At 33.7% G+C, this 72,089-nt stretch overlaps 4 protein-coding genes and 2 pseudogenes across 4 annotated transcripts; 3 read left to right on the forward strand and 3 right to left on the reverse strand.

Annotated features, from left to right (window-relative positions):
* Window positions 1–8,620: 8,620 nt before the first annotated feature.
* Window positions 8,621–9,275, forward strand: LOC115963057 (probably inactive leucine-rich repeat receptor-like protein kinase At5g48380). The gene has a single exon (XM_031081946.1). It carries the CDS (start codon window positions 8,631–8,633, stop codon window positions 9,204–9,206), a length of 576 nt encoding a protein of 191 aa, XP_030937806.1. The 5' UTR covers window positions 8,621–8,630; the 3' UTR covers window positions 9,207–9,275.
* Window positions 9,276–10,414: 1,139 nt separating this feature from the next.
* LOC115965190 lies at window positions 10,415–13,042 on the forward strand (annotated as a pseudogene).
* A 2,454-nt stretch (window positions 13,043–15,496) lies between these two features.
* Window positions 15,497–17,885, forward strand: LOC115965191 (annotated as a pseudogene).
* Window positions 17,886–22,098: 4,213 nt separating this feature from the next.
* Window positions 22,099–25,647, reverse strand: LOC115965193 (probably inactive leucine-rich repeat receptor-like protein kinase At5g48380). Its single transcript, XM_031084375.1, has 2 exons — window positions 24,742–25,647; window positions 22,099–23,103 (listed from the first exon to the last, which is right to left on the reverse strand). Exons 1-2 carry the CDS (start codon window positions 25,645–25,647, stop codon window positions 22,099–22,101), a joined length of 1,911 nt encoding a protein of 636 aa, XP_030940235.1.
* Window positions 25,648–26,399: 752 nt separating this feature from the next.
* Window positions 26,400–26,924, reverse strand: LOC115965194 (probably inactive leucine-rich repeat receptor-like protein kinase At5g48380). Its single transcript, XM_031084376.1, has one exon. It carries the CDS (start codon window positions 26,922–26,924, stop codon window positions 26,400–26,402), a length of 525 nt encoding a protein of 174 aa, XP_030940236.1.
* A 10,941-nt stretch (window positions 26,925–37,865) lies between these two features.
* Window positions 37,866–40,870, reverse strand: LOC115965195 (probably inactive leucine-rich repeat receptor-like protein kinase At5g48380). The gene is made up of 2 exons (XM_031084377.1): window positions 39,954–40,870; window positions 37,866–38,876 (listed from the first exon to the last, which is right to left on the reverse strand). Exons 1-2 carry the CDS (start codon window positions 40,824–40,826, stop codon window positions 37,866–37,868), a joined length of 1,884 nt encoding a protein of 627 aa, XP_030940237.1. The 5' UTR covers window positions 40,827–40,870.
* Between the last annotated feature and the right edge of the window lie 31,219 nt (window positions 40,871–72,089).

Genomic DNA, 72,089 nt, shown 5'->3' on the forward strand with positions numbered 1-72,089 from the left:
AATAAGTAATGAAATGAACATAAGCCCTATGCAATTTTCTATTATAAATTTTTAGAATATGAAGTATCCATGAATCATGAGTCTTATAAAGCCAAAGCAAGTTCCCATTTGAACAACAAACCATATATACTTTTTCAAAAGCACAAAGAAAAAAGGGGAAGAGAGTCTGTCTAACTTTATTGTTCAGATGGACCGCGTTGAAAGTTGAAAGACTTTGGTTGGCTTCGTGGGAATTGGGAGATTGTTGGAGACTTGGAGTACTGGTCATTGAAGAAACTACCAAATCATATGCAAAGACTATTACAGCTAGAAACTTCATTGTAAGATGACGTTCCGATACCTATCCGAACCGTTTGTGAAATTCAAGTCTTTTGGGCTTTGTTTTCGTTTGGGCCTAAATAATGAATGAGTAGGCTGAAATATGAAAGATTAATTCAAGGCTTCTGACCCAGAAAAGCAGCCCATTAGATATCTTTGGCATAAAAAATAATAGTAATAATCATAATAAATAGAGCGTGTGGTCTATTAATGGATAATCGGACCCATCAAAATATTAAGGAAGATTTTTTTTTTTTTTTTTTTTTTAGAAACAAAATATTAAGGAAGAATAATCAGTCTAAAATGACCCTATAATTTAGTTACGCTACGTTTGGTACACTGAATGTGGATTACAACAGAAATAGTAATCCTTATTACTAGGAATAAAATGTGTTGTAATGTAATAACTAAACATATTCATTAGTTTGATTGTAAGTTATAACATTAGAATGAAACTTAACATTTATTTTAGGAAATTTTTTACTCATACAATTATATTTTCTTAAAAATTGTTATTTTTAAATTTAAGAGAGATATGTGTTATTTTTTATGATTTTTTATTTTTATAATTATTAGATGTATATGGAAAGTTTGTTTACTTGGAAATATATTAAATTTTGAAATTATTTCACTTACTAAGGAATAGCTAATACAACCTTTTAAAGAGGAATAGTTATTCCTTATCTTGAAGAATAGCTATTCATAAGGAATGATTATTCCTTGTAATAAAAACATAACCAAACTAAAGAATAACTAAACCATAGGAATAACTATTATATTACAGTGCCTATTACAGTCTACCAAACATGCCCTTAATGATATTTTTTTTTTTTGTTAAAGGCAAAAATAAAGTGAGAAGACTTATAATTTAGTGGCATGATTTGATCTCATTTATTGTAAGGAGAATTCGAGTTAAATCCTCTACCTCTCTTATTTAACAATTGAATATAAAAATAAAAAGTTACAAGAGTAATCTAATGTTTTCCAAGATTAAGTGAAATACTTGCATTATCGAAATACACATTTCTCAATTCGAGAATTTAATATTAAAACACTCAAAAGCAGAATGCTTTATAAGAAAACAATAATTTAAAATTCAAAATATTAGAAAAAAAATCCACTAACACATGTCAGCCACACTTTGTATGTGAGTTATCATCATTTAAAAAAAAAAAAAAATCAAGTGAAAACAGAGGATTCTAACACTGAATGTCTATTAAAAAAATATAACAAGTATTACATCGATGAAACCTTCTGTGGTATTGCTGAAGTTCCATGAATCTTTTAAGTGGTTGTAAGGGTCTTCTAGTGTAGGGACGGAACTATATATTGAGGACATGAAAGTTGCTATAAACCATTATATATTCGCTGACCATATCTAATGGCAATGACAATGGAAACTTTTTTTGGGGGGTGGGGTGTGGGTGGGCAAAGGGGCCACAGTTTTTTGTAGTGAGTTGTGCTGCACGCTAGTATCACCAATATTACACTGGAGGGTATAGGAAAATGGGTACGAGATCGATTCCTCGTGTTCTTGGCTTCTTGCTCCTTTTATATGGTTTTATTTTCTGTTTTTTTTATAAGAATAAGGAATAATAAAAAGTACTTAAAATTCATATTTAATTGATTTTTTGAATGATTTTATGGATCTATTTGACATTAATAATGCTATACATAGATATAATTCTGAATTTCCTTGAATGGTACAAGAAGAAAGCCGCATCCACATTGCCTAGAAAAGTACATGAGAATATGCTTATAAAGAGTTACATCCCTTTAATGTGTAAATACCTTTTCTCCCACTACTGCATGCTTTGGGGGAAAACAAAATCTTGAGAAATATGAGTCTTAAAGTGGACAATATCTACATGCAACAAATCTCGCCGCATCAAATGTTGTCATTATCAAAAACAAGTAAAAAAAAAAAAAAAAAAAAAACTTTGTGACTTTGTTTCTTTGAAGTTTGAACATCTCTTGTGAGGAAATTGCTAGCACATGATTTGGTTTGTTGGGCTTTCGTTTGAAATTGAAGTAGGCCTATGAAGATCCCCAGTGTCTCAGATATAGGCCTATGTAATAGTGAAGCGGTGTTGTCCCTTATACTTTACAAAATGAAGTCTTGTCTGAGGGTGGTTAGTGGGTGCCACTATTAGTTTCTAACCATTGTTTGGTTACCAAAAAGAGGGGTGAAATTTTTTTAGTGGAGAACATCAAATAAATTACAAAAGTTAGTATTATGTCATTGATATTTATATGCTAGTATGTCATCGTGTGATGTGCAAGATTTTGATTTATAACTTTAGGGACGTTAGGCCTAGGAGTTCATTATTTGTTTATATATTGGGCCCATGGCCCAAGCCGAGGAAGAGAAGTTGTCTAAGGAGGATAAATCTTTGTCAGAAGAGGTTATGTTAGTAAGTGAAGAAGTTAGTTTTGGTCATAATGGCATGGTGGGGTGGGCCGAGGATAAGTGCATCCTCGGCTAGACAAAGCCGAGGTCCAAATAGGTGGGTTGCTATCCAGGGGGATGTTCCAAGAGGTTCTACTGGCACGGATAAGCATTATAGAAACAAAGTACAGAGAGGAGTCCTAAAATATCTAAGAAGAAAGTTGCTACCACCGCATTAATTGCTTTGCAACTAACTCTCTGGCCGCATTAATATGGAGGTGATACCTGAACAATAGTTACCAGCCTTACAGCTACTACACAGAGACTTATGGAAGTGACTGATGGGACAAGCATCAACACTAGACATTTGGCAAGCATGTGGAGGGCAAAGGTGAAAGCAAAGGAGAGTATAAAAAAGAAAAGATGCAAAGAGAGAGGGGGATCGGAAAAATCACAAGAGAAACACTATAGCAATCAAGAACCAAATCTTTAATCAAACTTGTGTGAAATATACAAGAACTCATCTCCTCGAATTGTGCCGAGGACGATTTCCTCTAAAGAATTCAATCTTTCTTCCTCTTCTTGACATTTTATCTTTTCGTCCAACTCATTTTAGCCCAATTTTCCAACCCACTCTTTACAAATTTATTGTTTTGAGCTTTTTGGGCCTAAGTCCCTTCTTCTTGGGCTAAGCCCCAAATCTAGTCCTCACAATAACAATTTCATAAATCTATAAATTTAATTTTAAGTATTTTATTGTTTCTAGAAATAAATGAATAATGTAGTTGTTGTAAGTAAACAATTACTAAACAATACTTTTCAGGTTATATTAACACTTAATACAAATTAAATAGGTATTATAAAGCTGTTATAATAAAATTAGTCCCATACCCACAAGATGTGAGGGAGTAAATAATTATTAGTATAATTTTTCTCTAAATTTGTTGAAAATAATTTTTTCTTCCCAAAAATTAAACAATATCTATTCGGTCCTATTAGGTCTAATTTGATTTCATTTGGTTCTATTTGGTACACTTGGTTCACTCGGTCAATTTCGGTCCCCTTTGGTCCATTTTGGACTTGTAAGATCACGATTTGGGGCCCAGGCCCAAAATGTATGTAGCCTTGATCCAATGAGCCCAATATAATGAATTTGTAGAGAATGGGTTGGAAACTTGGGCCTTAGCGAATTAGACAAGCGACCAACATGTCCAAGTGATAAAGAGAGAAAGGTAACATCAGTTTATTAGGGAGAGTCATCCTCAAATTTTGTCCGACGAGGAGGTTGATTCTTCATATGTTGTTCATCCTTCTTCTTTTTACTAATCCCCCCTTTTCTTTTTGGTGCTCTCCTCTATTTTATGCTATCTTTCTTCCATCTCCACTGTCCATGTGTAGATTTAGATTTATGATGCTGATACTTGTCCTATCAGCCCTTTCCCAAAGTCGTTGGGAGTGGTTGTAAAGGCTGGAAAGCTGGGTTCAATTAGTTGCAAAACACTTAATGTATTAGTAGCAGCTTTTTCTTAGATATTTCCACGCCTCTCTTTGTCCTTTTCTTTCTTAATACTTATCCTCTTTCATGGAGTGGTCCAATGCATCACTTTTGGATGGCTGACCGTCCCCTTTCTCTTTGGCCTGGCCTGTCCAAGGAGGAGTTCTTCCTTAGGTTGGGCTCCTGACCTAACATATATATTGGTATGGGCTTCCCAGTTTATCACCCCCACAGGACTAATTGGGCCTTTAATTGATTCCTTTTTTAGGTTGACTTTTCAAGTTTAGCTCAAAAATTCATTTTTTATATTAATTTTTGGGTTAAAAAGCATGAATTTTTTTAATATTTGGGCTAAAATCTTTAGTTCTGTGTTAAAAAATACAAAAGAAGAAGAAGGTACATTAGAAATTAGAAATATGAGCCCTAAAAATGAAATAAAAATGATAAATATTCAAAAATACTATTTGGTCCACTTTGGTCCTATTCAGTCCACTTTGGTCCTATTCGGTCCACTTTGGTCCTATTCGCTCTACAATGGTCCTATTGTATTCAGTTCAGTCCTATTCAGTCCACTTTGGTCCTATTCGGTCCACTTTGGTTCTATTCGGTCCACTTTCATCCTATTTGGTCTATATTGGTCCTCATGTATTCACTTCAGTCCTATTTGGTCCACATTAGTTCTCTTCAGTCTACGTTGGTCCACGTCAGTCCTATTAGGGCCATTTAATCCACTTCAGTCTTATTCGGTCCATTCTATACACTTTGATTCTATTTTGTCCACATTGGTCTTATTTGGTCCATTCTATCCACTTTGGTCCTATTTAATTGACACTAGTCCTATTCGGTTCACTTTAATCCTATTCGGTCCACTCTGCCCTATTTGGTCCAATTTTGTCCACCTTGCATTCAATGACTTCAAAAAAATGCAAACCAAAAGGAATTAAAGAAAACAATTATGAATAGAGAAATTTACATGTACATATTGAGGATCATCTACCCTATTGAAGCTCCAACAAACCTTTTGAAATCACTGACTTTTTAAAGACAAAGCAGGAAGGAAAACCTAGCAATAAAAATGGATTGACCGAGTCCAGGATTCAATGTCAGCTCTTTGAATTAAATTCGAAAATGCTAGTTAATTTTAATTGGGTATCAAGAGAAAATGAAGTGCATGATGACGAAGTCCGGGCAAGACTTGCCTATCAAGGTTTTGATGTTTGCCAGCAGAGGCCTTATAAATAATCCAAATGAATACGTGTTTTCATTTGAATTATTTGCCCCAAATGAACATTGGTTATTTTAGTTAAGATCAACTAGAGAACTAGTCACTAGTCAATTAAGAAAAGTACAAATTAACTACTATGATGCCTCATGATTAAATAAATACACAAACCTTCCTTCACTAGCTAGAATGCATGGAATGGTTAATTATTAGAATTATTAAAATTGTTTACTTGACTGCAACAAGGATAACTATAATGTCCCCATCCATAAGAGCCAATTTTTTTTTTTTTTTGAATATCATGTTACCAATGGTTACAGCCTTATAGAAAGAATGCTGTAGAAATGGTCATCCATATGCAAATGTACAAAGTGTGAGGTTACTCTGTATCAAGGTTTCTAGATCCGGACCATTCATTGAACCATAAAAGAGAACGGTTCAAGGTTTTTGAGGTCGAACCAAGGTCGAACCGTGATGACGTCATAATTAATTTAATAATTAATTAAAGCATTAAATTTATAAAACTAGCAAAATTGACAATATATATATATATATATATATTTATATATATGTGAGGGAAATTTAATGATTTTCAAGCATCTATTTAATAATTAAATAAGAAAGTTAATAAAATAATATAATAACCATGAAAACATTGAAATTTATGATTAATTTTTGAAGTAAAGTTGAATATCTTTGAAGGATTTTAATTATAATTTTTTTTATTCCTTGTAAGAGATGAATAATTTAATTAAGTAGAAAAAAAATTGTGTTAAGTTGTTGTTTTTTTTTTTTTAAATTGCTAAGGGGTTGGACTGCACGGTTCTCACCGATTCGTGCAGTCCAACCCCAATTTTAGCGGTTCATGGAATTAACAAAAAATCCGGTTTTTTATGCTTCAAAAACCGGTTTTCATCCCGGTTCCCCGTTTTCATGACTCGACTTCCCGGTCAGGTCCGGTTCTAAAAACTATGCCAAAGTTTTCAGACCCGGACTGTTCATTGAACCGAAAAAGGGAGAGGTTCAAGGTTTTTGAGGTCGAATCGAGGTCAAACTGGGGTCGAACCGTGATGACGTCATAATTAATTTAATAATTAATTAAAGCCTAAATATAGATATTAAATTTATAAAACTAGCAAAATTGACAATATATCTATATATGTGAGGGAAATTTAATGATTTTCAAGCATATATTTAATAATTAAATAAGAAAGTTAATAAAATAAAATAATAACCATGAAAACATTGAAATTTATGATTAATTTTTGAAGTAAAGTTGAATATCTTTGAAGGATTTTAATTATAACTTTTTTAATTCCTTGTAAGATGGATAATTTAATTAAGTAGAATAAAATTGTGTTAAGTTGTTGTTGTTGTTTTTTTTTTTTTTTTTTTTTTTTTTTTAAATTGCTAAGGGGTTGGACCGCACAGTTCTCACCTGTTCGTGTAGTCCAACCCCGGTTTTAGCAGTTCACGAAATTAACAAAAAAATCCGGTTTTTTATGCTTCAAAAACCGGTTTTCATCCCGGTTCCCGGTTTTCACGATCCGATCTCCCGATCCGGTCTGGTTCTAAAAACTATGGTCTAGACCTGTCAGGTAATGAGCTTACAACCACCATACCGTCTGACATATCTTTGTTGCTCCTGAAGGTGACCTCCCTTGATCTCTTATCCAACAATTTTTCTGGTGAAATCCCTAAGAGCATAATGAATTGCACCTATCTAAGTGTCCTTCGACTTAACAACAACCAGCTAACGGGATTTATCCCTCCAGAAATTAACCAGCCTCCTAGACTCCGCATGTTTAGTGTTGCTAACAATCTGGGACTTTGTGGGGCTCCGTTGGAACCTTGCAAACCTTCTCCTAAGAAGTTTATTGTTCTATGCAAAGAAGGATTTTTGGTAGGCTGGATTGTCGCTATGGTCACGGTGGTAGTTGTTATGTTTCGTAATACGCCAATATTGCTTGTGAAGAAGGCAATAACCAAGATCCAAGAAGAACAAGAAATTAATGAAAGCAGGAACCCGATGGTGTTCTAGTGATGAAAGAAGCAAGAACATGATGGTAATCTCTTAGAGCCTGTTTGTTTCCATCTTCATGTTTCTTTTCGTCCAGTACATGATTGCAATAAAATATTTTCAAAAGAAAAAATGACAAATATATTTGTCTCCTAATTACAATCCAAAACAATGTTAAAAATATCGAAGAAGCCCTCTTACACTGTCACAGAGAAAGCTTTACTTGCATATTCTAGATCCTTTCAATTCAACATTAATTACTCTCTGCTTCTTGCCCTTTGAAAAATTATGTTATGAGAGCCCCTCTCACATTTGGGTGCCGTAGATATTTAGGGAAGAACCAAATACGAGAGGGGTGCCTCATGAGATGAGATTTATTACTTGTTTAATACTGGCAAATAATGCTCCTCTCACATGGGCATAGACCCTGCAAGAATGGGACGCATCCGTATGTGAAAGGTGTATTGTATCCAACTGTTATACAATATACCACCTCCATGAAATGATCTCCAATGAGATACTTTCTCCTTAATTTGTCATGAGTAGATTGTTCATACAACCACTCAAAAGAAACATTTGTGTTAAATTTTGTTATATAAATTCTGATTAGCACTAATGCAAAAATTACAAATGATTTGATCCAAAGGTGTCTCAGATGGAGAAAATGGTTACTAGAATGAGCTTTACATAAATTAGTGAGGCGACTAGCTATTTCAAAACAAACAATGTCATTGGAATGGGAAAGATTGGGATAATGTATAAGGCAGTGATTCCAAATTGCTGGTCTCTTGTGGTTAAGAGGTTAAATAATTGTCAATCATATGAGACACAATTCCTATCTGAACTATCAGCTCTGGGTATATTGAGACATGATAACTTGGTTCCCCTCTTGGGATACTGCAGTGAATAGAATGAGAAACTTCTAGTGTACAAATATATATTGCATGACAACCTTTATGATTGGCTACACGTAGGAGAAGGAGAACTCAAGGATAAGATCTTGGAATGGCCTTAGAGGACTAAAATTGTGATTGGGATAGCAAGAGGCCTAGCATGGCTTCACCATAAGTATGACTTCCGAGTGGTCCATCTCAACTTAGGTTCAAACTCTATCTTATTAGATACAAATTTTGAGCCCAAGATATCAAATTTTTAGGGGGCAAAAATATCAAGTTCTGGAGGGTTAATGTTCATGAATTCAAATATCATCGACACAAGAAATAGTTCTTTTGTAGACCGTGGGGTATGGGAGTTGGGTTTTGTTAAAAAGGATGTCTATGACTTTGGAATTCTGCTTCTTGAGCTAATTACAAGAAAGGAACCCACTGAAATTAACAGTTTTTCATATGGTTTTAATGGGAGTTTGTTTGATTGGATAACTCACCTTTTGAGCAATTCATATGATATTTACAGTGTTATTGATAATTCTCTGATTGGCAAAGGATTTGATGGTGAAATCTTTGAGTTACTTAGAATTGCATGTACCTGTCTTAACCCCTTCCCTAGTCAAAGGCCAACAGTGCTTGAATTGTACAATACAATAAGTACTTTTGGGGAGAGAGATGGCATCACAAATGACTCTAAGATATTGATGCAACCTGAAATTGCTATTGCAAGTAGCTCAATTGACATCAATACAGTAAGTACTTTTGGGGAGAGATATGGCATCAAAAATGACTTTGAGATATTGATGCAATCTGAAATTGCTATTGCAAGTAGCTCAAATGAAATTGTTGAGCTAGAAATTGCAGAGACCAATTGAAGCATGATATAAAAAGTGTAGCTTTCACATTTTGAAATATATGTAACATATTTGCTGTCCCAAACGTTATTTGGGTTATGTTTTCTTATTGTAAAATTTTTTCTGCCCTTCACTGTCTTTTTGTTATCTTTATCCCATGAAATAAGAAATAAAAAAATAAGGATTCTAGAGGTTTTGGAGCCACTGCAGTGGGAAGGGGAAACCTTACGTTTGTTGAGGTTACAAAGAGAGACTAGTTGTATAAATGTTTTTCAAGTAGACTATCGTAATTGGTTCTTCCAGTGAATTTTTTATGCAATTGGATACTGGAGTGGTTTTTCTTTGAAAGAATTCTTCATTGGTTTTCCATTTTCCAAAACGTTGTGCTGGGTTATTGTTACAGCATTTTTTATTTTTTTTTTTAAATTTTATAAATTTATCTTCTAGTGTATGGAATTCCTAATAAATTTGTGTGATCTATCAATAAATCCGCTATATTATTATCTGAGGTAAAATTTCATGTTGCTAGCCATCTGTTTTTAGTTTAGCCTATGTCCAATTCTAAAATTTAAATTTGACATCTACAGCAGCTTGGCCCAACACACGACTGCTCTACAGAAAAACAGAACAAATCTAGACGTAGTCCTTTTCAGGAATGTGGCCAACACTGCTCTGTTACATAATTACTTAGTATAACAACTTAATCAATTTTTCTTAAAATCAATCATGGCGTATAAATTACTTTCATTATAAAAAAAAAAAAAAAAAAAAAAAAAAAAAAAAAAAAAAAAAAAATCTGGAAGTAGAAACTATAGCAAGGATTGTGGCCTACGTTGACTCCGTGATTGACGATTAGAAAAATAAAAAGTTGGGGTAACATAACAAAAAGGTTGCAGTTTTTTCTTGGCCAAAAGAAAACGAAAAACAGACATGTTCTTCTTGGAAAATGCAAGGAACCACCCTTTTCTTATTCTTGTTTTATACCCAAGATTAACATACTGGATTTGTGTTACAGATTTGGCCTTACTTCTTTTAGCTCCGATTAGCCATACTCTCATTCCTGTTATCATATCATCCAAATGAGTTGTTTTTCGTATGTACACACTTTGATGCTTCTACAAGCAAAAGATATTACAATTTAATTCTTTTTTGATGTAATTTCACGTCCTCCGCATCTTATTTCATGTCAATAGTCATGCTGCTAAAATCTCTAACCCAAATGGTTCTTAATGCAAGAGCTTAGGTTTGCTCCACATTCTTGTCTGGTCATTGCCAGGTACGTTTAGCCTGAGTTCTGGTAGTTTGAGTGATATCTCTTGCTTGAAATGTATTACAGATTCCTGGGAAGACCCTCTTAAATGGTAAGTTTTCTCTTGTTACTTTTTCTGCCCTTCACTGTCTTTTTGTTATCTTTATCCCATGAAATAAGAATTAGAGGTTTTGGAGCCACTGCAGTGTGAAGGGGAAACCGACATTTGTTAAGGTTACAAAGAGAGGCTAGTTGTATAAATGTTTTTCAAGTAGACTATTGTAATTGGTTCTTCCAGTGAATTTTCTATACAATTGGTTACTGGAGTGGTTTTTCTTTGAAAGAATTCTTCATTGGTTTTCCATTTGCCAAAACGATGTGCTTGGTTATTGTTTATTTCTTTATTCACTGGGTACAACTTAAAAAAAAAAAAATTAAATTATCTTCTTGTTCATGGAATTCCCAATAAATTTGTGTGATATATCAATAAATCCGCTGTATTATTATTTGAGGTGAAAATAGAATTTTCCATTTGGTATTAAATAAGTTTTTTTCAACATTATAAATCACAAAAAGGATTTCAACATAAAACCCCTTTTCAATAAACTAAACTCTGCCTACAAAGTTCTGTTGTTTAAAAACTTTTGAGGATAAATACGAATAGGAACGAAAGAAAACAATTTGTGGGGACATATCCTCCACCCAAATTGCACGAAACCAACAGATTGTTGGACAAGCTCAAAGAAATTTCGTTTACATGCATTAATTTTCCAGCATTGTTTATTGACTTCGTGTTCCATGCCCTGGAGTCTCAACTAGCGTTCTTGACGGTGCAATGACTTGGAAAATTAGACTCAGCACCCACTTTTGGAAAATTGCTTAATCTAGTAGTTTAGACTTGGCTTCAATTTTTATATATTCTTTGAAGCTCCAAGAATTAATGGAAATGATCTATTTTCCAATCTGAAATTTCCTGGAAAGGATTTTGTTTCAATATGTCTCTTTCTAAGTGGTTACACGCACGAATCTTTACGCCTGCGTTTTCTTGCGATACACTGACTAGCAAATGCATGAAGGGTCGGAACCAAGAGGCCCCGGCCCAAAGAAAAAAAAAAAAAATTGGATCCCCCGAGCCCAGAGAAAAAAAAAGAATTTTTTTTATTGGTTTTATATATATATATTTAGAATTGTGCTTCCCCTCTTCCAAAAACTTAGACCCATTCTCTTTAATTAGTCTAGCCCGATTAGCAACTACTCAACTCAAAAATTTAACAAAAACAAAACTTTAAAATAAAAATTGTAAATTGTAAATTGCACTCCTAAAGTTTGAGGGTATTTAAATTTTACACTTTGAAGTTTCAAACTTTAGATTTTATCCCCTGAAATTTGAAATGTTTGAAGATCCAAACACTCCCAAACTTTAAGGAGTAAAATCTAGTCATTTCAAAAATATAGGGGGTAAAATCTAAATTCTAAAATATTAGGATGTAAAATTCGAACACTCCCAAATGTTAGGAGTAAAATCCAAATTCTAAAATTTCAAGGTGAAAAATCCAATCCCCCCAAATTTTAGGGATGTAATTTGCAATTCATCCAAATAAAAAAATAAAAAATCATAGTCCGCCCAATATTAGAGTACTAGCATTAGGTGTTCTAAATGCTAAATATTTAGTATTTGAAACACCAAATACCAAAAAAACTACTATTCGAGACATTTCAAATGCTATATTAAAGTAGCAAAAGTAAGTTTTGGTTTGTGAAAATAAATTTTTTTTTTTTTTTTTTTTTTTTTGCAACAACTGATGCTCTTAAGAAACAATATTATTATGCGTTTTTTGGTATTTGTTGGTAGATAATTGCATCTTAATATATTAAGAAACAATGATTTTGTGTATTGATCATGGTTGATGGTTAGTTAGTACTATATAGATACTTATTTGGATTTTTTTTTTTTTCTTATACTTCGCCCACCTAGCTTGAAATCCTAGGGCCACTCGCTTCGCTATTTTTCACGAATTTGCTTGCTCATTTTTGAATATTCTTGACATAGGCATAGGCTTAGTGACTGCCGGAAATCAATTAAACATTCACTTGATGACCCTTACAACTACCCTAAATATTCATGGATCTTCAACGGCAAGGTTGAAGTTTCATCTGTAAATTTGTTAGGGTGGAATGCTGATACCCTCATGAGAATAAGGTCTTAAATCTCAGTCTCAGCGACATGGGGCTCAGGGGTCAGTTCCCCTGGGGCATTAAACACTGCACAAGTCTAACAGGGTTAGACCTCTCTAATAATGTACTTTCAGTACCCCTCCTATTTGACATAGCAGAGTTAGTCCCGTCTCTCACAAGCTTTGACCTCTCAATCGACAGATTTTCTGGCGAAATCCCGAGGAACTTTGTCAATTGCAGTTATCTAAATGTCCTTAAACTTGACCAGAACCAACTAAGTGGTGAAATCGCTCCCGAATTAGGCGTCCCTGGTTGTATTAAAACTTTTGGTGTTTCTAACAATATGTTGTCAGGGGTTCTCCCTTACTTTGTCAATGCCAATGTTCTGGCCGATAGCTTTGCTAACAACAATGAACTTTCACAAACACCTTAAAGATATAAATAGTGTTGACTAAACTTATCAACTTGAACTTCAATTTACAATTTTACACTATTTTAGTAAACTATCAACTTCAAATACATGAAGTACTTAATCACAATATATTCAGACTCATAGATTCGTAATAGAAATAAACATTCAAAAACTTGACAGTACAACCAGACTAAAGAAATAATTTTTTTAAAACAAAAACAAGAACCAAAAGGAAATTGCAGTGACCAAGAGGCACAGGCCACGTGGACGGGCATGGGTACAGTGAGGAGAGGGCTTGCAAACCATGGAATCTCATATCGCTTGGGAATGGAAAAGTGGAATGCCTTATATGTGGGTTGAATATCTAAATATAAACAACGTGTTCTCCCTAGCTTTATGCCTGGGAGAAACAAAAAAATATTGTTGACATGAGGATTGGGGTGTTACAAATGATATTAGAGCTTGAACCCCATTGAAAGTGTGGGGGACCCACACATAAGGATATATGTTCCTGTAAGGGGGTGGATTTTAGTGACCCACTGACCCATAAAGTTAAGAGGCACAGGCAACATGGACAAGCATGGGTGCAACGAGGTGAAGACTTGCAATCCATGGAATCCCACATTACTTGGATGTCATAAAGGTGAAGACCATAAATGTGGGCTGAATATCTAAATGTGAATAATGCATTTTCCCTAGTTTTGTTTCAAGAAGAAACAAAGTCATGAAGAGTATGGGCCTCAAAGTGGACACTAATGTTGACATGAAGATTGGGGCATTATAGAAATATTTGAAACAAAAAGAACAAGACGTTAAAGCCTTTTTTTAGAAGAAAATAGTTTAATGTTGATATAACTCAATAATCCGTTTGTTTCAATGAAAAACCTTATGTGAAGATAGTTTTTGGTATTTTTTCTGTATTTTGTAGTAGCAAAAAGAAAAATTAGTCAACAGAAAACTATCTATTAACTTCCTTTATTCAAGTTGGCATGAGATAAAGTTAGTTGCAACCAATATTTTTTTGAAAACAACTTTATCTCATTTGAAACTAAATAAGAAAAGCGGTTTTATCTCACTCAAAACTAAATAAAGGAAGTCAAATGGTAGTTTTCCAACTCATTTGAAGGTCAATACCAAACATTAAAAATATGAAATAATTTTCAAGAAAATATTTTTTGGAAAATGAATAATTTTCCATAAAATGTTAATGTCCAAACAAACAAAGCGCAAGTATGCATTTGACTTCAGCTTCTTCAGTTTTTTATTTTATTTTTTTAATAATTGTTTTTGCTGAAAGTGTTATAAATTATACTTAAACTTTGAAAATGTGAAAAAAGAAAAAAGTAATGTTTTAATTTTAAAAACCTTCACTTAAAACCTAAAAACTTATCAATTAAGTTGTAGGCAAATGAACACTAAGTATGAAACAAAATGATTTACAATTTTTTAAAAGTAAACTTATATTGTTTTGAGCTAATGTGACATTTAATAATTAAGAGCTTTATAGCTCAATTAATTGGTAGCTCATGATATTTCCTAGGAAGACATCCAAATTCAAACCCTCTGACCCTAACTATAATTGTATATAAAAAATAAAAGGGTTAGTATTGGCTATATATCCTCAGGAGTTAAGACATTTGTTAATTTGTTAATTGACATTTTAGGAAGGTTGTGATATATATATACACACACAAGCACACTATCTATACATTATCTATAATAGAATTCCCTTCTTTGTACTAGACTTTTATGTGGTTCAAAAATGCTCCTAGTCTCTACGTTTAATAAGAGTAAGACTTGGGGACAACCGGTAAAAATATATCTCCAATTCCTTTTTTTTTTTTTTTTTGAGGAAAATCTCTAACTCCACGTTAAGTGCCTACAAAATAGGAAACTGTTCTACTAATTGATGTTTTCAAAACAAATTTATCCAAAAATTAAAATTAAAAAAAAAAAATAGTCCACTTTGATATTTCCCTCAAGACTAGGTTCCAACTTTTTTATTTATTTATTTTATCAAGACTCACTAGCTTATTTTATTTTATTTTTCTTTTGAATTTCCAATTTCCTTAATTCTTAATCGCATGTATACTAGACAAAAAAAGAAAAAAGAAAAAAGAAATAAAATAAGAGAGAGCTTTCCACTCTCCGTACAATACTTGATCTTAGCCAAAAGGCCGAGAAAGGTATTACTCTACGTACAATACTTATCGTCCATTCTTTGTCTTGCTTTTAAATCCCCTGACTTCGTTTGCAGCCTTTGAATTTATGTACTAGCCTTCTTTGACTACATCTCTGCTAACTATTACTCTTTGTAACCCTCGGCCAATTACGTCCTCCAAACCAGTTTTCTGAAGATTCAAGAACTAATGAAATTTCCTGGAAAATTACTTTGTTTCATCTTTTTCGCTTTATAAGTAGTTACATATAACGCTTCTTAGGTCTGCGTTTTATTGGCAATATACTTACAAGCAAATGGCTCTAAATTCCAGAGTGTTGAGTGCTTTTTTTTGCATAATCTTTGTTTGGTCATTTCTTGAAATAAGCAACGGCGTACAGAGTGATATCGACTGCTTGAAGTCAATTAAGCATTCGCTTGAAGACCCTTACGGCTACCTTAATTCATGGAACTTCAACAACATTACCGAAGGTTTCCTCTGCAATTTTAATGGGGTCGGATGCTGGCACGACGATGAGAATAAGGTCTTAGATATCAGTCTCAGCAACATGGGGCTCAGGGGCCAGTTCCCTCGGGGCATTAAAAACGGCACAAGTCTAACAGGGTTAGACCTCTCTGACAACTAGCTTTCTGGACCCCTCCCATTTGACATCGCAGAGTTAGTCCCCTCTGTCACGACCCTCAACCTCTCCAGCAACAAATTTTCTGGCAAAATCCCAAAGAGCTTTGCCAATTGCAGTTATCTAAATCGCCTTTTACTTGACCGCGACCAACTAACTGGTGAAATCCCTCCCGAATTAGCCCCACTCAGTCGTATGAATCAATTCAGTGTCTAACAATATGTTGTCAGGGTCTATCCCTGCCTTTGGCAATGCCAGTTTTCAGGCTGATAGCTTTGCTAACAACGAGCGACTTTGTGGGAGGGCTTTGAAACCCTGTAAAACTCCAAAGCGGGGATTGAAATTCGACTTTTCTTTCAAAGGTGGGTTTGTGGTTGATTATGTGGTTTCTACAGTTTCGGCAATGACTATTTTTATGTCCTATTATGTGGTTTGCATTAATGACAAGAAAAGAGATAAGAAGAAGACACTGTCAAAAGAGAGGACTAGTAAGAACGAGGAAAAAGAAGCTGAGCAAGTTAATCAGTCACAAACTCAGGGGCTCCTGCAAGAAGCGACCAAAAAGGTACTTTATCTAACTCTAATAAACTCAAGAAGCTTCTTTCAATTCCTTGTTTCTACAATTTTTTGGAAAAATATACAAAATCCATGTGGTTTTTCCATCAAAACATGAAATCGTGTAACTGTAGGGATTTTGACTGTAACACAAAACCTCATGTTGTACCTTAATCCCTTGGAAACTTGTAATCACGTCAACAACTTACTGTTTGTTTTCATGAATGTGTAACAGTTTACACAATTAATAATACCATATGGGGTTAAGTATTAAACTAAAGACAATAGGGGTTCCCTTTTCAGCAATAAAAATACATAGGGTTTGTTTCTTCCACCTCCCCACAACCACCACCACCCCCCCCCCCCCCCCCCCCCCCCCAAAAAAAAAACAACAATAATGATAATAATAATGCAATCATGCAGCCCCTTAAAAGAAACATCCATTTGATAAATTTTGTTTTAACTTAAAATTTGTACTAATCTAGAGTGGCAAATTATTGATCTGCAGAATTCTCAATTTGAGGGAATGGTTACTAAAATGAACTTTACGAAACTTAGCAAGGCAACTAACAATTTCAGCATAGACAACGCCATTGGGGTGGGAAAGATGGGGGTGATGTACAAAGCAGTGCTTCCAAATGGTTCACCCCTTGCAGTTAAGAGGTTGCATGGTTGTCAATCATTTGAAAAAAACTTCATATGTGAACTATTGGCATTGGATAGATTGAGACACAATAACATAATTCCCCTCTTGGGATTCTGCAGAGAAAGGACAGAAAAGCTTCTTGTGTACCAATATATATCGAATGGCAATCTTTATGATTGGCTACATGCAAAGGAAGGCAATGACAAGATCTTAGAATGGCCTTTGAGGATTAAAATTATGATCGGTATTGCAAGAGGCTTAGCATGGCTTCACCACAAGTGAGATTTCAGAGTAGTGCATCTTAACTTGAGTTCAAACTCTATTTTACTTGATAAGAATTTTGTGCCCAAGATATCAAATTTTGGCGGGGCAAAAATATCTAGTTCTGAAGGGATTTTGTTCATTGATTCAAATGACTCTAACTCAAGCAATAGCTCTTTTGTAGACAGTGGTGTTTGGGAGTTGGGTTTTGTTAAAAAGGATGTGTATGACTTTGGAATTCTACTTATTGAGCTAATTATAGGGAAGGAACCCATTCAAATCAACAATTTTTCGAACAATTTGAATAGGAGTTTGGCTGATTGGATTACTCATCTTTTGAGTAGTTCTTCCGATCTCTACAGTGTCATTGATAAATCTTTGATTGGTCGAGGATATGATGGTGAAATCTTTCAATTTCTTAGAATTGCATGTACCTGTCTTAACTGCTTTCCTAGTCAAAGGCCAACAATGTTTGAATTGTACAATACAGTAAGTACACTTGGGGAGAGATATGGCATCGCAAATGACTCTGAGTTATTGAGACAAATAGAAATTGCTACTGCAAGTACCTCAAATGAAATTGTTTCGGTAGAAATTGCATAGACCCATTGATGTATGGCATAGAAAGTGTATCTTTTTCCATGAGAAATATATGTAGACTTTAGACAGAATTGGTTTTGGGTTATGCTTGTAGTTTGCTAGCTATAAAATTTTTCTGTCAACCATAGTCTTTTTTCTTCGTTTTCCCCCTTAAAAAAAGACAAAAAAAACTGGAAATTTCTATGTTTTTGTGAATGCATGGTCCATTGAAAAAAAAATGTTCTCCATTTTTATCGGTCTTTGTTATTCTAGTCATGATGAGATGAGGGTTTGGAATAATTGTTCAAATTTCCCCCAAAAAAATGTTATATTTCTTGTGGAAATCAGGTACATCTTGAGATATATATATATATATATATATATATATAATATATTATATAATATAATTAATATATATATATATATATATTTATATTTATATTTATATTAAACAATGGAACAGGTAGAAGTAGGGTTCGAATCACAGACATGAGGCATCACAAAGAATACTATTAGCTTTGGACTATCACCTAAACTCCATACATCTTGATGTTTTGTTGGTGGACAAATTGTATAGGCTGCTATCAGCGAGAGACTTTCATTTTATAACTAATACAAAATAGTCAACCATTGTGTCTGATACAGAGCATAGTTTTCAGAACCAGAGCGGACTGGGAGGTCGGACCGTGAAAACCGGGAACCGGAATGAAAACCGATTTTTTAAGCATAAAAAACCAAATTTTTTTTAATTCCGTTAACCGCTAAAATCGGGGTTGGACTGCACGAACCGGTGGGAACCATGCGGTCCAACCCCTCATCAATTTAAAAAAAAAAACAAACAAACAAACAAACAACTTAATACAATTTTATTCTACTTAATTAAATTATCCATCTCTTACAAGGAATAAAAAAAATTATAAATAAAATCCTTCAAAGATATTTAACTTCAAAAATTAATCATAAATTTCAATGTTTTCATGGTTATTATTTTATTTTATTAACTTTCTTATTTAATTATTAAATATATACTTGAAAATCATTAAATTTCCCTCACATGTATTGATATATTGTCAATTTTGCTAGTTTTAGAAATTTAATATCTATATTTAGGCTTTAATTAATTATTAAATTAATTATGACGTCATCACGGTTCGACCCCGGTTCGACCTCAGTTCGACCTCAAAAACCTTAAACCTCTCCCTTTTACAGTTCAATGAACGGTCCAGGTCTAAAAACTTTAGTCTAGACCCGTTATCGATGTTCAGTTCTCGATTTCCCGAGGAAAGTGGCCCTTTAGCCCCATGTCCGACAGCCGGATATTTAGTACCTTGCTTTCGTCAGAGTGCCAGCATTCGACCCCAACAAATTCACAGATGAAACCTTCTCTGTTGTTGCTGAAATTCCATGAATACTTTAAGTAATTGTAAGGGTCTTCTAGTGACTCTTTAATCGACCTCAAGCAGTAGATAACAGTCTCTGTGCCATTGCTCATTTCAAGAATGCCCAGAAATGACCAAGCAAATATGTGAAGTAGGGCTATGACGAGTTTGGCACTATGAGCCATTTGCTTCTGAGTGTTTAGTAAGAATATTCAGAGGTAGAAACATTGTACGTAACTAGTTATAGAGAAATATCAAAACAATCATTTTCAAGAAATTTCAAACTGGAAAATTGATAACACGTGTTGATTCTTTAATTCTCGAAAATGTGGTTTGGAAGAAATGGCTGAAATTTGAGCATTTTCTTTTTGGAGGACTGAGCCAAGTTTTTTGGAGGAACGTACAAAACGTAATTGCTGAGTCAGAAGTCAAAAAAACAAAAAGAAATTGCTGATTCTATTTTTCCAAGTCATGCAACCGTAAAGAATGGTAGTCGAAAGTCCAGAGTATGTAAGTCGAAGTTAATGCCCCTTCAGCTCATTGAAAACGAAATCAATAAACAATTCTCAGTCATATTAGTCATTTAAGCTAAACTTCTATGATATTATCCAATAATTGTCCGAGTGCTCAAAAATGACCAAGCAAATATGTGAATTAGACCAGGGCCAGCTCAACAACTTCAGGGTTGTTGAGTTTAATATTTATTGAATTTTTTATTTAAATTATATTTTTCTTACTTTTTGAGATGCAAAATTACTGATTAAGTTTTTGTATTTGAGTTCCTCTAACATTTGTAATTAAAAATTATAATTTAATTTAAAATATAAAATAATAAAACTTGGTTATTACAACTTTTTTTTACGCTTTGACCACTTTATATCATATGTATCAAATTATCAATAAATTAGTATGACTATAATACAAATAGGTTGAGACATCAAATTATCAATTGGTGTGATAACTTATAATAATAATTGATAAATTAAAAGTAAAAGAGACGGCACAGTGGGTGGGATAGTGTGTACGTATGCGTGTATAGTGTAACAGTGGCTGACTTAGTGAGTAGTCTTGACGGTGATAGTGTGTGGGGCCTTTGGGCCGGCTGGTTGTGCTGTGCTACAGTGCAAATATGCAGTGTGAAGTGTGCAATGCAATCAGCAGTCCGGACTGAGATAGGTGAAATACCCCCTCGATGCAATAGCAATGTATGGTTGAGATTGAAACAAACTTTGCATTACTCATTTTGAAACAAATTCAAGATGAACTACCCATTTCGAAATACCACCCTCACTCAAGAGATCCACTTTACACAAGTATTAGCCCATAACCAAAACAATAATGGAAAATGGGTCCAAGAGATTTCACCTTTAACACCTCCATTTCAGCAATGTATTGGGAGTACCTGCTGCCTCCGGTAATTGGTCGACTTAGGGGTGGAGCGGTGGAGGAAACAAGAAGAGAAGAAGAAGAAAATGAGAGAGAGGGAGATGGGGAGAATGTGTATTGGTCTGTTTGGATTGAGGAGAAGAAAGGAGGAGTAAAGTAGAATAGAGTAAAGTTAGCTCAAAATTAGTTTATTTTCAGTTAATTCTACTTTACTTCTCTCCACTCACACTATTTTTCCCCTTAATTGAAATAGGCTCATAAACTAGGGGGTGATAGAGTTATAAGGGCCACTTATTAGAAATATCTTAGGGAGCGGATTACAAAAATAACGCCATAGCCTTTTTTTTTAATTAAATGGGCTAGGATTTTACATCACTATAACATGTTGTTATGTATTTCGCCTTATCATATTTGGACCAAAATCGACCAAAATTGACCGAACTTGACCAAAATGGACCAAAGTGGATCAAAATGGACTAAATGGATCAAATGAACCGAAATGCTACATTAATGTAGCTCAACAGAAGCTAGTACAAATAAATGCAATGCTTTAGTTATTAGATATTACTAGGCGTTAACCCACGCAATGCGTAGAAATATGTAATTATTTTTAGATATGGTATAATGTGTGATTTATTTTCTAGATTTTATTGTAGATAATTTATTCTTCTTATAAATTAAACAATTTCTAAAAGGAATTTATTTTTTTCTATTTTTACAATTTTTGGTGTTTTTGATTGATATTATTCTTTTTTGAAGAGGTAAATATTTTTCTAATTATAGTTCGTTTGCATTATATTTTCCTAATTTCTTTTGGTACAATTAAAATTTTTAAGTTTCAAAATTTTCATGTATTTAAGGAGATTATCATGATAATTAAAACTTATCATATAGTTACAATTGATATTACTCAAACAATTGATAGTACTCTCAACCTAAACTTTTCTTTTCCAAAATCAACTCAAATTTTAAAGCTTACCGGCAGAACTTTGGCAAGGGCTGAATGACATCATTGGTCACCGATATACGATGATCTACGGCGGAATGGCTTTGCAAGAGGGAGAACTCAGAGAACAGAGCAAGAGAGGCTGAATATCTTCTTCTTTTTGATTGATATGTGTTGGGGATTTTCTGTCTAAATGTTATAATTGCACTCATGATGTATCATTGCAGTATCAACAACCTATTCATAGCAACTATATAATATAATATTTCTAAAAAAAAAAAATTAAAAACTATATAATTTTTCCGCCAATAGCATACAACCCGAAAGAAAAATGAACATCAATATTGTGGCAATCCGGACCATGCACTCTTAAATCATAACCTATAGATGCGAAAAAAAAAACGCCTTTTCCCACAAGTGACAAAAAGATGCTGAGGACAACAAAAGATTACAAGAAGCAAACAACCTCCTCGACTGGAGGAATTCTGACTTAATGCTCCACTTTGTTTGTCATGCTTCAGTAGTTCTATGTACTTTCAACCTCAACAATTTTATTTGAAGTACTGGTAGTAGAAATTTCAGATTGTCTCAATATCTCAGTATCATTATTTATGAGGCCATAATTCTCTCCAAGGATGCTTATCGCATGGTACAATTCAAGGGTTGTGGGCCTTTGACAAGATAAGGGCTTAATGCAGGCACTGGCAATTCTGAGCAACTGAAAGATTTCATTATCAAAACCTGACCCAATAAGAGATTTATCAATGAAATTGCACATTAAAGAAGGGCAAGTCAAAAGACAAGTAATCCAATCAACGTAACTCCCATCCAAACGGTTTGAATAATTATTTATTTGAATGGGTGCCTTTCCTGTAATTAGCTCAAGAAGCAGAATGCCAAAATCATAGACATCCTTTTTGTAATAATCCAACTCCCTAACGCCACTGCCATCAAAAACTCTATTGCTCAAGTCATTGTCACTTGAGTTCACAAACATTAGCCCTCCAGGTTTCAATATTATTGCCTCTCCAAAATTTGATATCTTGGCCTCAAAATTCTGATCAAGTAATATAGCATTTGAACTCAAGCTGAGATGGACTACTGACAAATGACAGTTATGGTGAAGGCATGCTAGGCCTCTTGCTATCCCAATGGCAATTTTAATCCTTGAAGGCCAATCCAAGATCTTATCCTTGTCTTTCCCAGTATGTAGCCAGTCATACAGGTTACCATTTGATATATATTGGTATACTAGAAGCATTTCATTCCTTTCTCCACTGTAACCCAAGAGGGAAATTATGTTATCGTGTCTCAATCTAGCCAAAGCCGATAGCTCGGATTTGAATTGTTTCTCAAAAGACTCAGAGCCATATATCCTCTTAACTGCAAGGGGACAACCATTTGGAAGCATTGCCTTGTACATTATCCCAATCTTTCCCAACCCAATGTAATTGTGTCTGCTGAAATTGCCTGTTGCTTCTTTAAGTTCCACAAAGCTCACTCTAGTAACTTTTCTGCCCAACTGAGAAATCTGTGGATCAATAATCATTTGCCATTCTGGGTTAGTGCTAATCAGAAATTACAACAGTATTTAATAGCATTTATATTGTTTTTTAGGTGGCAATATTGCTTGCCCACGACTGACACATTGAGAGAGGAAGAGAAATTGGGCTTCTTTTGAACTGTACTCTAAATTAGTTTCTTGTTTTGTAAACTAGCATTATAAATAAGTAAATAAATAAAAAACTTAATTGGTCTCTAAAATTTTGAACATGAGCAATTTTAGTAGTCCAAGTTTAAAGTTATCACTTCTAGTCCTTTAGATAATATGATTAAACTAAAAAATGACACATCATAACTCCACAAAGACTAAAAACAATGACTTTAAGTTTAGTAAGGACTAAAAGCAATATTTTAAGTTTTTTACATATTACAAGCATTCACTTTAAACTTTATGGAGTGAATATAAAATTGCTCATGAGCTAAATTTTAAGTGAATAATGTATTTTGGGTTTTGGAAAAAGAATAAAATCATTTGGAAGAATATTTTCTGATTTCTGTTTTCCAAGTGTTCTTAGAACATTATAAACACAGCAGGACGCTTCAGCTCATTGATGACACTTCACTAAATATTATTTAAGTGATATGTAGATATAAAAGACCCCTTTAAATTTTTCGCCTTAGGTCTCAAATTATCTTGGGTCGGCCTTGGGCACAAAGGAAATGCTTTCAAAACCATTACATTAAAAGTTTGCAAAAACTATTTTTCTCACATCTCAACTAATTGTAAACACACTTCGACCAGTCAAATTCATAACTAGAACGATTGACTTGCAATCGAGCACTAATCCACTAATAATATTTTCATTGAATACTAATCCACTAAGAATATTTTCATTGAATACTAATCCACTAAGGATTGGACCGGTCGACTAAAGCTTTCGAGACCTTCCTACAACGGCTCTTTAAGGATTCACATAAAATCTTTAATTGAATTCTCTCCACTTTCAAATATTATATACTACATATTTTGTATATACCAATATATACAACACACACAAACACGTTCATATGTAGTTAACTATTCTTTTGCTATTTTGCTTGAAAAAGGTGAGCAAATTTTTTATATTTTGTGAGGAAACTAACTAAAATTTATAGAAAATTTGTTAATCAATTTTTTTACAGGTTATAACATCATAAATTTATATACTCATTTCTTTTATATAAAATTAAATGTGTCATAAGTTATTAACAGTTTTATATAAAAACCTATAAAAAAAAAGGTAGTATATATAAAATATCAAATTTAAATTGAACATATTTGTAATGTATTTTTAGTTCTGTTCACATGTCATGAGATAATTTTTGCTTTAGTAATATTTTTAAGCATTTGAAATTTTACTTCAAAGAAATAATTTCATTTATCACTAACAATATTAACAAATTCATGGAATAGACTAAATGCACCAATCACGAATTATTTGACCCACAACAAATAACAAAGAAATACACCAATCACGAATCATTGTAAGAAACTATCATTTCAACTAATTTCTCCAAAAAACAGATTTTTCTTTACAATCAATATCTCATGTAACTTTGCACTCTTCCTTATTATAAATCATATATGTACTTGCCCCTAGCACTTTAATAGAGTGAGAAAAAGTACCTTCATGAATTCTTCTTTCCCAATGCCCTTGGTTGGCAATTGAGTAACTTGATCAACTTTTTTACCGATGTTCTTCCTGGTCGCTGTCAATTCTGTAGTACTTGTTGGCATTTTATTCCTCTTGTTTGATCCCACGCCAAGATTAAAATAGTAGGTAAAAAAAGCTGTATATGAAAAGGCAAAAACCACAAAACCAACTACAAAACCACTCCTGAAAGAAATTTCAATTTCAAAGCTCCATCTATGCTTTTTACAGCAATCCAAAGGCCCTCCACATAGTTCACTATTATTTACATAGCTCTCAGACTTGATTGTAGTGACGTTGACAAAGTCTGGCACTGGCCCTGACAACAAATTATTAGCAACACTAAAGACTTCTAGACGGATGAGCTGGTTGAGTTGCTGAGGTATTTGACCCGTTAGCCTGTTGTTGTCGAGTATAAGAACCTCCAGATTAGAGCAATTACCCATACTCGATGGGATTTCTCCAGACAAGTTATTGTTTGAGAGTTTGAGCACTTCTACAGCCGGCAGTATTTCACTGATATCACGTGGGATTGATCCTGAAATTTCATTGCCTGAAAGGTCTAAGATTATAAGTTCCCTGCAGTCCACAAGGCCCCTAGGGAACTTGCCCTTGAGCCCCATGTTGGCCAGTTGTACACCTCGAACCCTATTCTCAGATATGTACCCACAACTGACCCCAACATATCCACAGATAGAACCTTCTGTGAGGTTGTTGAAGGTCCAAGAAGTGGCTATGTGATTGAGAGGATCTTCCAAGGAATCTCTAATAGATTTCAAGCAAGTGATATCGCTCAGGGTACCAGAACTCAGGGTAAGTGTATCTGGCAATGACCAGACAAGAATGTGGAGCAAAACCAGAGCTCTTGAATTAAGAACCATTTGGGTTTGAGATTTTAGCAGCATGAGTATTGACACGTACGAAATAAGATGACAGGAACAAGTAGGAATAATAAAAGAAACTTAGATTGTAAAATCTTTTGCTTATGTAATCAGTACTCAAAGGAGTAAGACCAAATGTGAACCACTTTACACTTATTCTTGGCTGTAAAAGAGAATGCGCGTGGTCCCTTGCATCTTTATAGTTGCAAAGAAATGAAGCCGGCGTCTAACAAAAAGATCCACATGGAACCAAATTTCTCTTTATTGAGTGAAGCCCAACACAAAAAAGTTGTTAACAGTTTATTTATTTATTTAAAAAAATAAAAATCATAAAGTTGTTAACTTTAAAGGGGGATTATAAAATAAAGTATAATATATCAAAGACTGAAGCTAGTGAAAAAAAAAAAAAAAAATTGATACTTTGAACACTTTAACCAATATTTCAACTGCTGACCACATTGATGGTCCATTGGCACCTAAGCACCTAGGACTTGAAAGGGAGGGGAGGGGTTTGGGTTGTGATAGAAATTTCCAATTGTTTGTTTTGTTTAGACCCTAACAATTTCATTTGAGGCACTTGCAGTAACAATTTCTGTGTACCTCAATAACTCAAAGTCATTTGTGATGCCATATCTCTCTTCAAGAGTACTTAGTGTATTTTACAATTCAAACATTGTTGGCCTTTGACTAGGAAAGAAGTTAAGACAGGTACATGCGATTCTAGGAAATTGAATGATTTCACCATCAAATCCTCAACCAATTAGAGATTTATCAATGACACTGTAGAGATTGGAAGAATAACTCAAAAGATGAGTAATCGAATCAACCAAACTCCCATTCAAATTGTTCGAAAAATTGTTGATTTGAATGGGTTCCTTCCCTATAATTAGCTCAAGAAGCAGAATTCCAAAGTCATACACATTCTTTTTAACAAAACCCAACTCCCAAACACAACTGTCTACAAAAGAGCTATTGCTTGAGTCAATGTCATTTGAATCAATGAACATCATCCCTTTAGGACTAGATATTTTTGCCCCTCCAAAATTTGATAGCTTGGGCACAAAATTCTTATCAAGTAAAATAGAGTTTGAACTCATGTTAAGATGGATTACTCGGAGATCCCACCTGTGGTGAAGCCTTGCCAAGCCACTAGCTATCGCGATTGCAATTTTAATCCTCAAAGGCCATGCCAAGATCTTATCAGTGCCTTCTTTTGTGTGTAGCCAATCATAAAGATTGCCGTTTGATATATATTGGTACACTAGAAGCTTTTCCATCCTTTCATTGCAAAATCCTAAGAGGGGAACTATGTTATTGTGTCTCAATGTACCCAGTGCCAATAGCTCACTTATGAATTGTTTTTCAAATGATTGACAGCCATGTAACCTCTTCATTGCAAGGAGTGAACCATTTGGAAGAACTGCTTTGCACATCACCCCAATCTTTCCCATCCCAATGACGTTGTCTATGCTGAAATCGTCAGTTGCCTCACTAAGTTCGGTAAAGTTCATTTACCAACCATTCCCTCCAACTGAGAATTTTGTGGATCAAATAATTTGCCACTTTGGATCAGTACAAATTTGAAGTTACCACAAAATTTATCACATGGATGTTTCTTTTAAGGGGCTCTGTGATTGCATCGTTTTGATCGTTATTCGACATACCATTTTGATAGGTCTTGAACTTTAGAAAAACAAAATGAAAAAAGGAGACTATTTTTTTTCGGATAACTAAACAAACCCCCTATGATTTTCTTGTAAAACTGCAGTTGCAGGATTTCATATTTCGATGAAAAACTATCATGGGGTTTTTTATATTTTTCCGAAAAAGTTGAAACAAGGAATTGAAAGAAGTTTCAAAAGTACCTTTTTGGTCCCTTCTTGCAGGAGCCCCTTAGTTTGCGACTGATTAACTTGATCAGCTTCTTTATTCTCGTTCTTAGTACTCCTCTCCTTTGACAGTGTCATCTTCTTATCTGTTTTCCTTTCATTCATGCAAACCACATAATGGGACACAAAAATAGTCATTACTGAAACTGCAGAAACCACATAACCAACTAGAAACCCACTTTGGAATGAAAAGTCGAATTTCAGTCCACGCTTTTGAGTTGGACAGGGTTCTAAAGGCTTTCCACAAAGGTTCTTATTGTTAGCAAAGCTCTTGGCTGTAATTGCGGTACTGCCAAAGACACGGACTAACCCTGACATCTGATTGTTACAAACATTGAGGACATTCAAACGATCGAGGTTGCCAATTGGGGGAGGTATTTCACCGGATAGCTGGTTGTTGTCAAGTTTAAGAACATTTAGATAACTGCAATTGGCAAAGCTCTTTGGAATTTCGCCAGAAAAGTTGTTGCTGGAGAGGTCAAGGATTGAGATAAACGGGACTAACTCGGCAATGTCAAGTGGAAGGGGTCCTGAAAGTTCATTAGAAGAAAGTTCTAACCCTGTTAAACTTGAGCTGTTTTTAATGCCCCGAGGAAACTGGCCCTAGAGCCCCCTGTTTCTGAGTTGGATACTTATGACCTCATTCCATCAGGGTGCCAGCAAGCAACTCCATCAAATTTACAAACGAAACCTTCGGTATTGTTGCTGAAGTCCCATGAATTTGTGAGGGTCTTCTAGTGAATTTTTAATTGATTTCAAGCAGTCAATACTACTCTGTGAACCATTGCTTATTTCAAGAATATCAAGAAATAAGCAAGCAAATATATGCAAAAGAGCTGTGAGGACTCCGGCATTAAGAGCCATTTGCTTAGCAAGAAAACACAGAAGTAGAAAGTTGAGTATTAACTACTTACAGAGACAGAGACAGAGAGAGAGAACTGGTTTGGAAGACGTAGTTGCCTGAGTATTAGTATAATAGTAGAGATGCCAGTCATGACAAGAACGCTAATAGTGAAATTCAAACCCTCAAAACCAAAATCCCACGCAATACCACCTACTTTCAAGGGTTTAGATTAAAAGTTCCCGAAACCCCTGGATTAAAAGTTGTTACAAAGGCATTGCACCTAGTAATAACTAAGAAAATGGAAGAGTGTAGTACAGTCGAGAATGTGGAAAGGTGTTACACATTGCTAAGAAGAAGAAGAAAATTGAGGATGGTTCATGGTGGAATTTAATAAGTGGTTTTTATTTTCTAGGAGAGGAAGAGTCAAAAAAGAATAGCATAAGGGCTTAATTATCAATGAGTTGGATATATATATATATATAAATATATATATATATATATATATATATATATATATATATATATATATCGGTGATCCTAAAAGGGTACGTTGATATCAACCAATACCGGAATATTTTGTTCCCTTGGCCAAACTGAAATGCCCTCTAGTATGAAATTGACTTCTTTGGTTCAGAATCTAGATGCAAAACTTTTCAACGTTCATTGAAGTGGATCAAATGGATCAAGGTAGACAGAAATGGACCAAACTAGACTAAATGGACAAAAATAGATCAAACTGGACTGAACTCTAGACAGTCTAAATGAACTAAATGGACCAAAGTAAATCAGATGGACCAAACTAAATGAGATGGACTGAAACAAACCGAATTGGACTTAATGGACAAAAACAGACTAAATGGACCAAATTGGCCAAATTGGACTATAATAGACTAAAATGTACTAAAGTGGAGCAAACTAGACCGAATAGACAGAATGGACCAAAATTGGAATGTTTTTTACTTTGATAGTGTTGGTCTATCTTAAGGTTAGGGGTGTCAATTCGGGTTAGCGTGTTGGGTTCGTGTAGTGTCGAGGTAGGGGTATTCGACTAAATGGCTCAACCCTAACCCGACCCATTTAATAATCGTGTCATGATCCTTTAACCCTAATCCGACCTGTTAGTAAAGCGGGTTGACCTGACCCAACCCATTTGACACGCTTAATAAACGAGTTGTGTTGAGTTGACACGAACGTAATACAACCCATTTCAACCTACATAATATTAAATATAACATCCATCTAGAAACAATTTTTTTTCATCCCAAAAAGCAGTATATACACTTCAAGTCTTCAACCCACATTCAAAATAATATAGTTCAACAAAAATATAACATTCATCTAGAAATAAGTTTTTTATACTCCAAAAGAAGTGCATACACTTCAACCCAAATTCAAAATAACAAAGTTTAACAAAAATAAAATAACACAGTTCAACAAAAATATAATATCCTTGAAACTCGCTAAATGCTAAATATCAATATTGAAAAAATTTGGGTAAAAAGTAAACTAATCCTGACTATGACCACGATTATCATCCATAGATTCTTTATTGATGTCCAAATTCATAACATCTTTCACAAGCTCATCCAATTTCATTTGTACAAATTTTATGCCAAAAAAAAAAAAAAAGTATTAGTAGTTCTAGGGTTTGTAAAGTTTCAATTTCCAATTATATCCTTTATAAATTTTTGTAATTACTCATTTTTCTTTTTAAATTTAAAATATATGTTGGATATAAAAGGCATTTTACAAATCTAAAATAAAAATAAATATTTATTTATTATACGTGTTAAACGAGTTGTGTTAAGTGGGTCATTTTGGGTTGACACAAATACGTAGGTTGACCCGCTTATGACACGTTTCTTATCGTGTCGCTTTCAAGTTGACCCGTTTATGACCCAAACCCATTAAGGCCCAACTCTAACCCAAAAAACCAGTGTCGGGTTCATGTCGGGTTCACGGGTTGGGTCGAACATTGACACCCCTAGTCTATCTGCTTAGTCCTCATCTTCAGTTTTGGCTTTCAAGTTGACCCGTTTATGACCCAAACTCATTAAGGCCCAACTCTAACCCAAAAAAACCAGTGTCGGGTTCGTGTCGAGTTCACAGGTTGGGTCGAATATTGACACCCCTAGTCTATCTACTTAGTCCTCATCTTCAGTTTTGGTGGCATTTGGCGTGATTGCCTTGAATTTTTGAGGTCAACTATTTCCTTTTTTTTTTTTTTTGGAGATGAATGATAGAAAAAACTGAGTGATGTTTACTTGTTGAAAATTTGTTGGAAAAAGAACAGTATGAAAGAGAAACTTTTACGTTGGCGCATTCAACTTTCTAGAGCGGAATGCATAGAAGAAAAAAAAGTTAGTAAAATTACAAATATGAATCTTATAATTAAGGACTTGTGGAAGATGAAATGTTAGGAACTATGGAGTCAACAATGAAAAGAAATAAGAAAGTTTAATGGCTTAGAGTCACTAATAAATTCACTATCTTTAAGACAATATTTGCTCCCCTACGAGAGAGTTTTCTAAACAAGTACTAACAAATTTGTTTATAGGGTATAATTAGGCTAAAATTTTCCAATAAGCAATTTTGTAGAATTCTATGAAATTCTCTCAAATGTTTCAAAAATAAACAAATGTGGGAGAAAAAAAAAACCTGAATACGGGAAAAGCATACGTTGTTTTGTTTATTTCTTCCAAAGATTTTAAACCAAGGACTTAAAAGATGATTCCGAATTTTAGAAGAGTGAGAGAAAGTACCTTTTTGCTCCGTTCTTCCAGGAGACTGATAAGTGGTTGACTTGATCAGCTTCTTTATCTTCGTTCTTAGTACTCCTCCCCTTGGACAGTGCCATCTTCTTTTTCCTTTGCTTCTCAAACATAAAAGCCACATAATTGGGTTGAGTTACAAGTGGAACTCGACATTGTCAATATCGAATTCTATGCATGTTTTGCCACTTAAATATTTTTTAAAATTTAAGTGAAATTCGACATTGTTAGTTTCACTTAAAATTTTACATAGAACTTGATTTCGAGGATGTCGAGTTTTACACAAAACTCGATTTTGTTAAAATTGAATTTCAAAAACTCCTGCATTTTGCTAACTAGTTTCAAAATAGGGGCATTTTGTTACACAATTTGTAAATTAGGAACAAATGCCCATTTTCCGCAATGATATTGAATTTTCAATATCATATATAATTGCTCGTAAAAAATCTCATATAACTGAGATTGAGAGTCTTGGCGTCCACTTTAGTATTATAGTCTAAAATAATCCCTTTTTTTTTTTTTTGGAATAAGAAAATAACACTATGATTTCCTTAAAAAAAAAAAAACCATTTTTTTAATCCTTAAAAAGAAAAAATAAATTGAAGAACCTTGTAATTTGGTGATATTATTACAAATATATAATTTTATCATTTTTTATGTTTTTTCATTGATATTATTCTTTTTGTAAGTGGTTCATATTTTTCTAACTATTGTTATTATGTATTATATTTTCCTAATTTCTTTTCATACAACTGAAATTTTTAAATTTTCAAATTTATCATTCAAATCTCTCATTCTCTTAAGGAGATTATCATGATAATCAAAACTTATTATATAATTATAATTGATATTACTCAGTCTTAAAGGACAAAGTTTAGCTACAAAATTGGTTGTATCCAAAGGCTACAACCATACTCAATATAATAAATATTGCTACATATTTTGAAAATCTAATCATTTAATTTCATGTATTTATGCTTTTAATACACATGTCAAATTTTGTTTCAATCGGATATTATTTACCATATGATCTATTAGCTTATATTCTATGCATAATTTTAAACTACAAAAATTTGCAATTTAAAAAATTTATTGATGACATAATTATTGATCTTTAATTTTCTAGAAATTTTGCAAGCATGAAGGATATAAGAAGAAGATTTAATCCAATGATGGATTTATCAAAATTCACCTCCAATAAAAATGTATCAAGTAAGGTTGTAACCTTAGAGTACAACAAATTTTGTAGCTAAATTTTATCCTTACTCAAATAATTGAAAGTACTCTTCAGTCCAAACCTATATTTTCTCATTCTCAAGTAATACACCAAGGTGGACTAAAATAGTTCGAATTGGACCTAAGTGGACTAAAATGGACCAAACTAGACCAAGGTGGACCGAATGTCGAACCGTAATTTGTGAACAGAACTCAAAAAATTATTAATAATTATAATAATAAAAGTGATGTAAAACCATAGTTTAGGACAAGGAATTTGATGTAGAATAGACTGTCATGGCCTTCTTGGACTCTCAAGCAAGGGAATTGATTTCATACCGTACCGGTTGGTACAACCAGAATTTATCATACCGAAACATAAACTGGTACAGAAACACTGATGTTTCGTGCTGGTTTGAATACCGGCCATACCGAACCCATTTTGGCTATACCGAGATATATACTGGGTTTTGGCCGGTAACTGGATATCGGAGTGAAACAAAAGTTTTGATTTCTTCACAAATTTTTGGGAAACAAGAAGGTTGAGAAGAAGTAGAGGAAGAAGAAGAGGGTTTTGTAAAACCAAATTCAACACAGTCATTGTTCCTGCAGAACACTAAAGCCTTATTTGCTACTACTTTTGCTTCTTCTTCTCCTCGGTCTCGCTTTCACCCCCAGATCTGCCAAGCATTTTTCTCTTTTTTCCTTCTTATTTTTCTATTTCACCTTTTGGCTTTCACCACCACGTGAATGTCTGACGGAAATTTAAAATGAGATGGGAAGCGAAAGGACTTGTCTTTATCTTCACTCTTTACCCACATGGTCATCTGACCAAGTGAAAAGACAAGTGTACACACATATGGGTTAGGATTGAGATTCCGTGCAATACCTAGGGTATTGCACGGGGTGCAATAGTTTTAATCTTAGCCCTTACTTAATCTAATGCACATAAATATGACACGTTATAGAGCAGAAATATGGTACAAATATGGTACTTATCTATACAATAAAGCAGAAATTGCATTTAGATTTAGGCACAATTGAGCTTATGAATAAGAGTTTATTTTCTGCTTTTTTTTCCCCCATTTATTGTGGCAAAAGCTTATATGGATTAATAACTATATGTCTCTTTTTTTCTTGTTAACAGGATAAAATATTAAGCCTTTGCAGCCCAAAAGTTAAATATATCTTGCCAGAAAATGTTTTAAAGCATTCCATGATCTATATATATATATATATATATATATTTTTTTTTTTTTTTTTTTGAGTTGAAAGATAGAAAATTTGTATTGATATGTTGAAAGAAAGTATATATAAAAAATAAAAAAATAAATAAATAAAAAGGAAAAAAAAAACTGGTTTGAATTTTGTTAGAGAATTAGACGAAACAGAGAACACAATTCAAAAAAGACCAATAGCAGCTGAGACGCATTACATGACAGTGCTACATAAAGAAAAGCTTGGCATAAAAATTGCTAAGAATATGAAGTGTTGGTACACTACCAGGAAAATATTAGCTCTATCAAAGATGGCCTAAGGTTGTAACTGAATTTTTCAAAGTAGAATGTTATGTCTATAGAAAGGAGTGCACTACTGTCTAAAGAAGGGAGAACATTATGTGGAAGACTTGGCATTCGTGGATAGCCATTGCCATGGGTGGATAGTTATTGCATTTGGATTACGGATTACTATGGAGCTGCTGCTGCATTCATATTTGAATTATTGTTACTTAGATAAAGTTATATCTGAAATTGGTATTGGTATTTAAGTTTTTAAAAGTTGAATCCCTTTAGGATTATCAGGGCCACCCTACTCTTAGGCCATGGTCTAAGGTCCCCTAATATGGAAAGTCCCCCAAATATGGGGGTAGCAAGTTTTTTTTTTTTTTTTTTTTTTTTTTTTTTTTTTTTTTTTAATTAAAGAAGAATGTGAGTTAGGTGTTCCTTTTTTTTCATAAAGTCTAAAATATTAGAGTTATGCTAGTATATTACAAATTTTATTACACAAGTCCTATAAATTGACATGTCACCAATCACATGAAATAATTCAATACTCATCTATTCTTTTGTTCAAGTGTCACCTCATTATCACATCAGTTTGTAAACTTTTTGTAATAAAATTTATAGTAAGTTTAGCATTTTCTCAACAAAAAAAAAAAAAAAAAGAATTAATAGAAATGCAACCTAATCTCCACTAAATGAATGAAAAATGCTAAAAATAATACAAATTTTATGACAAAAAACTTACGAACTGATGTTGTGAGTACACAACTCGCCATTAAGCAGTTTTTGTCCGCTTTGGGGAGCCAGTCCCTCACGGTTTTGTCCTCGGCCCCGAGTGTGGTCTTTGGGATTTTCACCTTCTTTGAGGCTTGACACCCTTAGTCCCACATCGGTTGGAGAACCCTCCCACTCATGGTTTATAAGCTTCTGGAGCAACCATGAGTGGGAGGGTTCTCCAACCGATGTGGGACTAAGGGTGTCAAGCCTCAAAGAAGGTGAAAATCCCAAAGACCACACTCGGGGCCGAGGACAAAACCGTGAGGGACTGGCTCCCCAAAGCGGACAAAAACTGCTTAATGGCGAGTTGTGTACTCACAGATGTGATAGTAATATGATCAGTATCATTTAAACAGTATAATAAATGATGTTTGAATAACTTTTTTTTTTTTTTTTTTAAATTTGTGATATGCTAGTTTTTAAAACCTATATAGTAAATATTGTTAGCTCACTTTGGGTGAATTGGTCATATTAATAAGTATGAGTTAATAATAGATTTGAAAAAAAAAATATTATTTAAGTGATATTTAGATGTAAAAGGTCCCTTTAAATTTTTCTCCTTAGGCCTCAAATTATCTTGGGCCAGCTCTGAGGATTATCTATTAGTAATTTGAATATTCATAGTAGTATTTCTTGTTATCTGTTTGTTATTTGGATTCCTAGGAATTGTATTTAACATAGAATGCAATTAATAAAGCAGCAAAGAATTATTATCTCAATTTCCCTGCCTATTCTCTTATTTAGGAGACCAAGTTGGACCAAATGGACTGAAACAGACTAAAAGGACCGAATTGGCCAAATTGGACCATAATGGATCAAAATGTACCAAAGTGGAGTGAACTGGACCGAATAGACAGAATGGACCGAAATTGGAATGTTTTTTACTTTGATAGTGTTGGTCTATCTACTTAGTCCTCATCTTCAATTTTGTTGGCATTTGGCGCGATTGCCTTGAATTTTTGAGGTCACCTATTTCTTTTTTTTTTTTTTTTTTTTTGGAAAACTAAGTGGTGCTTTTTTTTCTTTTTTTTTGAGATGAACCAGGGACGGACCCAGGTGGGGCCCATGGGGGCCCTGAGCCCCCCTTGGGTCCAGTTTTTTTTTTTTTTTTTTTTTTGTGAAGATTGTGGATGGTGGAGCACTGGTCACTGAAGAAATCACGAAATCATGTGCAAATGCAAGACTATTAAAGCTAGAAACTTCATAGTAAGATCACGTTCCAAAACTTATCTGAACCGTTTGTGAAAGACTCAAAGCTCTTGGGCTTTGTTTTTGCTTCGGGCTAAATAAAGAAAGATTGGGCTGAATTCAGAAAGACTAATTCAAGGCTTTCAACTCACTTAAGGAGCCCATTGGATACCTATGGCATTGAAAACTAAAACAGGCCTAGAGCATATGAAATCCAGTAATGGACTTATGAAAAAAAAAAAAAAAAAAAAAGTCAAGGTAGAATGATTTTTGGTATTTGGATTGATATGAGAGAAATTTATTCTGCCGAGTTGATTCCATAATGATTATACTTTATTTTTAGGTAGAGTTTGAATCACAAATTTATTGTTTAACATTAACAAATTTATTAGTTGAGCTAGCTGAAAGCTTGGAACTTATAGTTAAAAATAATCTTAATCTCACATATAAATAGTCGTCCAAAAAAAAATCATATATAATTAAGATTGTCAACACAATTTATTCAATTTTTAGAATTTAAAACTATCATAACTTTGCAAAAATAAATTCCACTTGTCACAACTAAGTAATGTGTGAAATTGTGATTGGTGCATAATAAAAAAGTTATGCTAAGGACACAACAAAAGTTCAATATAGTGGACTCATATGAAAGTAAGGTTATTCCTATCATAAGTTGACAACTCATGAAGGTGCGAAATTAGGTGTGTCCATAGGACTTACTTTAAAATTTAAAACAATCACACATTCTTTATTTTTTTTAAAAAAAAAAAAATCTCCATTGCTCATGTGAGGTCAATATGTATTAGAAGAAAGAAAGAAATAAATAAATAAAGTAATTAACATATCAAAGATCATCTATCCTTTTGAAGCTCCAATTATTTATTTATTTTTTGAAATAACTGAGACAAAGAAGAAAGGAAAATTTGGCCTATTCTAAATAATAAAGATGGATTGATTGTGATTCATTGTCAGCTCATTGGGTGTGACTAAATTTGAAAACGCTAAATTCTTTTTGTAATGTTTCATGTCAACATTGTGAAGACTGCAGAGCTTACACGTCACAAATATTTGACTAGAATAATGATTCTTTCACCGAAAAGAGTTGTCAGAAAAAGTCTTATATTGTACTAGTATTAAAAGAAAATTGAAGTCCAGCAAGACTTGCCTATCAAAGTTCTAATTGGTTCAAGTTCCCCAATTAGTGTTTAGCACTGGCCTCTTAAACAATAATAACGATGCTCTTAGAAACTCTAGCAAATAAAGAGGGGGGGAGGATCTCCTCATAAATTTCTAGGACCATGTTTATAGGATATCTACAAATTTGTGCCACTGATCATTTTAGTTAGGATCAACTAGAGAAGTGGTCACTGGTCAATTAAGAAAAGCACACATTCAGTACTAGCCTGCTTCTTAATTAAATACACACAAACCTTCCTTGATTGGATAGAATGCATGGCGTGGTTAACCTATTAGAATTATTTGAACTATTTGCTTGACAAAAAGGATAAACTAGCGTAGGGGTATAATGACTCCATCCACAAGTGTCAAGTTTGTTGGTTTTTCGAAAAATCATGTTATCAATTATTACAGCCTAACAAAAAGTTGTATAAATAGCCATCCCTATGTAAATGTACCAAGTGAGAGGTAGCTCTGTATCAGACACATTGGTTGACTGTTTTGTATTGGTTATAAAATAAAAGACTCTTGTTGACAACAGCCATACAATTTGTCCACCAACAAAACAATAGTTCAACCGATAGTCTAGTGGTAGCAGTATCTTTTGTGGTGCCTTATATGACTAGAATAATTGAGATGGATAAGCACGGATAATTTTTCTTTTGAATGGATAATACATTCACATAAACATTGAACTTTATGTTTTAGTCATTGGGAAAATGAGGGAAAAAAAGTGAATAACAAACAGATAATAGCAAGCAAACATAACCAAAAAGCAAATTTGTCTACATATATTTCTCAGGGGAAAAGATACAACTTTGTATGTCATGCATCAATTGGACAACCTAATTTCTACCTAAACAATTTCATTTGAAGTACTTGCTGTTGCAATTTCCGATTGCCTCAAGATCTCAGACTCATTTGTAAGACTGTACCTCTCCCCAAGAGTACTTATTGTATTGTACAATTCAAACATTGTTGGCCTTTTACTTGGAAAAGGGTTAAGACAGGTACATGCAATTCTAAGGAATTCAAAGATTTCACTATCAAATCCTCTACCAATCAGAGATTTATCAATGACATTGTAGAGATCAGACGAAGAAGTGAAAAGATGAGTAATCCAATCAACCAAACTCCCATTTGAATTGTTCAAATAATTGTTGATTTGAATGTGTTCCTTTCCTATAATTAGCTCCAAAAGCAGAATTCCAAAGTCAAACACATCCTTTTTAACAAAACCCAAATCCCAAAACCCAAAGTCTACAAAAGAGCTATTACTTGAGTGAGTGTCATTTGAATCAATAAACATTATTCCTTCAGAACTTGATACTTTTGCCCCTCCAAAATTTGATATCTTAGGCACAAAATTATTATCAAGTAAAATAGAGTCTGAACTCAAGTTAAGGTGTACTACTCGAAAATCCCACTTGTGGTGAAGCCATGCCAAGCCTCTTGCTACCCCAATTGCAATTTGAATCCTCAAAGACCATTCCAAGATCCTATTGCTGCCTTCCTTTGCATATAGCCAATCATAAAGATTGCCATTCGATATATATTGGTACACTAGGAGCTTTTCTTTCCTCTCTTTGCAGAATCCCAAGAGGGGAACTATGTTATTGTGCCTCCATCTGCCCAGAGCCAATAACTCACACATGAATTGTTTGTCAAATGATTGACAACCATGTAACCTCTTAACTGCAAGGGGTGAACCATTTGGAAGGATTGCCTTGTACATCACCCCGATCTTTCCCAACCCAATCACATTGTCTGTGCAGAAATTGTTAGTTGCCTCTCTGAGTTCTGTAAAGTTCATTCTAATAACCATTCCCTCCAGCTGAGAATTCTGTGGATCAAATAATTTGCCACTCTGAAATAGTACTAATTTGAAATTACAACCAAATTTATCACATTGATGTTTCTTTTTAAGGGGCTATATGATTGCATTATTTTGATCATTATTTCACCTACCATTTTGTGTAACGTGTTATACATTCGTGAAAACAAACACTAAGTTCCGCATATGATCACAACTTTCCATATTATTTTCTTATAAAACAGTACAAAATGAGGTGTTAGACTCAAAACCTATAGACAATAGCGGTTCTAGGAAATTTTTTTTTTTCCAAGGTGGCTATTAAAAAATTTAAATTATGCAAAATCTAATAAAAAGAAGACTTCATATATTGACACACACACACATACACACATGTAAAGTCCTACAATTTTCTTATTTTGAAATCATTTAATGATATTCTCATCATCGATGCTATAAGCTATATCTCTTTCAAAATTTTAGTTCAATAAAATTTTTCCTAGACGTTTTCATTTTGTTTGTAAGGGCTTAATATTCTATTAAGAGGACCAAAATTTAAGGACAAAGTTTAGTTACAAACGTAATTGTAGCCTAAAATTGCAACTCTCACTAAACAAATTAACATAACTACATATTTTAAAAATCTAACTGTTGAATTGCATGTTCTTTATATTCTTAAAATACATGTCAAATTTTATGTCAATCAGATGTAATTTATAATTCAATCCATAAACTTATTATTTATGTATAATTTTAGACTACAAAAATTCAAAATTTAAACAATTGATTAGTGATATAACTATTAATTTTTTATATTCTTGAGATTTTGCAAGTATGAAAAATATAAGAAGAAAATATAATTTAATGATGAATTTGTCAGAATTTACATCCAATAAAAAAATAAAAAATTCAGTGGAGTTATATCCTTAGGCCCTTAAAGATTTGTGGTCAGCTTAAATTTTTTTTTAGGGTGGTCACAAATTTTTTTATAGGGTAAAAAATCATAGAAGGGATTAAGTGATGCACCTTCCTATGTTTTAAGGAGAAACCACCTATATTTTTCCGAAAAAATTTAAAATCAAAGAATTGAAAGAAGTTAATTTATTAATTTTCTTAGTGGCTAGAGAGTACCTTTTTGCTCCCTTCTAGCAGGAGCCCTTTAGATGGCAGCTGGTTAACTTGATCAGCTTCTTCATTCTCGTTCTTACTACTTTGCTTGTCGTTCATGCAAGCCACATAATGGGACCGGAACATAAAAATAGTTATTACCGAAACTGCAGAAACCGCGTAACCAACTTGAAACCCACCTTTGAATGAAAAATCAAACTTCCTTCTTTGCTTTGGAGTTGGACAGGGTTCCAAAGGCGCTCCACAGAGTTTCGTGTTGTTAGCAAAGCTATCGGCTGTACAAGAGAAATTGCCAAAGTCAGGGACAACCCCTGACAACATATTGTTAGAAACACTGAAATTTTTCATACGAACGAGGTGGCCTAATTCCGGAGGGATTTCACCAGTGAGATGGTTGTGGTCAAGTGTAAGGACATTTAGATAAGTGCAATTGACAATGCTCTTTGGAATTTCGCCAGAAAAATTGTTGCCGGAAAGGTTGAGGCGTGTGATAAACGGAACTATCTCAGCTATGTCAAATGGGAGAGGTCCTGAAAGTTCGTTACTGGAGAGGTCTAACCCTGTTAGACTTGTGCAGTTTTTAATGCCCCGTGGGAACTCGCCTCTGAACCCCATGTCGCTTAGTATGAGATTCAAGACCTTATTCTCATCAGGGTGCCAGAATTCGACCCCAGTAAATTTGCAGATGAATCCTTCAGTATTGTGGCTGAAGTCCCATGAACTATTGAGGTAGAGGTAAGGGTCTTCAAGCGAATGTTTAATTGACTTCAAGCAGTCGATATCACTCTGTACGCCATTGCTTATTTCAAGAAAATCTAGAAATAAGCAAGCAAATATGTGAAAAAGAGCTGCGAATACTCTGGCATTAAGAGTCATTTGCTTGTGAGTGCTTAGCAAGAAAAGCCAGAACTAAAAGGCCATATATGTAACTACATAGAAATAGAAAGAAACAAACAAAATCTAGAGTTACAACATCTTTCATTAGTTCTTGAATCTTCAAATAACATATTAACTGTTTTGGAAGAGTTGCAACATATTAGTATATTACACACGAAATTTCACAACCAATAAATAAGGTAAAAAGAATGGCCCTACAGTAAATTACAGGCTACTTTACTGAGTAAAATAGCCTGTAATTTTCTAAGTCATGTGTAGTCATACCCCGTGAAGAACGCTAGTAGAAAATTTAAAGCTTGCAAAGCGAAGTCAATGGGTTTAAGCCAAGACAGAAAAAGGACGCGCGGTTGGTTCCTTGTAATTTCTGCGAACGATACATGTCAGGCAACCCTTTTTTTTATATATATTTATTTTTAAATTTTGACGGTTGTGATTTTGGCCCTAGAAGTATTAAATTTTAGATTTTAGTTCATAACGTTTTCAAGAACTTTTAACATAGATAGTGATTCTCTCACATAATTTATTTCACGTCTTTTATATATTTTGAAATCCAGATCGGACCATACAATTTGACTCAAGTAATTAAGAACTGTGGGCGGGTCTTACGGTTCAGGCCAAGCTCTTTAACAAAAATAAAAAGCAAGCTAAAATGATTTATTTCGGCCGGTAATAAGACAAACAAACATAATATTTTACCTCAGTGCAGCAGTTCGCCACCTAACCCATCGCAGACGACACAAGGTTGCACCTTCTTCTTCTTCATTGTTCCTTCTCTGCTTCTTTTTTCGTTTTTCAGGGTCTTCCTTCAGTTTAAGTAAATGACTTGCTTCGACTTTATTTTTGCTTTCTATTTTGGTGAGCCTAGCACGTGTCACGTGACAAAGCCTTGGAAATGACAAAAATGAGTTTGAAATTTCCTGACTCATTTATTGAGTCTTGAGCACCTCTCTATATGAATTAGAATGGGGTCCATTGTTTTATAGTTTAGTCGGTTTTGGCTTCTGTTTATCATTTTTTTATTTTTTTTATTTATTATTTTTACAATTGATGACGTTAAGATGGTTTTTGAAACATGATGTTCTGTTTGAATTGAAATTATTGTGTTGGTTTGGATTCAGCGGAAATTCAGTGTTTGAATCCTGTGTTCGCGTTCTCTCCCCCCACCCCACCCCCCCCCCCCCCCCCCCTTTTTTTTTTTTTTTTTTTTTTTTTTTTTTTTTTTTTTTTTTTACGCGGAGAGATACAGTTTACTGTTCATGAGACATGTCACTGTCTACGAGACATGTCACTGTTCACGCACTGTTGAGCACGGTTCATATACTATTTAGCACTGTTCACAAATTAAAAAAATATTAAAAATGGGTCCCACGATATTATTCATACATTTAAAAATTATTTTGCTACAATGTTTTCAATTTTCAGTTTCAGCAATAATAAGTTCAATCCAAACAGACCCATTGTTGTTGAAACTGAAAACTGAAAATTGAAAATATAATAGTAAAATAATTTTTAAATATGTAAATAGTACCGTGGAACTTATTTTTAATATTTTTAAATACGTGAACAGTGCATGCACAGTATGTGAATAGTGCATGCACTGTCCATAAACAATGATTTTGTCTCTAAAAGTCAATAACTACAACTTAAAAAAAAAAAAAAAAAAAAAAAAAAAAAAAAAAAGAAAAAGAAGAGAAAACGCGCGTTTGTAAACGCAAACGCCCAATCCAAACTCCACCTATAATGAATGAAAGTAATTATATAAAAATATATTTAAAAAATAGTCTTTATATATATTTAGATTATTTTAGTCAATTTTTTTTACTAATTTAATATATTTATTTATATTTTAAATAATTATTAAATTAATTATAATGTTATCATAGTTCGAGGTCCAATCTCAAAAATCTTGAATCTCTTCTATTTACGATTTTTTAAATGATCTAGGTTTCAAAACCATGTCATACACATGAATTTTAAATATGTATACTACATTCTTGTGTTTTTAAAATTTGTATATCACCACATGCAATTGTGAATATTGTGTACAATTGTATGAAAAATGGAGTATGAGATAATACTTATCATTTAAATATGATTATTTCATTAACATCCATAAATAGAGTGGCTGTTAAATATCACATAAGCTCAAAACATCGTAATTTTTCAATTAAAAAATATAAATTGTTTTGCAAGGTTTGTTGTCTTCTACCCTGTATCATACATCAAGAAAAGAGAATTGGGCATGTGCACTCACACCGCTTGTACTGTTGTACTATACAATACACACATATAATGTGCCCAAGGTTGTTAAAATCGGGATCCTACGTAGGATCGTGGGAGGTAGGTAGGATCGTGGATCGTAGGATCGGATCGTGAATCGTAAGATTCTACCTATTTTCAGATTTTAAGCAAAAAACCTATTGATAATGACATTATATATTATATAATCACTTAAAATATGAATCTATCAATTAAAAAACAAAAAAATTGCATCATAAAATGTAATTTGCATGCACTACATCATTCTTATATCATTCTAACGAAATAAAATATATTTAACTTTTGATATAATATATCTAAAAAGTTCAGTACATGTTTAATTAGCAACTAAGTACCAAAATATTATCTACACATATGGAAAATGTTTTCCAAATTCTAAGTTCCAAATCCAAAATAAGTTAGGCTAGTTAGCATATAAAAACTAGCTAACTACAAATTTACAATATGTAATCCAAAAAAGAATTCTCAATCTAAGGTAAACTAGCTAATTACAAATATGAAATCCAAAAGAGAATTCCTACTCTAAGGTTCTTCTAATCTAATCATTGTCATTGTCATATCTCATTTCATCATCTAAATATTTTAGGTTTTGTTTTTGAAAACGTTAAACTTAAGTACTATAGATTTTTTTGAGATTTTATGTTGACATAGGGGCAAATTTAGAACTTCAATTCATTATTGGGCTTCTGATAACTCGTTGGGTTTGTGGGTTTAGATGGATTATCTTACCCAAATGAATCCCACTTAAAAAAAAAAAAAATTCAAGCCAAATGGTAGGATCGTTAAGATCCCATACAATCTTACGATCCTATGCGATTCTACACGATCCTACATCCAACCATTTTTGCGATCCTGCTACGATTTTAAACTTTTTAGTGAGGTGGGATCGTAAAATCGTGTGATTTTACGATTCGGATCGCGATTTTGACAACCATGAATGTGCCTATATGAAGGCATTCCCTAGTAGAGTTTTACACATAGTAATATACTAAGTCATTCAGTCTTTTATACTCGCAAATGGGAATTGCATGTTCAACTCATTTTGTAATTTATGATGTCGAAATTTTTTTTTTTTTAGAACCGTAGGTGCTCTAAATGCCCTAAAACTGGCTGAAAATTTCTATTTTGACCCCAAATAATAATATAGCAGTTTAGTGAGGGCGATTTTGTTAGTTTAGGTGCGGTTTGAACAGTTTGGTGAACACCTCTTGAAAATGCGATAAATAATCTTGAGCATCATCAAGTATGATTTGTAGTAACTTATTGACTAAACAAACAAATGAGCTAAAATTTATGTAGAACCTATTTTCTTGAGCTTATTTTAATTTTAAAGGGACCAATAGCTTTTGAAAACATCACATTTTTAAGGAAAAAATTTACTTTTACACAATAGATAAAATAAATTGATAAAAATACGTTCATCTAAATACCCTATAATAAGTAATGAAATGAACATAAGCCCTAAGCAATTTTCCATTATACTAGTAAATTATTAGAATATGAAGTTTCCATCAATCATGAGTCTTATAAAGCCAATGCAAGTTCCCATTTGAACAACAAACCATATATACTTTTTCAAAAGCACAAAGAAAAAAGGGGAAGTTAGTCTAACTTTGTTGTTCAGATGGACCGCGTCGAAAGTTGAAAGACTTCGGTTGGCTTCGTGGGAATTAGGAGATTGATGGAGCACTGGTCATTGAAGAAACTACGAAATCATATGAAAATGCATAGACTATTACAGCTAGAAACTTCATAGTGAGATCACGTATTCACGTTCCGATACCTATCCAAACCGTTTGTGAAATTCGAATCTTTTGGGCTTTGTTTTTTTTTTTGGGCCTAAATAATGAATGAGTAGGCTGAATTATGAAGGATTAATTCAAGGCTTTTGACCCAGAAAAGCAGCCCATTAGATATCTAGAAAATAATAGTAATCAACTAATCGTAATAACAAGAGCGTGTGGTCTAGTAATGGATTATCGGACCCATCAAAATATTAAGGAAGAACTTTTTTTTTTTGAGAAACAAAATATTAAGGAAGAATAATCAGTCTAAAATGACCCTATAATTTAGTTAATGATTTTTTTTTTTTGTTAAAGGCAAAAATAAAGTGAGAAGTCTTATAATTTAGTGGCATGATTTGATCTCATTTATAAGGAGAATTCAAGTTAAATCCTCCACCTCTCTTATTGTAACAATTTAATATAAAAATAAAAAATAAAAACAAAAATTACAAGAGTAATTTAATGTTTAACAAGATTAAATGAAATACTTGCATTATTGAAATACACATTTCTCAATTTGAGAATTTAATATTACACTCAAAAGCATAATGCATTATAAGAAAACAATAATTTAAAACTCAAAATATTTTTTAAAAAAAAAAAAACCACTAACACGTGGCAGCCACACTTTTTTTATGTGAGTTATCATCATTTTTTTGAACCCAAAAAAAAAAAAAAAAAAAACACACATTTCAAGTGAAAACAAAGGATTCTAACACTGAATGTCTATTAAAAATATTTAAGAAGTATTACATCTTTAGGGATGTCCCATTAAACTACTCTATTCCAAAGTAGCTATGGATCATTATATATTCATTGACTAAATCTAACGGCAATGACAATGTAATCTAGTAGGTGCAAAGGCAGTAATTTTTTTGTAGTGACTTGTGCTGCATAGACTAGCTATGGATTTTTTTTTTTTTTTTTTTTTCCTTAGAATTCGATAGTTGAAGATGGATGATTTGAACTCTGAACGCCTACGTTATCAACAAAAGAGAGAAAAAAAAAAATTTTGTTTGTTTGAAAGTAATCTTCGAAAGGGATGTAAATTGTTAGCACATGATGTGCTTTGTTGAGCTTTCGATTGTTATTGAAATGGGCCTAAGTCCATTCCCAAACTCGGATATAATGTAGCTCGGCTCTGTAGTAGATGGACACCGACATAGGCCTACGTAAAGTTCCCCTCCCCACTACTAGCTTCTTCTTTTTGTTTTTTGTTTTTTTTTTTAATTTTATTTTATTTTACTTATATCAAGAAAGGTGATCGGAACCAATGAATTATACTATCAACAATCTTTTATAAGACTCAGATAAATTACAGAGGTTGGTGTTATGCCATTGGTATTATATATAGTAGCTTGTATCCGGAGTGATGTACAAGATTTTTATTTATAACTAATTTCATAGCATTATAAATTTTAATTTTTAGTGTCTTTTTTTTTTCCCTAGAAATAAATGAGTAAAGTAGTTATTGTAAGTGAGCTTAAATAATTGTTTGTAGATAAAAAACAAAAAAGTAAATAATAATGCATTAATTCTGTTCAAAGGGTTTTAAGATGCATACCTGTAGCAAGTAATTTGTTTAAAAAAAAAATTAGTTAAATAGATTATATTAAACAGGCATGTTACTATTGTAATCAAATTTATGAATTAAAACATTCTAAAAAAAATTAACACTTAATACAATTTCAAATTAATAATTTTCTGTAATGTCCAATTGTCCTTTACTAGTTTACAACAAACCAACTTGATAAATAAATCCGCTTCATATATTCAATCAAAAAAATAAAATAAAATAAATCCGCTTCATAATTGTTTGGGGGTAAAGATCAGGTTTTTTTTTTTTTAGTTATGAACTAAAAGACTAGCTGACAGCAGCCATACAAGTTATCCACCAATAGAAAGTCAAGATGAATGTACTTTATTTCCACAAGAAATTAATATCAATATTTTTGGCAATTTGAACAGATTTGCTAAGCACAGATATCCTCGTGAGTATAATTAATCGATGACCAAAAAAAATGGAGGACAATTTTATTAGTGGACCGTGCATTCCCAAAAGAATGAAACTTTGTGTTTTAGTCGTAATAAATAAATCTGATATAACATTCTTTTATTTCTGTTTCTCAGGGGCAATGATGACAAAAAGACAGAAAAAGATTATAGCAAGCAAACATAACCAAAAAGAAAATCTGTTTTCTGATTTTTCTCAACATAATTTTGCACTTTGTATGCAATCCTTCAATTGGTCTATCTGATTTCTACCTCAATAATTTCATTTGAACGTACTTGCAGTACCAATTTCAGATTGACTCAAAATCTCGGCCATTTGTGATACCATGTCTCTCCCCCAAAAGACTTATTGTATTGTACAATTCAAGCATTGTTGGCCTTTGAGCAGGAAAGGGCTTAAGACAAGTATATGTAATTCTGAGGAACTGAAAGATTTCACCATCAAATCCTCGGCCAATTAAAGGTTTATCAATGACACTGTAAACATCAGAAGAACTTGTCAAAAGATGAGTAATCCAATCAACTAAACTCTCACAGAAATTGTTTGGATAATTATCGATTTGATTGAGTTCCTTCCCTGTAATTAGCTCAAGAAGTAAAACTCCAAAGTCTTAGACATCCTTTTTGACAAAACCCAACTCCCAAACCCCATTGTCTACAAAGAGCTACTGCTTGAGTCAATCTCATTCGAATCCATGAACATTGCCCCTTCAAAAGTTGATATTTTTGCCCCCTCCAAAATTTGATATCTTGGGCTCAAATTTTTTATCAAGTAAGATACAATTTGAACTCAAGTTAAGATGGACTACTCGAAAATTGTGCTTATGGTAAAGCCATACTAAGCCTCTTGCTATCTTGAAGGAAATTTTGATCCTCAAAGGCCATTCTATGATCTTATCATTGCCTTCCCCTGCTTGTAACCAATCATAAAGATTGCCATTCGATATATATTGGTACACTAGAAGCTTTTCCTTCCTCTCTCTGCAGAATCCCAAGAGAGGAACTATGTTTTTGTGTCTCAATCTACCCAAAGCTAGGAGCTCACTTATGAATTGTTTCTCAAATGATTGACAATCATGTAACCTCTTAACTGCAAGAAGTGAACCATTTGGAAGCATTGCTTTGTACATCACCCCAATCTTTCTCGGCCTAAAGGCATTGTCTGTGCTGAAATTGTTAGATGCCTCACTGAGTTCTGTAAAGTTCACTCTAGTAACTTTTTCTGCCAATTGAGAATTCTGTGGATCAAACAATTTGCCACTCTGGATTAGTACTAAATTGAAATTCCAACCAAAGATGTTTCTTTTTAAGGGGCTGTATGATTGCATTATTTTGATCATTGTTTCACTTACCATTTTGTTTAATGTGCTACACATTCATGAAAACAAACACCAAGTTCTACATATGATCACAACTTTCCATATTATTTTCATATAAAACAGTACAAAATGAGGTGTTAGACTCAAAACTTGTAGATAGGGGTGGTTTTAGGGTTTCTTTTTTTCTAAGGTGGCCATTAAAAAACTTAAATTATACAAAATCTAATAAAAAGAGAACTTCATATATTGACAAAAAAAGAAAAAGGAAAAGAACCACACACGCATCTGTAAAGTCCTACAATTTTCTTATTTTGAAATCATTGTATGATATTCTCATTATCAATGGTATAAACTATATCTCTTTCAAAATCTTAGTTCAAAAAAATTTTCCTAGACTTTTAAGGAACTACGAAATCATATGCAAATGCAAAGACTATTACAGCTAGAAACTTCATGGTAAGATCATGTTCCTTATCCGAACCGTTTGTGAAATTCAAATCTTTCAGCCTTTGTTTTGTTTGGGCCTAAATAATGAATGAGTAGTCTGAATTATGAAAGGTTTAGTCAAGGCTTTTGACCTAGAAAAGCAGCCCATTAGATATCTTTGGCATAAAAAATAATAAATAATAAATAATAAAAAGAGCGTTTCGTCTAGTAATGGATTATCGGACCCATCAAAATATTAAGGAAGAATAATCAGTCTAAAATGACCCTATAATTTAGTTAATGATATTTTTTTTTGTTAAAGGCAAAAATAAAGTGAGAATACTTAAAGCATTCCCATCAGTTCTCTCATAAAAAAATGTCATTTTAACACACCAAAAACCTACTTTATCATTTTACGACATTATTTTACAACATACCATTTATCAGATGTTCTATTCTTCAAGTCTATACATTAAAATAATATTTACAACACATTAAAATAATATATTGATTCCTCCCATCATCAACAGCAACAACACCAGCAACAACGGCACAACCATCACCACCACTACCGCAACAATGGCCACCAACAACCACTGCCTCAACAACACCAACAGCCACCACCAGCACAAACCCACATCCTCCAATGCCACCTTAAAAAAAAAAAAAAAAAAAAAAAAAAAAAATTTAAAAATCTATAACAACCCACCACATTCACAAACCTCAAAACACATCCCAAATCAAACAATCCAATCCCAAATCATTGTTATCCTCCAATCCAATTTCTCAAACCAAATCCAACCCCCAAAATCAACTATAAACAATCCAAACAAATAAGGGGAATCGGATCTTAGTGAGATCGGGCAGATTTCGAAGGAGGCAAGTTGCTTGGAGCGGCATCGACGAAGGCAAAGCAAGCTGCTTAGCGAGTGGCATCAGCGGAGGTGAGGGCTGTCGACAGAGGCGAGCGGTGTCGGCAGAGGCAAGCGGTGTTGGTGTCGGAGGAGAGGCAAGCTGCTTGGCAAGTGGAGGAGGTGAGTTGCAGGTGGAGAGATCACTGTGGCAGATTGTGAGAGAGGCTGAGAGAGAGAGAGAGAGAGAGAGGAGAGAAGGGCTGAGAGAAAAGTGAGGGAGGCGGACGAGAGAGAGAGAATAAAAAAAGGAGATAAAATGACAGAGAGGAGAGAGAAAATCATTAAAAAATTAATTTTTGCATATAGCATTTCTTGCCATACCATTCTATTTTTAGAATGGAACTGTTCATATGTACCAAATGTTTTGGCATTTGGCACACCTCATGAGAGAGGATTTTTGGTGTTTGGTGTGCCAAATGCCAAATATTTGGTATTTGGCACACCTGATGAGAATGCTGCATGATTTGATCTCATTTATTATAAGGTGAATTTGAGTTAAATCCTCTACCTCTCTTATTGTAACAATTGAATATAAAAAATAAAAATAAAATGTTAAAAGAGTAATCTAATGTTTCCCAAGATTAATTAAAATACTTGCATTATCGAAATACACATTTCTCAATTTGAGAATTCAATATTAAAACATTCAAAAGCAGAATGCTTTATAAGTAAAAAATAATTTAAAACTCAAAATATTTAAAAAAAAAAAAATCCATTAACACATGTCAGCCACACTTTGTATGTGAGTTATCATCATTTTTTTAAGCCAAAAAAAAAAAAAAAAAAAAAAAAAATCAAGTGTAAACAGAGGATTCTAACACTGAATGTCTATTAAAAATATATAAGAAGTATTACATCGATGAAACCTTCTGTGGTGTTGCTGAAGTTCCATGAATCTTTTAAGTGGTTGTAAGGGTCCTTTTTTTTTTTTTTTTTTTTTTTGTTTGAATAGAAACTGAATGTTATAAACCCAACTGAAGAAAGGTACACCAAAGAGAAAAGACACGGATACCGAGAGCCCATAAGGGACTTAACGTTTTGAGCTATCAACTAGGAGCAGATTGTTATCAAAAAAAAAAAAAAAACTAGGAGCAAATTGTGGAGCCAAGGAGGATCAACCCCTGTCCAAGTCCTTGATGTCTCCGTGCTTCTTGTGACCTGGGCTACCTCATGTGCTACCTTGTTATACTCCCTTTTCAAATGGTTCACTCTCCACCTGCTAAATGAAGTCAGCAAGGTAAAGGCCCCTTGAATAATGGTTCCTATCTCCCCCATTGAAAGAGCTAGAATTCACTGCTTGGACAACAGTAATGGAATCAGACTCAATAATTATTTGTTGGAGGTGTAATTCACGTGCCAGCATGATCCCTTCCTCCAAGGCCAGAGCTTCAGTGACTTCCACAGAATATTTAGCAGGCAGTAGCTTGCCTCTTGCTGCAACAACAGAACCTCTACAGTCTCGTATCACTACTCCAACACTAGAGACAGGGGCGGCGTTATGTGTTAGCCAGGGGGAACCCCCTGGCCTGGCAATTTATATATATATATATATATATATATATATATATTAATATATATAACTTTAAAAAATAAATAAAAATTGTTTTGACTCCCCTAAAATAAATATTTGAACTCACCCTCACCTTAAATTTTGTTTAAATTCAGCTAAAATAAACTTGAATATAATCATTTTAATACTAATTTTACAATATTTTCACAATAATTAATTTCATAATAGAAGTTAAGTGACAAGTTATAACTAGTTTTTACTTTGACCTACAATTGACATCACTTTTTTATCTTTCTTTTTTTGCTAATATATCACTTTTTTTTACCTACCTTTAACAACTTGTTACCTATATTTTGTTGTGAAATTTTTGTGTAAGTGTTGTGTCAACAGCACTATTCTTAAAATATTTAATTTTATAATAAAAAAATGTTTCAAATTTTTGCCCATTTGTTAAAAAATAAATATATAAATAAATCTTCTATCTAGGACTTTAGCTTACTTTTCCATTGATAGAAAAATAAAGCTGTTTTTCCCTATACTTTTCTTTCTCATTAGCAAAAAATTACACTATCGTTCCAACCATCGTATCTATATTTATATCTGTGATTATTTCCTCATTTTCTCTATCTCTCTTTCTCCGCTCTATGTTTTCTTAGCTTTTATCTTTGTTTGATCATCTCTGTTTGCTCTAATTCCAAGAGAGTGACCACATGTATGGTTAAAAAGCCATACACTTCAAAAGCAAAAATTTATATCGGTTTTGTTTTCTTAGTTTCACATACTCCTAGTCCTACTCCTAGGTTTGTTATTATTCTTCTTTATCCACACGCATATACACTTATATTAAATTAGAGTAGAATTTCTATTTTGTATTAAAAAAATTATTCTTATTTATCATATATTTTTATTTAATTAATATTACATATAAATTTAATAAGTTATTATACATTTAATGGTTGTTGTCTTACTAATCTTTAAACTATTAATAAATTTTTTAGACTATTATACGATATAGCTGTGTTGTATACTAAATTGTATTTATTTTATATTATTGTATATAATATGGAAGTTGTATATATATAAAAAAAAAAAAAAAATTAATCATTTTATTTTTTAATTGTCTCATTACAAATTCCTAATTCCACCACTACTGACCCTTCTGGAAAAAAATCCTGGAGCCGCCACTGACTAGAGAGTTGTTCATCCTCTGATGTGGCCCCATCCTAGCCATCCACATTAATTTTGTACATACCTAGAGGAGGTGCTACCCAGCCAACATCAGGGGGCTGTTGGCTAATGAAGCTAGTTGTTGTGGGACCTTGGTAGTTGCAAAGAAGTCTCTGGGCATAACCCCAGATTTGCGAAGAAGGAATACCATTGGACTCATGGACCACTTAATTTCGATTGTACCATATTGACCAAGCCGTGGTGAAGAGGACTTCTAGATCATGTGAGGTGCTAACTTCCAGAATATGCATAGTCATATCTATAAGGTCATGTTTTTCAGCTAGTAAACTAATAGGGCATGCCTGCCAATACCACCATACCTCCCATATCTTTTCACAAAAAAAAGAGAGCATGTATTGTACTTTCCGGCTCCTTCCTACATAAAGGGCATAACACATCATTGTTGACTCCTCTTCTTCCAAGGTTCAGTAAAGTTGGGAGGCTATTCATGCAAGCTCTCCAAGCTAAAATTCTAACTTTAGGAGGGATCTTAAGCTGCCACATTTTTTTTCCACAGTGGGGTTCTAGAATCACTAGTTGAGCTTTCACCTCCTTCTAAATTTTCAACTATATGGAAGGCAACATAATAGGCACTTTTTTACTAAGAACTCACCTCGTCTATTTCCTAACCAAACAATATTGTCATCTGGGAGGCTATAGCTTAGAGGGATGCGAAGAATGGTGTCAGCTTTAAAGGGTAAAAACAGAGTTCTAATCAAGTCAACCTTCCATCTCCTTGTCTCTTCATCATTAGGGGAGGAAACCATTGGAAAGTCATCAAAGACTTGAGCTGGAGAACATACCTTGTATGTGGATGGCGTGGGGAGCCATTTATCTTCCCAAATATGTATTAGTTTTTCGTTCCCAACTCTCCACCGAGTGCCTTTCCTTATAACTTCCAAACTATTGTAAATGCTACGCCAAGCATAAGATGGGCTATTCCCTAGTTTTGCCCCTAACACATCTCCATATGGATAATACTTACCTTTATAAATTTGTGCTATTAGAGAGCTTGGATTTGTAAGTAGTCGCCACCTTTACTTTGCTAGCATAGCTAAACTGAAAGCTTGGAGATTGCGAAAGCCCATACCACCTTGTAACTTCGACTTGCACATTTTCCTCTAGCCCACCCAAGCTATTTTTGTTTTCTAATCCTTCTGCCTCCACCAAAAGTTTCTCATCATACTCTCCAAATTATCACACAACCCTTTTGGCAACTGAAAACAACTCATCGTATATATGGGAATCGTTTGGGCAACCGCCTTAATTAGAATCTCCTTACCCCCCATTAACAACATTTTTTCCTTCCATTCGGCAAGTTTCTTGCCCACCTTTTCTTTAATTTCTGCAAACACTTAATTCTTGGACTTTCCTATGACAAATGGGAGACTGAGGTATTTGTTGGGCCTGGAGTCTTGCATGGGCCCTATAATTTTCAAGATATTATTCCTTGCTTAAGGAGCTGTGTTATGGTTGAAGAAGATTGAGGACTTGTCAGTGTTGATTTTTTGCCCTAGTGCTGCTTCGTATTGCTGTAGGATTTCAACAAATTTGTGACACTCTTGGCTCTTTGCCCCACAAAATAATAGGCTATCATCCGCAAAGAAAAGGTGAGTGACCTTAGAGCAGCCCCTACAAATAGAGCTACCATTGAGTACATGCTTCCTGCTGGCATCATCAATGAGTGCCAAGAAAGCTTGAGTGCAAAGTAGAAAAAGATAGGATGATAGCGGATCACCTTGCCGAAGCCCTCTTGATGGAATTATGCTACCATGTGCTTCCCCATTTATCTGGATAGAATAGGAGACAGTAGAAATGCATTTCATAATCCAACCAATCCATTTATCATCGAAACCCAATCTCCTCATTACCTTTTCGACAAACATCCACTCTACTCTATCATAAGCCTTACTTATTGATGGGACTGACGAAATCAACTAGAGACAAACCCAATATGACAGACGAGGTCATTCCCAAAGACAAGCCCAAACAAGTGCCCACGTCATCGACGAGGATAGCAAGACCATTCAATGCCGCCAATAATGCCTCGAACGGTTACAAAACCAGTTGTACAGACCGTTGAGAGGATATTGAAGCCCAATTACTAAGCAGAAGGCGTTACCAAGAAAGGCATTAACACCACAATATTAACCACAATGGCTAGAATCCAAGGCAACATATATAAAGCCCTCACATCGCCAACACAAAGTACATAGACACTCATTGTTATCTTGCTATTCTGTTTTCATTTTACGAAGCATTTTCCTATTCTGACTTGGGCATCGAAGAGGTTGTGGCAAGCACCATACCGGTGACCACTCTAAAAGGAGTAGTCTTCTCATTTACGCAGGTATCCAGGTAAGAATTTGGATCCATCTGGGCACGTTCAATTCGACTGACGAAGTCACGCTTCATCACTTATATCTAGCTTAATCGCCATAAGGCTCTCCTTCCCCTCCTTCTTGTGATCTAGATAATGCATTAATTCAAATGCAACTAGAACATTGTCAATTATTAATTGTTTAGATAGGAAAGCACTTTGACTTTCTGAAATTATTTGGGGTAAAACAGCTTTAAGGCGATTAGCAGGCACCTTTGATATCAACTTGTATGCCACATTGCTCAAACTAATAGGACGAAAATCTTTCATTTAAGTGGGGTGTTTGGCTTTCGACACTAGAGTTATATTGGTTTTATTTATTTCAGCCATAGACATATTGGAATTAAGAACATTGAGCACCATATTTGTAACATCAGGGCTAACAATATTCCAATATTTTTGGTAAAAGATAGCTAACATACCATTTGGTCCGGGGGCTTTTGTTGGATGCATCTGAAAAAGAGCCATGTGAATTTCCTCTGCTATGAACACTTGGGTGAGACTATCATTCATATCGCTTGTTACTTTAACTGGAATTAAGCTGGTGACTTCTTCAATTCGGCTAGGCAGTGTCTTCTAGTGCAGGGACGAAACTATATATTGATTAGGGGCCAATGGCCCCCCTAAATTTCTTTTTAATATTTATATATTAATAGGTATTAATTTTAGCAATTTTGTTCTATAAAATTATATTTTGCCCCCCTTAACAATGCCATCAATTCTTTTAAGAGTGATGTTACAGTTACACACTTTTTTTAACAACATTTTTACAAATTATTGAGGTAGTAGATTCTTATTATTTTGCATACTTATATCACTTTTTATTTATTAATAATCACTTACCACATTAGCGATTTGAAATTTTTTTGTAGATTTAGCATTTTCCAACTTTTAGAGCTCATAAAAATTAATAGATTAAATCTAAAACAAAATGTACAAGTCCAAAAAAATTAGCCCAACAACAAAAATTACCAATAATAAAGCTAAAAAAAAATTAAGCCCAATCAATTTATTTTGTTCAAAACAAATAACTTGGCCATTTAAAAAGTTTTAAACAAAATTTTTTAGTGATAAAGTAGTAGAGTTAAAAGCCAAAACTGCCACACACAACAAATAACAAAGTCACCCCCCTAACTCTAACTCCAAGCTCCGTCACTGTTTTAGTGACTCTTAAATGGGCCTCAAGCAGTATATTTCACTCTCAATGCCATTGCTTATTTAAAGAAGGTCCAGAAAGGCAGAAACGACCAAGCAAAAAAGTGAAGAAGAGCTGTGAAGACTCTGATACTCTGAGCCATTTGTTTGTGAGTGCTTATCAAGAAAACACAGAATTAGAAAGCTTTATATATAATTAGTTAGAAAGCAAAAGATAAAAACAAAGCCTAATATTCAAAAAAAGCTTTTTTTTTATTATTATTTTTAATTTTTTATGAACTTCAAAAAAACATTTTAAGAAAACTGGTTTGGAAGACGTAGTTGTCTAAGCATTACGAAGGGTAAAAAAAATGACCATCGGACCTAGTATCAGGAAAGTAGTTGGGTCGGCTGAGTCAAACAGACATGCCGGTCAAGAGCGTAAGCTAGTAATCTACTAGTAGACCATCAGACCTAATTTTACATTTAAGGCCTTGGACCCAGAAAAGTAGCCCATTAGAAAACGTTGGCATAAAATTGAAAAAAAAAAAAAAAAAGCCTAGACTCTAAAGCAGTAGAGCATCAGAGCATGTAATCTACTAATGGACTATCGGACCCATAAAAATATGAAAGGAAGAATAATTTCGCTTTTTAGAGAAACAAAAAGTAAGAATAATTTTAATAGTGAAGGATACAAAATAACCCTATAATTTAGTTAAAGATATTTTTTCTTAAAAGGTTAAAAAAAAAAAAAAAAAGCAAAAAGTCTTGTAATTTATTGTAACAATTGATTTTATAAAAAGAATAAAAGAAATATAAATATTGAAAGAGTAATTTGAATACTTGAATTATCCAAATACACATTTTCAATTTTAGAATTTAAAACACTCACATCATAGCCATATGTATTTCAAGAAAAAAAAAGTAATTTAAAATTCAAAATATTAAAAATCCGCTAACACATCTTAGTCACATTTTGTAGTTAGATATTCATTATTCATTTTATTTTTAACCTCTAGGTAAGAGAGAAAAATTTGAACCCTAAATATTTTTATTAAAAGCATCAAGAAAAAGTGATGCGAACCTCAATAGACATGCTTTGAGACCCAACAAAAATATTGGAATATGTTGCGAACCCCAATCGATACGCTTTGAGACCCTACAAAAATATTGGAATACTTGCCCAAAAAAGCTAAAATTCAGATTTTGATAAAAAACCCTGACCCAACGTTTATAAGTGAAACGCGAACCAAAGGTATAAGTAACACCTTGACCCAATGATTATAATTGAATCACGAACTAAAGGTATAAAATTTGAACGCCACAAGGAAGAATCCCTGATAAGTTCACAGTTCTTGAAGAACCAAAAGAAGAGCAAAGCCTCACCTTTTCTGATTTTTATTCAATAATTTATATATGAAAAACTTTTACAGACTTAGATGATGTCTGATGTAGGACACAATTTACTATTTAATTATTGTAATTTATTATTTTTGGTATTTTTATGCAAAAAACGTTATTTTAGGTTTAGGTGATTTATTTCCTTGTTTTTAGGTGCATTTAATGTTTTTTAGGTCAAACTTTATTCCTGATATGGTTAGATATCAATTAGGAGTTATTTTAGAATATATTTTCTTATTTGTCAAGTTTTATGGAGCCCATAAATAGTCATTTAAGTCTGTAAACGTTTTTCATATATTATTGAATAAAAATCAGAAAAGGTAAGGTTTTGCTCTTCTTTTGGTTCTTCAAGAATTGTGAACTTATCAGAGATTCTTCCTTGTGGCGTTCAAACTTTATACCTTTGGTTCGTAATTCAATTATAATCATTGGGTCAAGGTGTTACTTATACCTTTGGTTCGCGTTTCACTTATAAACGTTGAGTCAAGGTTTTCTATCAAAATCTGAATTTTAGCTTTCTTGGGCAAGTATTCTAACATTTTTGTTGGGTCTCAAAGTGTGTTGATTGAGGTTCACAACATATTCCAATATTTTTGTTGGGCCTTAAAGCGTGTCTATTGAGGTTCGCATCAAAAAGTATCATTATTGAGGACATGAAAGTAGCTATAAATCATTATATATTCGCTGACTATATGGTTTTGTTTTCTCTTTTTTGATAAGAATAAGGAATAATAAAAAGTACTTAAAATTCATATTTAATTGATTTTTTGAATGACTTTATGGATCTATTTGACATTAATAATGCTATACTTAGATATAATTTCCAATTTTCTTGAATGGTACAAGAAGAAAGCCGCTTTCACATCGCCTAAGGAAGTACATGAGAATACGCTTATAAGGATAGACATTCCTTTAATGCTTAGAAACCTTTTCTCCTACTGCTGTGTGCTTTGGAAGAAAACAAAATCGTGAGAATTCTGAGCCATAGAGTGAATAATATCTACATACACTACAAAACGCGGGGGCCTTGGGCCGCGTTTTTTAAGCCGTGGCTATAAAAAATGCGGCCCAAGATAGACTGAAGCCGCGTTTCATAAAAACGGGGCCATAGACAGGCTCTTAGGCCGTGTTTTTTAAGCGGGGCCATAGATGGGTTCTTAGGCCGCGTTTTTTTGAGCTAAAAACGCGGCCTAAGGACCTTCGTACTTTATTTTTTGGCAAACTTTTTTTTTCTTTTCCTTAACTGTGGCCGCATTTTAAAAACGGGGCCATAGACGGGTTCTTAGGCCGCGTTTTTTAAGCGGGGCCATAGACAGGTTCTTAGGCTGCGTTTTTTGAGCTAAAAACGCGGCCTAAGGACCTCCGTATTTTATTTTTTGGCAAACTTTTTTTTTTTTTTCCTTAACTGTGGCCGCATTTTAAAAACGGGGCCATTCAATAGTAATAGCACACCAAAAAGAAACCCAAAGCCACAAAACATTTCAACCCAGAGCCATTTCGGTCAAAAAAAAAAAAAAAAAAACACAAACCACAAACACCGTCGCCGTTGAGCTCAGCCGTCGCCGATGAAGCTCAACGGCGACGCCGAGACTCCTACCCACACCGATCGTGACGCTCAAGCGTCGCGATCGGCGCCGATCGCCAGCGCTGAAGCGTCGTGATCGGCGTCGATCGCCAGCGCTGAAGCGTCGCGATCGGCGCCGGTCGCCAGCGCTGAAGCGTCGCGATCGGCGCCGATCTCCAGCGCTGAAGAGTCGCAATCGACGCCGATCGCCAACGCTCGGCGTCGATCGCGACGCTTGAGCGTCGCCGTTGGCGATCGACGTCGATCGCGACGCTTGAGCGCCGCCGTTGGCGATCGACGTCGATGGCGACGAGGCACGCGACGCTTCGTCTGGCAGAATGTTCGCGATGCTTCAGTTCGCACCATCTGGCGACGCTTCCGGCAACCCTTCGCCTCCCACCACAACCTGCAACGCATCAGTTCGTGTAATGGGTATTTTTTACATTTTTTTTTCTTTTGAGTTAATTTTTGTTTAATTTTTTTGTTAATTTTTTTTTATGATCCAAATTTGAGTTTGTTTTTCCATGTTGGAAATACATAATTTGTTATTGTTTCTTTAATTTTTTATCGAAATTCTGAGAATTGATAATTTTTTTGTTGATGTTGTGGTTTTAGGTATCAGTTTATGTATGGGTTGGCATGTGTTATGTGAAAGTGGAGGATGATGGTAAGTACTAAACTCCTTCAGTGGATTAAATCTATGTGCATGTTCAGTTTCAATATTATTTGATGTTGAAGATCGGAATTTCACTACTTGGTCGGCTTTGCCAAATCGCATTTTTCGATTTCATGAAGTGGGTGGAGGTGACAATTCTGAGGTTGGTTCTCTGATCTTTTATGTTATGAGATTTTAATTTGGTTTGTTGGAGTTTTGCTATGCAATCTGGATTAACATGGACGCATTTTTTTTTTCTTTGTTCTGTTTGGCAAAATTCATGTTTGTTGGGATAAAGATAGTTTTTTCCCCTTCTGTTTTGATAGTTGGCAAAGGCTGATAAAAGATGAGAATTTTGAGTATCTTGAGCCATTTGTTTGTTTGTTGATTGAATGAGTTGTTATAGCTGTACCCTTTCTTTGGTTGCAGGGAAAACGAACATGATAAGACAATCAAGTTTTGATTTTGAATCTGTTGCAAAAAGAAAAAGAAAAAAAAAATTAACGAGTAGTCGAGTACTATTACTATTGAATAATACTAGGCTAGGTAGCATAGTCTTTTTATTTTTCCTGGAGGATGGATTGAGTTTGGTTAGGCTCTTTTTTTTTTCTTTTTCTTTTTTGTTGGATAAGTAGCTAATAGCAGGGTCCCTGACAGTGCTCCGCTTTTGCAATGAAGTTCTCATTTAGTTAGTGGTATCCCAAGTATTTAGGTAAATACCAATCATGAATTAGTCGATGTCCTCTTTTACGCTACTTTTTAGTGCAATTGTGACTTTTGTCATGTCATAATTCTCATTATTTCTTGATTTTTGAAGTTGGGTTTTATGAATTTTTATTTATGGAAAACCACATTTATTAAGGCTGTTATGTCCTTGTAAGCTGGCTATTTTTCTGTCAAACTTTTTTTTTTGCACACTGTAATATATATTTTCTGGTTTCTTTTTAGACTTTGTCGTCATCATGGAAGGTGCCACTCAAATCCTGGCTATGCTGTTGATCTCCTGATGGGTAATAAGGTACGTATTTATTGTTTTGTGATATTTATCCTACTATATTTATGCTTTTGAGTGTTGTTGAAATTACATGAACTATGATTGGTAGATATTCTAGTATGTTTCAGAAGGCAGTCACTTGTGTGTTTTTAGGCTAATCAAAATGGTTTGTTATTCTTTATTTTAAAAATAGGTCCAATACCAATTTAACAAGCCCAATATAACGTTGAAAATGGGTTTACTTGAAAATCAGTAGGCCGAACATAGAAAAAACCCAACTTCAACTTGACTATGTCACTTGAAAGTGAACTATGGTTAAATCTCATATGGATAGTATAATATTGACGGAATCCATTTCATTGAAGCCAATTTTGTGCCTATTGGGTTCTATTTATGCATATTTACCATTTTCTCTTGATATTTAACTATTTTTCAGTTCATTTATCAATTTGTTTTCAATGGCTTAGAACAAGCGGATGGAGCCTTCAACTGAGAAGAAAACTAATGATGAAGAGGTATGTTGGTTGAACAAGAAATATCACAATTAATTTTAGATACATTATTTTCAGCTTAGAATAAAAACTATTTATCTAAAGCGGTCAATTAATTAGTATGATATCAAAAGACAATAACAAATTTGATTTCCTAATTAATTAGATGATAGAAAATAATTGATGCTCAAGCCCAAGCCTATTTTTAATTAACAATATATTTTGTCCAAGATTGAAGTTCATAGCAAGCCCAAGCCCATTTTTTATCCCAGCCAAACTCTAATAAGTAATAATTAATAGCTACAATTAACCCATGCACAGAGAACAACGTAGTGCCTTTGAAGTTCTCGCTCATAACACAACTCTCTCTTTATGTCTCTGACTCTTACAAAATCCAAATGTCTCCTCAATTACACAAACTCATAGCTTTCTACCTCTTGCTATTCTGACTTTTGGCCTTTCACTTTTCCGTTTCAATCTCAAATACACGACCAAGATGTTATCCATGCTTGGCATCAATATTTTGCCAGATGCATATTATCAATTTGGCTATTAATACTTAGTCTCTAAAAAGATTCTATAAACTTGAAAATTTTTAATATTAGTTCTTATCCTTCCAATCTTTGAACTTTTTTTTTAACCTTAGTTCTTGTGTGTGTGTGTGTGATGTCTTGGGGTGAGGGAGTGGAAGAGAGGCAATGAAGTTGTGGAAAACCCAGTTTGGTGAATTTGTAGAAAATGAGTTCAATTGTCGAGCCTTTTCTATCTCAATCTACCATAAAGTTTGTGTCTTCAATATTGCTTCTTTTTTCCCCCCATAGTTTCCTTTTGTATACTTATCTAACTGTCTCACTTTTGTAGGTCTTACGAAACAAGCCTGATTTTCACCGCAAACCATGGCCAACCATAAGCAACAATGCGAAAGATTTTGTAAAGAAGTTACTGGTGAAGGATCCTCGGGCAAGACTAACTACTACCCAGGCCCTATGTATGTATTGAATTTGTCTCTTAGTAAATATCAATTTTGATTACTTCTGGCCTATTGGAATTGGCTAATGCAATTACAAAAATTTTTAGGCAATAGAGTTGTGACTCAAACTGAGATTCTTTTAGTTTTCTTTTTATTTTACAATCTAGTCCCTGAGAATAGTTACTGTGTTATGTTCTTCCCCCCTTTTATACTCATAAACATTTGGGGGGGGGGGGGATATATGAATATCTTTCATTTCATTTTAAAGCTTGTTTCTTTGGTTTCTTTTATATCATATTCAGATATGGATTTCTTTTTTGTTATGTTTGGTTAAATGCCTATTTTGATTTACTAAGCAAAAGGTTAGGAGTCCCAACTTAAGTGTTTACTGTGTGGGTGGAGATCTTGTAAGGAATACAGTAAATTGAAATTGAAAACAAGGATTTCGTTCGAGGAGAGTTACATTGATAAGAATTTGATGATTTATTTGATAGTGAATGTCTTTCTTCAGCATTGTGCTGAAGAAAAAAGGGCTATAGGAAAAAGAAAAAAGAAAAAAAGGGCTATAGCCGCATTTTTAAACGCGGCTAAAAATATGTCCTATAGCCACATTTAAAAAATGCAGCTATAGTTGTCACCTATAGCCACGTTTTAAACGCAGCCATTGGTCCGATCCTATAGCCACGTTTTAAACGCGGCCATAGGTCCTGGTCTTAGGCCACGTTTTAAACGCGACCATTGGTCCAATCCTATGGCCACGTTTTAAATGCGGCCATAGGTCCTGGTCTTAGGCCACGTTTTAAGCGTGGCTATAGAATCTGGTCTTGGGCTGCGGTTAAAAAGTGTGGCCATAGGACCGTCAGTCCTATAGTCACAGGTTTTAGGCCACACTAGAAAGCGTGGCCTAAAAAAACGCGGCTATAGGCTATAGCCACGTTTTTTTTTACATATAGCCGCGTTTTAAAAACGCGGCCATAGAACCTTTTTTTTGTAGTGATAGTTGGGGCATTGTCATTACAACAAATCTTGCCATAACAAATGTTGTTGTTATCAAAACAAGTAAAAAAAAAAAAAAAAAAAAAAACTGTGACTTTGTTTCTTTGAAGTTTGAACATCCCTTGTGAGAAAATTGCTAGCACATGATTTGGTTTGTTGGGCTTTCGTTTGAAATTGAAGTAGGCCTATGAAGATCCCCAGTCTCTCAGATACAGGCCTATGTAATAGTGAAGCGATGTTGTCCCTTATACTTTACAAAAATGAGGTCTTGTCTGAGGGTGGTTAGGGGGTGCCACTATCAGTTTCTAACCATTGTTTGGTTACCAAAAAAAGGGGGAAAATTTTTTTTGTGGAGAACATCAAATAAATTACAAAAGTTAGTATTATGTCATTGATATTTATATGCTAGTATGTCACCGTGTGATTTGCAAGATTTTGATTTATAACAATTTCAAAAATCTATAAATTTAATTTTAAGTATTTATTTGTTTCTAGAAATAAATGAATAATGTAGTTGTTTTAAGTAAACAATAACTAAACAATATTTTTCAGGTTATATTAACACTTAATACAAATTAAATAGGTATTATAAAGCTATTATAATAAAATTGGTCGCATACCCACAAGATGGGGGGAAGTAAATAATTATTTTGTAATTGTAATATAATGTATAATTTTTCTCTAAAATTGTTGAAAATAATTTTTTCTTCCTAAAAATTAAACAATATCTATTCAGTCCTATTAGATCTACTTTGATTTTATTTGGTTCTATTTGGTACACTTGGTCCACTCGGTCAATTTCAGTCCCCTTTGGTCCATTTTGGACTAATTGGGCCTTTAATTGATTCCTTTTGTAGGTTGACTTTTCAAGTTTAACTCAAAAATTCATTTTTTTTTTTTACATTAATTTTTGGGTTAAAAAGCATGATTTTTTTTAAAAAAAAAATTGGGACAAAATCATTAGTTCTGACTTAAAACATACAAAAAAAGAATAAAAAGAAGGTACATTAGAAATTAGAAATATGAGTCCTAAAAATGAAATAAAAATGATAAATATTCAAAAAATACTATTTGGTCCACTTTGGTCTTGTTTGGTCTACTTTGGTCCTATTCACTCTACAATGGTCCTAATGTATTCATTTCAGTTTTATTCAGTCCACTTTGGTCCTATTCGATCGACTTTGGTTCTGTTCGTTCCATTTTGGTCCTATTCGGTCTTTATTGGTCCTATGTATTCACTTCAGTCCTATTCGGTCCATATTGGTCCTCTTTAGTCCAAACTGTCTATTTTGGTCCACTTCAATCCTATTAGAGCCATTCAATCCACTTCAGTATTATTTGGTCCATTCTGTCCACTTTGGTTCTATTTTGTCCACATTAGTCCTATTTGGTCCATTCTGTCTACTTTGGTCCTATTTAATTGATACTGGTCCTATTCGGTCCAATTTTGTCCACCTTGCATTCAATGACTTCAAAAAAAGTGCAAACCAAAAGGACTTAAAGAAAACAATTACAAATAGAGGAATTTACATGTACATATTGAGGATCGTCTACCCTTTTGAAGCTCCAACAAACCTTTTGAAATTACTGACCTCTTAAAGACAAAGCAGGTAGGAAAACCTGGCAATAAAGATGGATTGACCGAGTCCAGGATTCAGTGTCAGCTCTTTGGTATATAGTAACTGTTGAAAAATTTTAATATTAAATAATTAAAATGAGTAAATGTTATAACATAAATGTAAAGATGTGGGAGTGAATATGGAAGATGAAGAGTTGTGAAAATGTTTAATCCCACAATGAAAAGGATAGACTATTTTATTCTTTTTAATTGTGGTGATTAATGGGCTAACATGAATTGTCTCAGATATTGGGCTAGATATGTGCGCAGGGGGGAGGTGAAGAGTGGAGGTATCAAAAATGGAAATGAATCAGCCCCTTGGATCCTCCTACTTGACAGCCCATTCAGAATAATTACCATATCCGTTGGTGAGTAAATAGCCCGAATTAATACTCCATTTTTATTATGGACAATAAAGAGCCATTAACCCACTTAATGGACTATCCGTTTGGGCCTATTCATTCTTCAGAAACTCCTTATCTCACCATTAATTGTGTAACTCCAGCCCTTCAGATTAATATCCAACAATTAATCTTGTAACACTCACTACATCAGAATAATTGGACCTAATTAATCAGAATAAATTGGGTAGTAATTTCGTAAGGACCATTGAGCCTATAAATAGACTCATTCAGACCCAATCCATGTTACTACAATTTACAATACACACTAAAAAAATAGAGAGATTATTGGCAAGGAAGGGTGTTCTTTTGGTGGAGCTTTGGGCTTGAACACTTTGTGCAGAGGTTGTTCTAGCCATACGATACTTGTTGGGCTGTTGTATCCTGGGGGAGACAAGTCAAAGAAGGTCTGCACCGGTTACAAGAATTAGCCAACCAAGGGCTTGAATCTCCTTAAAGAGAGCGAGTGCCGCGCCTCAGTCTAAATAGTGTTGTGTATTTCCTTTCTTTACATCAATAATATTCAAAAGTATTATTCAGTTTCTCTTTGTGTGTTATTTCAATTATTATTGTGTTTGCACCAACAATTTTAAGGAGATTCAAACACATGGAGCCTACACAAGAGAAACCAAATGAGCCTGTTGGAGATCTCAACAAGCCCTTTTGCTTTAAGGGAGCCCATTTCAAGAGGTGGAAAGGAAAGGTCCTCTTCTACTTGAGTCTTCTCAAAGTCTCCTACATCCTCACTAACAAGAATCCGTCAAAAGTTCCTACCGATGAGATGAGTGAGGAAGAATATATTCTCCATCAAGAAAAAATAGATAAGTATACAAAAGATGAATATAATTGTCGCTCTTATCTATTGAATTGTCTTGCCGATCATTTCTATGATTATTATGATTCAACTTACAATTCTGCTAATAAAATTTGGAAAGCTTTACAAAACAAGTATGATACCGAGGAGGCAGGTGCAAAGAAGTATGCTGCTAGTAGATTTTTCCGTTACCAAATGGTAGATGGAAAATCGGTAGTGGATCAAGCACAAGACTTCCAAATGATTGTGGCAGAATTGAGATCTGAAGGCATAAAGATTGGAGACAATTTGGTGGTAGCTGGCATAATTGATAAACTACCACAATCTTGGAGGGAGTTCCAAAAGACTTTGCAGCACAAACAAAAGGAGACATCCTTGGAGACTTTGATCACACACATCCATGTGGAGGAGGAGGCTAGAGGACATGTTCCACCATCAAAAATCATTTTCCTAGAAATGTTCAATTGAAGCCTAAAAAAAGAGCCTTTAAAAATAATAATAGACCTCAAGAAAGGGGAAACCCAAATAAAAATTACAATAAGAACCAAGGACCCCCTTCACAAGATCAATTTAATAGATCCTGTTTTGTCTGTGGCAAGAGTGGGCATATTGCTCGATTTTGCAAATTTCGGAAACGTGAATCTGTCCCGCAGGCTAACATAACCGAAGAGCCTTTAGTGGCTATGATTACAGACATCAATATGGTGCAATATGTTGAAGGGTGGTGGGTAGATTCTAGTGCTAATAGGCACGTCTGCTATGACAAAAATTGGTTCAAATTGTACACTCCTTTTGAAGAAGAAAAAACTGTTATGCTTGGTGACTCTAGTAAAACCAAGGTTCTTGGGAGTGGTGAGGTTGAATTGAAATTCACTTCTGGACGTGTGCTAACATTGAAAGATGTACTTTACACTCCGTCCATGAGGAAGAATTTGATGTCAAGTTTTTTGCTTAACAAGGCTGGCTTCAAGCAAACTATGGAATCTGATAATTATGTAATTACAAAAAAGGGATTATTTGTGGGCAAGGGTTATGCTTGTGATGGAATGTTTATGTTCAGAATAATAAAGCATCTACCAGTTCAGTTTATATGCTTTCTTCTATTAGTTTTTGGCATGCTCGTTTGTGTTATATAAATAGTAGATATGTGGGAATCATGAGTAGTTTAGGATTAATTCCAAGACTGTCAAAAGATTTTAAAAAATGTGAAACTTATAGTCAAGCTAAGATTACAAAAAGGCCTCATAAAAATGTTGTAAGAAATACCGAATTGCTTGAGTTAATTCATTCCGATTTATGTGAATTTAAGGGAATTTTAACTCGTGGAGGAAATAGATATATTATCACTTTTATTGATGATTTCTCAAAATATACAACTATTTATTTGTTGAAAAATAAAAGTGATGCTTTTGAAAAATTTCAAGATTTTTTAAAAGAAGTTGAAAATCAATTCGGTAGAAAAATAAAAAGAATAAGAAGTGATAGAGGCCGTGAGTATGAATCAAGTGCATTCAACTCATTTGCTCAATCTTTGGGAATTATCCATGAAACTACTGCACCATATTCACCTGCTTCTAATGGTGTGGCTGAAAGAAAAAATAGAACTTTAATTGAGTTAACAAATGCCATGTTAATTGAATCTGGTGCACCTTTACATTTTTGGGGTGAAGTTATTTTAACTGCATGTCATGTTTTGAATAGGGTGCCACATAAAAAGTCACACACCACACCTTTTGAGATGTGGAAAGGACATAAGCCAAATTTGTGATATTTGAGAGTATGGGGTTGTCTTGCTTATGTAAGGCTTACTGACCCTAAAATGCCTAAATTAGGTATAAGAGCTACAACCTGTGCTTTTCTTGGCTATGCGATTAATAGTGCAGCCTATAGATTTTTTTATCTTGAAAACAAAATAATTTTGGAATCTGGTGATGCAATTTTTCATGAAGAAAAATTTCCTTTTAAATTGAAAAATAGTGGGGGTGAAGAAAATATTTTGTCACAACCTAGTTCTTCTACTTCACATTTACAAAATCAAGAAAATTTTGAAATGGAACCTAGAAGGAGTAAAAGAGCTAGAGTTGAAAAGGATTTTGGTCCTGATTATTATGTTTTTAACATTGAGGAAAATCCCCAAAATTTAAAAGAGGCTTTAACATCACCTGATGCTATATTTTGGAAAGAGGCTGTAAATGATGAGATGGAATCTCTAATTTCTAATAGAACTTGGAAATTAGTAGATCTTCCACCGGGTTGTAAGACCATAGGTTGTAAATGGGTCCTTAGGAAAAAGTTGAAATCGGATGGGTCAATAGATAAGTTTAAAGCTAGTCTCGTTGCAAAAGGCTTTAAACAAAAAGCTGATCTTGATTTCTTTAATACATTTTCTTCGGTAACAAGAATTACATCTATTAGATTGTTAATTGCCATTGCTGCAATTTTTGATTTGAAAATTCATCAAATGGATGTAAAAACTACTTTTCTAAATGGGGACCTAGAGGAAGAGATTTATATGGACCAACCCGAAGGCTTTGTAGAGCCTGGACAAGAAAGCAAGGTATGTAAGCTAACTAAATCCCTATATGGCTTAAAACAAGCACCTAAGCAGTGGCATGAAAAGTTTGATTCCTGCATGATTGAGAATGGTTATAAATCAAATGAATGTGATAAATGTATTTATTCTAAATCATGGAATAATTTACATGTTATTATTAGCCTCTGTGTGGATGATATGTTGATTTTTGGCTCAAATATGCATGTTATAAATGAAACAAAAAATATGCTTAAAAGCCATTTTGATATGAAAGATCTTGGTGAGGCTAATTTTATTTTGGGCATGAAAATTACAAAAACATGTGATGGAATATATCTTGATCAATCACATTACGTTGAGAAAATATAATTTTCATGATCACAAAAGTGTAGCTACTCCTTTTGATTCTAGTGTTCATTTATTTCCTGTGAATAATGATGATGAGATTTTTAATCAAAAGGATTATGCTAGTATCATTGGTAGTTTGCGTTATGCTACTGATTGTACTAGACCTGACATTGCATATGTAGTAGGAGTGCTTAGCAGATTTACTAGCAAACCTAGTAAAGATCATTGGCTAGCTATTGAGCGAGTTATGAGATATTTAATTGGTACCAAAAACTATGGCTTATTTTATAAAAAGTACCCTGCTGTGATTGAAGCTTTTAGTGATGCTGATTGGAATACTTTGTCAGGTGATTCTCTCTCTACCACTGGTTATATTTTTACTTTAGGTAGTGGTGCTATTTGTTAAACGATGATTGCTAATTCAACAATGGAAGCTGAATTAATAGCATTAGCTTCAGCTAGTGAAGAGGCAAATTGGCTTAGAGATTTGTTATATGAAATTCCACTTTGGGAAAAGCCAATTCCACCTATATTAATTCATTGTGATAGCACTGCCGCAATTGGTAGAGTTAAAAACCGTTACTACAATGGTAAATCCAGACCTATAAGAAGAAAGCACAGTACCGTGCGATCTTATTTGAGTAGTGGCATCATAACTGTGGATTATATTAAATCTAATGATAATCTTGCAGATCCATTTACCAAGGCCTTGGCAAAAGATAGAGTCTGGAATACATCGAGGGGGATGGGACTAAAGTCCATAGAATCATGAGCCATGTATGAGGATACCCAACCCAAGGACCAGAGATCTTGAGAATTGGGTTCAATGGGAAAAACGAATCATATGATGGTCGTAAGAAATGCACTATTTCTTTTTTTTTAAATTATTTATTCTGTAAATAATTTTTTAATTGTTCATCCCTATGATGTAAGTGTATTTATCCTGTAATGTGGAGAGGTAGAGTAAAAAACTCTTAATGAAATTTGTAACTCGTATGAGTGGGGTGTCAGAATTACAGGAGCACCCTTAACAAATTTCACCTATGTGAGTATGGGGGTGGGGCCACTCCCTATGAGATTTGGACTTAATCTCAAATACACTCATGAAACTGGGATCAGCACATGGCCATAAAGTGCTAGCTATAAAAGCTCATGTCAACACCTGGGTTGTTATGTGTAAGCAGTGATGCTTAATTTCCCTAAAGTAGTCCTAGTTCAAGTCGGAGACCACTACGACTCTGGAGTTGAGATCGCTATTTTACTAAGTGAAGGTTCAATGCAGAGCACACCTTCATGATGCATAGTGACCCATCTTTGCCTGGTAATCTCTCTTTAACTAAAATTTAATATTAAAATGAGTGGGGCATTGTTGAAACATTTTAATATTAAATAATTAAAATGAGTAAATGTTATAACATAAATGTAAAGATGTGGGAGTGAATATGGAAGATGAAGAGTTGTGAAAATGTTTAATCCCACATTGAAAAGGAGAGAGACTATTTTATTCTTTTTAATTGTGGTGATTAATGGGCTAACATGAATTGTCTCAGATATTGGGCTAGATACGTGCGCAGGGGGGAGGTGAAGAGTGGAGGTATCAAAAATGAACATGCGTGTTCATTTGGATTATTTGCCCCAAATGAACACGGGTTATTTTAGTTAAGATCAACCAGAGAACTGGTCACTGGTCAATTAAGAAAAGTACAAATTAACTATTACGATGCTTCATGATTAAATAAACATACAAACCTTCCTTCACTGGATAGAATGCATGGGATACTTAATTATTAGAACTAGTCGTGGCACCACGCATGATAATCCTTTTAGGGTGGTCTCATTAAGGTTTTTTTTTTTTTTTTTTTTTTTTTAATTTTATTTATTTATTTATTTTTATAAATTGGATTAATTTAATTAAGAATAACATATTTTATAATCATATTTTCATTTGATATAGGAAAAATCACAAATATAATATATAATTTTTGTTGTATCAAAATGAAAAAAATACAATTTTTCTCAGAAATTCAAAAGGTAAGTTAGCAAAAATATTCTTTTTTTTATAAAACTTATTTATAACATTTTTTTATATCATTAAAAAGTACATAAAATTTAGAAATTATTCTTTTAGGTTTAAAATGAAAATTCTCAAACCTAATTTCTTCTACCCTACACACCAAAAACAGCAAAAAATATATCTAAAAAATTAATAAAACTCAACAAAACTACAATTTAAAATAAAAGATAAAGGGAAAAATAAAACTCACATCATAATCAAACTCCTTCCCAATATGTAAAACATATCAAATGTGATGTAATCAAGCCAAATATCAAATGCACAATCAAATTTAAAATTTTTAATAAGGTTTTTAAGTTACACAATAGAAATAGGTGGTTTAATCTAAGCAAAAGTGCTGGTTGTAGCTTTATATGTAATGATTTTAAAATTTCTTTTGTTAATAATATTAAATTAAATAAATAATAATGTAAAAATAAATCAATAAACCAAGACTACAATTCCAACGGAGGAAAAAGTAGAGAAAATTTTTTGACAAAAAGAAGAAGTATTGTGTAAATATTGTCATAGTCTAATCCAATATGTGAATAATAAATAGATAAATAAATGATTTTAAATACAAAATTGATTTTTTTTTCCTTAAAAATCTTTAAAAATACACCAATGAGATTAGGAAGATAAAGTGTAATATTAGATGTGGGTCCTTAACCTCTGGTTCGACCTCAGGTTTGACCCATTTGTGGGAAGCCTCTGGTTTTGTATCCCACATTGAAAGAATCTTCCCTCACTTTCTGCCTTATAAGATGTGAAGCGAAGGAGTAGTGTACTATCAGTTATTATATTGGGATACAAAACCAAAGGCTTCCCACAAATGGGTCGAACAAGAGGTTAAGTACCCACATTAGATATTACACTTGGACATATCACAGAAAAGAGTGCCCTAAAATATGAAAAAACATATGCCGAAAAATAAATTTTTTGTTTCTTATATTTCTAATTTCTTATTGCAATACCAAAAAAAAAAAATTGTTCAACTTATGGTAACAAATAAAATACAAAAAAAAAAAGGAAAAAAAAAGACATAAATTAATGCTAATGTCAAACATGGTTCCAATTTGAATACTACCAACAAAATATAATAGATGTATTATACAAATTAGAGATTTTACTCTCTTTTTTTGGAAACCATTGCCAGTGGGAATGAAGAACCTACTCAGTGTATAGCTCTCATCAAGCTTGAAATCTACGTAAAGAAAGAATATTTTAATATAAAAAAAATCTCATCACCCTTGATGTCGGCATCCTACCTATGGCAAGGCTCTCTTCAACACTTGGGGCATCCTTCTCCAAGTTGTTATTGTCACCTTTGAAGTCACCAAACATTGTTGCTTTCTCGCACTTGAAGGCATCATTTGCAATGGCACCACACCAGATTGGGGTTGTTGGTTTACATATA

The sequence above is a fragment of the Quercus lobata genome, chromosome 10 (genome assembly GCF_001633185.2).
Source record: "Quercus lobata isolate SW786 chromosome 10, ValleyOak3.0 Primary Assembly, whole genome shotgun sequence".
Lineage (NCBI taxonomy): Eukaryota > Viridiplantae > Streptophyta > Magnoliopsida > Fagales > Fagaceae > Quercus > Quercus lobata.

Excerpts from the sequence above, each read along its gene's own strand:
- LOC115963057 (XM_031081946.1), top strand. The coding sequence starts at position 8,631 with ATGTTCATGAATTCAAATATCATCGACACAAGAAATAGTTCTTTTGTA.
- LOC115965193 (XM_031084375.1), bottom strand. The coding sequence starts at position 25,647 with ATGGTTCTTAATTCAAGAGCTCTGGTTTTGCTCCACATTCTTGTCTGG. Across the intron at positions 23,104-24,741 it reads GGAAAGAAGAATTCATGAAG|ATTTCTCAGTTGGGCAGAAA; the intron begins GTACTTTTTCTC and ends ATTGATCCACAG.
- LOC115965194 (XM_031084376.1), bottom strand. The coding sequence starts at position 26,924 with ATGGAAAAGCTTCTAGTGTACCAATATATATCAAACGGCAATCTTTAT.
- LOC115965195 (XM_031084377.1), bottom strand. The coding sequence starts at position 40,826 with ATGACTCTTAATGCCAGAGTATTCGCAGCTCTTTTTCACATATTTGCT. Across the intron at positions 38,877-39,953 it reads TGCTAGAAGGGAGCAAAAAG|AGTGGCAAATTATTTGATCC; the intron begins GTACTCTCTAGC and ends GTACTATTTCAG.